Raw genomic sequence first — 72,089 nt, 5'->3', positions numbered from 1 at the left:
AAAAAAAATCCAAGTGGTGAAAACCTACAAACGAGCGCTACTTAAGGCCATTCCACCCCTATTTCTTAGCACGTGTCCTAGACACTCGACCTTTCTCCATAATACCTTGTCCTTGTTGTCTTGATTTTAAATTGGTCTTTATCTAGGGGGCATAACTATGTTCACTTTGGTCTCTTGGCTATGTTAGTCTTTAGGACACCTCGCACATGGTGTTTTTCAACACCACCACAATTATATTTTTCAATACAACCCCTGACATCGAGTGTTTTTCAACACTATCAAATTGTTCTTACCTAGTTTTGTCATGTGATCTTACCTGCTTGCAAGCATTTGATTCTTATCCTTAGAACTCAGTATCAATTAACATAAAATTTTAAACACAAACACTTAATGCTTGACCTATGTCATGACCTTTTCTTTGTGTGCTGACTGTTATTGATTTTTGTTGTGTGTCCTTGTTTGCTAAGTTCCCATAGCTAGAGGACTTGGGGAATGGTACATATTTTATTTATTTTCTTCTTGTGGGTGTGGTCTTGAAACTCTAGAGTGTCTCTTATTGTCCCCTTGAAACACTTAGGAGATTTGAGGCATCATCATTGACTACTTTTTGCACAACCGTTCTTCTAGTCATCTTGGCATCTATGCCTTGATGCAAACATGCTTTTGCTACATTAAATTGGGTAAGATAACATCAAAGTCATCTTTACCTTTATCTCTTTGATGCTTATGTTAGAATCTTTTTGCATTCCAATCTGATACAAATCACATTCATATCTTCATAGTTGCGCTTGTAACAAGTGATGATTGTGTTTGAGAGGGTTTTCCCTTCATCTTTATTGTGGACTTTTAATCAACTATGGTCATGCTTTAATCTTCATTTCCTTATCTTTTTTCATGATCTCAATCAAAATTTCTATCTTAAACAGTTGATTGATTTTGGAGCATTATATTTCTTATGAAAATTTGCTTTCCATATCTTCCAAATTTCTAAATTCCATTTGCTTTTACTCCACTTCTTTTCTTCTAATTCATTTTTGGAGCATAATATTTCATGCTTGATGATCTACCTTGGTTCTGTGATTCTTATATCTTTCATCTTACATCAAGAACTTTGTCTTTTGTTCAATTTGATCAAATTTATCAAATTTTTGTTTCTCCTCTATCTCATATTGATTTCAATCATGAGGGGGTAGTATCTATCAACTTTAATCATTGATTCAGTTTGATCAATTTTATCCTCGATTTTTTAAAGTCAAAATTTATTTGTATTCTTTTTCCTAATGTGTTCCAAATTGACCACACATTTGGGTTGTTTTGTGATCCCGAATCAACCTCACACTTCAATTTCTTTCTTTGACTACATGTGTTCCCAAATCGACTAGACTATGGGCCCCATTATTCAATTTATCAAATTTTTTGAATCAATGGTTTGCAATATTTTATTAAATCAATTCAAATCAATTTCCTTGATCAAATTTGATTATTTATTTTTCTAAGGTTGATCATTTTATCCTAAGTCTTATTTAATTAAAAGAAAATCTCCCTTTTAATTAAATAAAATAAGTCCCCATTTAATTAAAAGAAAACCTCTCTTTTAATTAAATAATTCATCCACATTTAATTAATTAAGAGAAAACCCCTCTTTTAATTTAATTAAATATTTCCTATTTAATTAAAAGAACTTGCTCCCTTTTAATTAAATAAATCCCCACTTAAAGAGGAAGTAAAATAATTAAAAAATAAAAATTCCTCTACACTTAAATCCACATATTTCTAAGTGGGATTCCATTTAATTCTTTTCCTAATTTCTCATTGGTGGATATTTATTTCACACGGATCATTCTTGCTCTGCCCTTGATTAAATCTTTTTGTCTCTTAATCTTTGATCATCCAATATTCTTTACAAGGGAAAGCCCTCTCCTCATTTTATACACACACTCTAGGATATTGTAATGTTGGAGGTTTGGAGAGTGATTTTTGAACGAGTTTGAATACTAAAGCTTTTATGGAGAACTTCTATCTTCTTGTCTTCTTCTCTTATGCATCCATGGCTTCCATCATGAGGTTTCATCCTTGCATTTTCATATTAGCCTAGGTCTTGCTTTCATAGGTTAGATCTTGCATTGATAGATTAGATCTTGCATTGGTAGATTATATCTTGCATTGTTTTGTATTGATATCATATAGATTAGTTTTCATCTCCATTTGCATTCATATTTTGATCCTTGAATCTCTCATTTTATGGTGTACTTGCATGGGCACAAACTAGGTCAAGTTGAGGGCCTCCATCACAAACCCTTGCACTTCATGAATAGAGAACTATGAGCCACCATTCGAGACCTCATTCTTGAGCAATCTTGGATATAATGACTCATAGAAGTGTGCTCACATTTTAGGCATACATAGATAACATATGTGAATTTTTATCATCTTTGATTGTAGGTTTGTGTGCACGCTTGAGTAAAGATCTCTCTCAGGCTAAGAGGGAGTGTTGAAGATTGTAGTTGTGATAGAGATCTTTATCTTTAATTTTATCAAAGAGAAATTTGTTTGTTATGACCATTATGGTCATCTGTAGCTGAAAGAGATATTTGTGCATATTTAAGTTATTATTTTATGTAAAAAAACATGTATCATACATCATGTGAAGAGTCATGCATATGGAAATATGAAGTGTTGAATATGTGGAAATATGAAGGGTCTTATTTTTGGGACTCAAAGAGACGTTTGTGTGATAGGCAAAGCGTCTTATGCAATCTATTTATATGATTGCTTCGTATATTGTAAATCAATCCAGTGGATACCTATGTACTTGAACTTTTATGATCAATATAATGATATTTTATTCTATGGCTGGGTTTTTCCCTTCATTCTAGTAGAGTTTTGCTAGGGTAATTCTAGTGGTTATTGTTTCAATTTTTGGCTCTTTCTTATTGTTGTTTATCTTCATTGATTTTTGGGCTCAAAACTTAATAAAACATATGGTCTAGCCAAATTCATTCTAAGTTAGATATGTGCCTCAACTTTCTCATTTGAAAATGTCTCTTAAATGTATATTTTATATTAATTGGGGTTGAATTACCGTAAAAATATTCTAGAAAAGAGGCATTTCAACAAATCCTACTCTTTAAATAACATATTATCTTGTCAATTTTGAATTCTTCATCTGCAATCTTGTCACCCTTTTACATTTTGAATTTTGAATGATGGTGGACCCTAAGCCTTCAGATCTGCCACCATGCCTAGACCTACAACTTGTGCTTACGGTGTGCAGAGACTTGGTCGACCCGCTGAATGGTTGTGGGTCCATTGGTGTTGATGGGTTGTCTTGTATTGAAAATTCTACTTTGGAGGGTGGGCTGTCATGTGACGACATTGTTGCTTTGGGGGGTGGAATCTCTACTTGCTATCAGTTGGGGGGAGCCCAAAAGTCAGATGTTGGTTCTTTGTTGGGGTGGAAGAGTGTGCGTGTGGGTACCCCGATGATCAGTCTCAATACAAAGAATCCTAAGATAACTCATGGTCAAGATGGCCCAGTGATTGCACTTCCTGATAGTATTATGGACAATGTGACTTTTGGCCTCAAACTTTTTGTTGTTGGTAGATTTGTTGCTTTCTGTCCTACTATTGAAATGGTACAAAAATGGGTGGATCAGAAGTGGAAGGTCAAAGGCAGTGTAAGTGTTTCTGCTATGCCTAGTGGACTATTCTATTTCAAATTTACCACGAAAGAGGATTTCAATAATGTTCTCTCTGGGACTTGGTATTTTGGGAAGCACTATCTATCTTTGACTAAATGGCATCTAGGCTTTGATGCTAGCTTGGAGCTAAACAAACTGGCCCCTGTCTGGGTAAGATTACTGAGTCTCCCCCTAGAATTTTGGGATGAAAAGATATTAAGGTGGGTGGGGAATTCTTTTAGTCATTTTTTATTACTAATAAAGTGACAATGCAAAACTTGAGGCTGGTCTATGCTAGATTCTGTGTGAATGTAGCACTGAATAGAACAATACCTACTATTGTTACGTTGAAGACTAAATGGGGTGAGAGAGTTCAACCCATAGAGTATGAGAATGCAGGTTTGTACTACCAAAGATGTGGGCAATTTGGCCACCTTATAGTAGATTGCAAAGCTAAAATACAGAAAGATAAACAGAAGGAGGGCTTACCAGGGATTGTTATTGAAACCTTGGGGGAACCTTTTGAAGTGTCTTAGAAGGTAGTAAAGACACCCTCTAAGGCTTCCTCCATTATGCTCCCCACTCAAGAAAATGGTTTGATTACTGGGGGGAGGGTTGCTACGGAGGATAAGAAGGACTCAGATGAATACCCTTTCAAAAGAGATTTGGAGGATCTTCTGTGCTCACCTAAGGTGAGGTCTTCAGAGGAGGTGTTATTGGAAGAAGGGGAAATTGAGGTATCCCACTTTCTCCCTAGTTCCTCAAAAACTCAAAAAGGGGATGGCCAACAGGATACTCCTTCCAAGGAAATGGGGGTATCCCACTTTCTCCTGGGCTCCTCAACAACATAGATTGGGAATTGAGATCTGATAATGCCTTCCAAGGGATATGAAAATAGGGAGATGGTTTACACCCCTCTAAGGATGGTTAAAGCTTCTTAGGCTGAGATAGCTACGAAAGTACTGGAAAGTATTGATAAGATGGATAAGGAGATGAGCCCTTCTTCACCTCAGGATGAGGATAATGGAGAATGGGAAGTGCAAAAGAAGAAGAGGAGGTGGGGGGGGGAGAAAACAAAATATAGGTGCCTCAAGGATAGCTAGAAGACCATCGAGTAGAGTAACTAGGACAAAGCAAACTGCTAGGGATGTGGCCAGTGGTAAGCAACTTATACTGGATACAGTAAAAAAAGGTAAAAAATGAAATTCCTTTCCTAGAATATGAGGGGATTAAATAATCCCCAGAAATAATATGCTCTCAAAAAAATTATTTCTCAGGAAAAAATTGACTGTGTGCTAATACAAGACACAAAAATGTCTAGTTCAAGTTTTGTTAAAATAGCAAGTTATATCTAGTCAAGGGCTGGGTACTTACATATGGATGCAGATGGAGCCTCAAGGGGTATTGCCACCATGTGGAACCTGAACTCCATGAAGGGGTATGAGGTCTGGAAGGAAAAATATTTCATTATCAACTATTTCCAATCTAATAGTCATTGTTGGAGGCTGATCAATATCTATGCCTCTAATAATAGAATTGGGAGGAAGGAAACGTATGATAAGCTGACTAGGATTACTAAAAATATGAAGGAAGAGAAATGGATGTGTATGGGTGATTTCAATACTCCCCTTTACCATTCGAAAAAGCTGGGTGGTAACAGAGAATGTTCGGAGAGCTTGCAAGACCTTAAAGAATTCATGAGGAAGTTGGATTTGATGGATGTGGAGTTGTGAGGAAATTCATATACTTGGACTAATAATAGGAAAGGAGAGGATCTTATCCAGGTTAAGCTAGATAGACTATTAGTGTCAGGGAATTGGAGCAGTATGGGTAATTCCTATCTTGAGAACCTCACCAAAATGGTTTCAGACCACTCCCCTATTTTATTCCATTGGGAGAATGGTTTTAAAGGGGAACATAAACCTTTTAGATATGAAATAATGAGGGAGTCTCACCCAAAATTCAGAGAAAGAATTCATGATTGGTGGAACATAAGGATAGATGGTATTGTGATGTACAAGCTTACTCAGAAACTTGATAATATTTGAAGGAATGTCAGAGCCTAGGCTAAAAGTTCATTTGGTGACTTATTTAAAATTAAAGGTGAAGTGGAGGAAAAGCTCAAAAAACTCCAAGGTGTCATTGTAGAAGGGAATAATTTGGAGGAGAATATCCAAGAAGGGAGGTATAGAAAGAAGTGGAAAGAGATCCTTCAAAGGGAGGAAATCTTCTGGAAACAAAGATCTAGAATTCAATGGCTAAAGGAAGGGGATAAAAATACTACTTTTTTTCATAGGTCAGCATCCAACCACAAAAGAAGAAACACTATATCTATATTGAATGATGTAGGGGGAAGGGTTTTGAAAGAGTATGAGGAGATGGGTAAACATGTGGTAGAACACTTTAGTAAAGCACTTGAGAAAGACAAATTTACTGGGAACCCAGTTATCAGGAGAAGTTTGATTAATTCAATCCCAAGGATTCTTGGAGAAGAGGAAAATAGTCTGATCCTTAGTAATATCACGGAAGAGGAAGTGAAAAGGGTTTTTTTTTCTATGAAAGCCTTTAAGGCCCCAGGACCAGATGGATTCCCTCCATCATTTTTCTAGCATTTTTGGGAGGTGGTTAAATCAGATGTGATTTGGGCCACTAGGGATTTTTTCAGAATAGGTAAACTACTAAGGAGAATAAATAAGACCTTTATTGCCTTAGTTCCAAAAAATTTTAATCCTCTAAACTTGCTTGACTTTAGACCTATAAGTTTATGTAATACTATTTATAAGATCTTTGCCAAGGTTTTAGTGAATAGATTAAAGCCTTTCTTGGAAAGAATCATTGGAAGTCCTCAGAAGGGATTTGTGCTAGGAAGACAGATACTAGATGCGACTATAACCACCCATGAGGTTATCCATTCAATGGAAAAGAATAGGCAACCTGGGATGGCATTCAAGTTGGACATTTCCAAAGCGTATGATAAGGTCAATTAGGACTTCCTTTATGATGTGCTAGAAAGAGTAGGATTTAGTAATAAGATCATTAACTTGATCATGACGATGGTGGGCTCAGTACAGTATTCTATCCTACTAAATGGTTCCCCTTGGGGTAACTTGAATGTAGAGAAAGGCTTAAGACAGGGCAACCCACTTTCTCCTTATCTTTTTATTATGATAGCTGAAGTTTTAGGAAGGTCTTTCTTAAAATTAGTTAATACAAGCTATATTAAAGGTGTTAAACTAGCTACTAATGCTGTAATTGAGGTTATACAACAGTTTGTGGATGATAGCTTCCTATTTGGGGAATCTTCACTTATGGAGGCAGAAGCTTGGAAGATGATTTTACACAATTATGAAGAAAGCTCAGGGCAGTGGGTGAATTACCATAAGAGTAAGATTTATTTCCTTAACACTAAAGCCTTGCTTCAAAGAAGGATTAGGAAAATCTTGAATTGCCAATTTGCTTGCCTCCCAGACACTTATCTAGGTCTTCCCCTTACTACTAAGGAAGTAACTAATGAATTCTAGAACACAATTGTGGTGAGAATTCAGATGAATCTTGCAGGTTGGAAAGGGAAGATATTAAGTAATGCTGGAAAATTACAACTGCTCACTGGTGCTCTTCAAGGAATCCCTATCTACTTCTTATCCATTTCCAAAATCAATCAAAACATGGAAAAAAGAAAATTGGGAGAATTCAAAGGAATTTCCTATGGTCAGGGACAGAGGAGAAAAATAAATTGAGTCTAGTTAATTGGAAGGAGGTGTGTAAACCAAAATTTAAGGGGGGGTTAGGGGTTAGAAGGCTGAAGGATCTTAATAAAGCTCTCCTCACAAAAATTGGTTGGAGACTGGCAAAAGGAAACACAAGATGGGGAAATATCATGAAGGCTAAATATTTGTCTAATACCTCCTTTAGGTGGAACCTATATAATAATGACCTCCCTGGAGGTTCAAAGATTTGGCAAAATATTGTTAGGAATAGAGGTTTTCTAAGAGAAGGATTGAGGTGGATTGTGGGGAATGACTTCAATATTAGATTTTGGGAAGACAGGTGGATGGATGGGAAACCGTTGACCTTGAGTAAATATAGTGGTTTAATGGAACTTCTCAAAGAGGATATAGGGGGAAAAGTTGGGGATTATATTGATCAGGGGAGGAGGTGGAAGAAGCTTCATAAGGAGGGCTACTCACATGAGGACATTGTTCTCTTAAAGGAATTGGAAGAATTGATAAAAGAATAGAGATTCCCCTTACTACCTCAGGAGGATATTATGGCTTGGGACTTAACCCAAAAATGGGAACTTCATTGTAAAATCTGAATATACTTTCATGTTCAGTAAGGATCCTAGCCCAATTCTATGGAGTAAGGTATGGATTACTAACCTTATTCCTAAAATCAATTTCTTTTGGTGGACGACACATCATGGCAAAATTCTAACACTTGACAATTTGAAAAAAAGGGGTTTCTATATAACATACTATTGTTGTCTGTGTAAGGAAAAGGAAGAAAGTATTTCCCACCTTTTCATAGAATGTCAATTTTCTTTAGGGATCTAGACTAAGGTTTGGGAAAGATTTGGTGTGGCTTGGGTTATGAAGGATAACTTAGGCTAGTTTGTGGAGTGTTGGGATTGCCCCTTTTACCACCCAAGATTAGTTTTTTTATGGAATATTATTCCACCATATGTTTTCTAGCACATATGGAAAGAAAGAAATAACAAAATATTTAGGGAGGAAAGTAAGACAGTGGAAGTGGTTTTTGGAATAATGAATAAATTGTTAAAGGAAAATTTAAGAGTGGCTAAATGTAAAATGCCAAAGGAGGAGCCAGGTAGACTTGAAGGCCTGGTAGCTGAAAATTGGGGTTGTTAAGAGGATTTCTTCCTTTTTCATAACTTAGCTAGGAGGAGGAGACAACAAACAAAATGGTAACCTCCCATCATAACACAGTATAAAATGAACTTTGATAGTGCTGTAAAAATGAGGATTTGGAGTGGTTGGAGATGTGCTACATGATAGGAATGGTGATGTGCTGTTGGTTTATGCGAGTAAAGTGGGGAATGGTAGCAATAATGTGGTAGAGGCTATGGCGTTATTATGGGGTCTTCAACTCTCTAGGGAAAGATAAATTATGGAGTTAACAATAAAAGGGGACTCCAAATTAGTGATTGATTTGGTTAAGGGGGAGGCTAGATCGGGATGGAAGATTAGAAATATCATCTTGGATATTAAGAAAATCTTGAATGAAATGAAAATGGCCTGCCTGCAGCACATCTACAGGGAGGGGAATTAGGTGGCAGACGCGGTGGCTGCCATGGGGTTTAATGCAATGGAAATCACGTAGTGGGAGAATTTAGCTGATCTCAACGAAGATTTAAGGGTGTTGATATCCAAGGGAAAAGGTGGGATAAATTCAAGAAGTTTATAAACTTTAAAAGTAAGGCCAAATTTGGAAAGACAACAATTTTAGTCGCTAAATTAAACTATTGCATTTTGGAAGTAAAGGGTAGACATGGCCATACAAATGGCAAGTGGAGTGATTACGAATTAAGAAAAATGTCTTTTCATAATTATGGAAACTCGTTGTGAGTTTCAAATTGCTCTCCAAAGGGAAGTACAAAAGATATTATTAATTAGGGTGTCAAAAATTGTCGGGGTGAGAAAATTATGATTTTTCACATCCACGAATCCCATAATAACTCAGTATGGGATTTTGGAGTTCATCAAACATGGGTATGCACTTTTTATTTTCATCTTTTCAAAAGAGTTAAGAAGGAGAGTAGTTGCAAAAAGATCGAAGCCAAAAAAATTCAAATGCATATTTCTGAAGAAGGGGAGTCGAACTTTGGAGAAATTGAAATGGGGGGGGGGACCTGAATCGGTTGGAGCCAACGAAAATTGAGAATTTTAAGGACAGAATGGCTACCTAATTTTTACTGAAGGAAGGGGGTTTTTTTCCTTGCATAATGTCGATGGCTGGATATGATGAGAATTGCGTGCATCGGTTTGTGAATAGCTTGAATGATAAGAAGGTTACCATCAATGGTATCACCTTCCAAGTCACTGAGGAAGTAATCTCCATGGTGACCAACCTCTCCATGAAGGGAAAAAAATGAAGGAAAGTTACCAAAATTACTGACAAGGCCAGCATGAATAGCTTTTTCGCAGAGGGTGAGGAGCCAATTCGTTACAGAGGTGGGTTTAAAAGAGATAAGTTACCCACTCCCTTGGATGATGTGTGCTTGGTCCTTATGAGGTATCTGACACTGGAGGGTAGGTTTGGTGTATGCTATTACTACCATTTTCCTTTGTTGAATCATTTCAGAAATAAGGACTTCATTTCTATTCCTTTTTTTCTTCTGCACTCTCTTGAAGATATGGTTGTTGATGTTAGGGAAAAAAAGAGTAAAGGTTTAAATTTTACCATAATTCATCAAGGCTTAATTTTCTACCTTTATTAGTTTCACCTTGCCTTGTGTCCCCCCAGAGAGGTGGTTGTAGAAAAACCATGCCATGGTTAGAACTCCCCCTCGAGCGCAAGTATGGGGATGAAAATGCACACCCCCAGGCCATCCCCTAGTAAGTAAATTAAGAAAAAGAAAAAATTGAGCATGGCCTTAGTACAAAAGGGAAACAAGAAGATTAAAATTGAAAAATTAGTGGAGGTTATTGGAGAGGATTCGAGGGAGGATAATGGGGGTAAACCTAGAAGGAGGTCTAGTAGGCTTGCCCAATCCCAAACTAGGTGCAAACAGAAGTCCCTTAGATACCAAGTGGAGGAGGTTGAAGAAGATAGCTCTGGAAACAACAGTGATATAAGGGAGGAGGAAGATATTCCCAACTCCAAGAAGGATGATGGTAATGAGGAGGGGGAGAAAAGTTTTAACTCTAGGAACAATTCGGTGGATGATACTCAAACCCAGGCATCTGATGGAAAAGCAGGAAAAACTGAGACCACCCATGTGTTTGCCAGCTTCTCCCTCAAACCTATTACATTTTGTGAAGATAAAAAAAAGAAGGATAATTCCTCCATAACCATTTCATCCCCTATTAAGGAGAATTCAAAAGTTTCCTCTAACCCACGGGTTTTGCAGGATAAATCACAGGTGTAGAAAATAAAGGAGGTTGTTGCAAAGGGAGACATGAGGCCTAAAGATATGATCAAGGTGATGGACAAACGATACATGCATCTGGAAAGAAGGGTCAAATATTTTGAGGAGGGGTTCTTCACCTTCTCCAAATTTGGCCTTCAAGTTACCCATGCTGCAACAACAACCCTTCAATTACTGGCATAGGAAAAGGAGGATGCGGGTTTGGACATGGAGGACCATAAGTTGCTCTTCAAGTTTCTTGCTGATGACTGGGCCCAGATCCTACTACATGCAAAGGGGAAGGGGAAAAAGGAAAACTAAGTTTTTTTATGTTCTTATTAGTTACCAGGATCTTTGGATCCAAAAACTTTTAATACTTTACTGGCAGTATTGGTTTTGATGGTTATCAACTGTAATTAAGACTTGGGTTGGCTTGGGTACCTTTTTGGACAGTGTGGAAATCTAGTAGTTAGTTTGTCTCCTTTTTGGTTTTAGCTTAGTTGCTGGTCTTTGTTCGTGGTTGCAGACTTTTGGATCTTTGCTTAGTTAATTTTTTGACTACTGGTGTTTCTGGTTGGCAATGTGTTGGTTACTAGCTGTTTTATTGTATTTGGGCCGATCGCCTTGCTTTTGGTCGCTTTTAATTTCAAAAACAAATCCTACTCTTTTTAATGATATTTAAAGAAAAAACTTGACATCTTTTTTCTAGATTTATAAGTGAAAGTTAATTAAAATATAAATTTGAATATTTTAATTTGTTGTTATATTTTTATATTTTATTTTTATTGAAAGCATTCATCAATACATAAATATATGGTTGATTATCTTTCCATGAAATAATAGTAAATTTTATTCAAATTTAAATGCACTTGAATATAGTTAGACTTTTATTATAATTATAAAGTCTAGTTAAGTAAGTAAACTAAAGCTTAATTATAATAATTAATCTTTTAAATTGATTATTGAGTTAAGTTTGCTATATTTTTAGGGTTTCTTGATTTCAAACTATAGATTTTAATTTTTTCTTTAAATTATATGAGATTGTCATTTAGGGGTTCATTGTTATTAGGTGGAAGAATTTTCAAGATTTTTTGGGAGAAAAACAAAGTAATTCAAAGATGGAATTTTTGGTTGAAAGTTTATTTTTTCTTTCTTTTCAAATTACTTCATCTTTTTTGTGGTAGGGTTTTAAACCTTTGTAATTTCAATAAAATAAGAGCTTAAATTTTTGGGTTAGAGTTTCTCTTTCTTTTCAATGTTGATTTTTTAAGGTTTTTGCTCTTCAATTTTAGTTAGTCTTCTTTTTCCTAGCATGAGGTTTCATGTTTTATTTTGGAGAATTTCTTGTATGGTTATTGAAAGAATTATTCAATTTAGTGTTTTAGTGTTTAGGGTTTACATGTAGATTTTGATGAAAAAATCTTGATAAGCATTATTTCTTAAAGTTCTTTTCTTTGTATATTTGGTTTGAGATCTGTCCTAGGAAAGGCATGTCATTATTCTGAGAAATTTTTATATTAGAATAGTTCAAACATTTCAATGCATCAATATTAGTTATGACAACTCTGTAGATAAGTTCATAGTAACGAATATAACATAGTTGTTTCTATAAATTCTATGAGAAATTGTGAAGAATGGACTAGGAAGGGAAATATTATCCCCCATGACAAGTTAAATAAAATGGGGACACAGAGAATTTATCCAAACTAATGATATGCACTTTTTTCACCAGGTTGCAACTCAACCATATTTTAAAAAGGACTAATAAGCATCATAACCTAATTCATATTTTGGATACCCCAACCATCATTGGCATTCAAATTCTCCAACTCTTTACTAGATACTAATTCATCAGTCTATCCAGAAGTTCCATAATCATATTGATCCAAAATAAGTATAGAATAATAATCATTTGTAAGAGGAGCATCAACTATCTTAGATGAGAAAACAACAGGTGAGTCCTTTCCAAAATTATCATTTTGAGATATATTGAGTTCCTTTACTTTTCTAGTTACATCAGTTCATCTGCATCTAGTGTGGATTTGTATTGGTTTAAGTATTAAAATTCATGAATGTCATCTTGTAAATGAGAATGTAATAATCTCATATTAGTATCATAAATTGGTTCATTGTGATTTCCAAGGAGAGAGATACTTGTACATAATAAAGAAAAGGGTGAGTTTACAATTAACAAGTCTTCAATCCTTCTTTTGAAACACTTCCTCCTTTCTCATTTTCCATGAGAACCAAAGAACTTCACATATTAGAACATAATTTTTTTTTATTAATTCTAGAAAAAAAAATTTCCTTATAATTGGGAGGAATTTCACTCCAGGATAGGCAAGACCGACTATTTGAAACAATAGGATCTCCCAAGAAAATGATCTAAACTATGTAAGAAAAATCACATTAAAAGAATATATGTTCAAAGGATTCAATAACATTATAAAGACTACATTGAATATAACTAACTCCTAAGGACTCTAGGGTAGAACCAATAGAAAGTTATCTTAGTAAAAGGAACCATCTAAAATAGAGATTTTTTGGGTTCAACAAATGAGTACCAAAAATACTCAAAAAAGTATAACCACTCATAAAAAGGACACTGGAAACCCCAAATCTAGATACTCTTTGAAAGATGTTTAAATCTAAAAATAGGAACTTATAGATCTTCTTAGTAGACACCTTACTGAGAATGGTTCCATCAACCCATTTTAATTGACTCAAATAACTAGTGAAGTCATTTTTTTAGAAAGAGAAGAATCACTTGCAACTTTTAGGATTAGAGAATATGAATTTTTATGTGTCTTGGGGATACCAAATTTGTCTCTAGTTTCTTCTTAAGATCTGACCCTGTTATCAACAAGTAAATTGATGACCAAAGAGATGCCAAGATTTTTTCCACTATTTAGATGATCGACTCATGTCAAAGCCAATGATTTTTCATTTACACATAGACACCACGAGGTAGACCTATCAACCAGTGCACAAGAAGGAGAGATCCAATAGAAAGTCTATTTGAAAGGATCATCTTTACATGAGACCAAGCCTTCCATAATGTAATATGTACTTTAGACACAAATATTTTAATTTGAAAGTCACCCAATAGGATGTCACATAAGGGAACATTACTCCCTTGTTTAAGTTTAGAAATGATAGAACTTCAAATGTTATTTCTAATTAATACCTTCCAAGGTTCATTACCATCACTAGCTTTAAGAATCCATTTAAATGCATGAGCTATTCCATGGGTTTTAATATCTTTTAAACCTAAATAACTAAATTGTCTTGGTTTGCAACACTAATTCTAGTTCACACGGTTCCTTTTTTTATTTCTAATACCATAAGAGCATAAAAAAATACGAGAATCTTATCAATCTTGTCCATTTGATGATTGGAAAATAACCAAGCAGAGGCAAAGTATATATGAAATGATGCAATCACCAAACTACTTGCAATCTACCAACAAGGGAGAGATGATGAACTTTCCACTTAATGTGCTTTTTATGGATCATGTCATATGATCATTCCCACATAGCTTTAGAAGAGTGTTCAATAGAAAAAGGAATGCTAAGGTATCTTACAATGGTATTATTCTCATAATTTTTAAGGAATTCAATTATATATATATATATATATATATATATATATATATATATATATATATATATATGATAGGTATTTGTGCATGCAATTTTTATATGAACATATTATGGTAAAGTTTGGCTTTAGTAACCTAATTTTTCTTATGCAACTAAGGCTTGTATTATGATTTGACATCTTGGTGTATTTTACTAAAGTATTTAATGGTATTCTTCAATGGACATAATGTTAACTCTAGGAATGCTACATGAGAGGATTGGGGTTGTTGTCTTTGTCACATGCATATTTTTACTATAAATGTGATGTTGACCTGGTCATTATTTTTACCCAACCTTATTTCTTAAGCTCATCATATTGTGAACTTTTGGATAGAGTATGATTCCATGTTGTTATGGTTTCAGGACCAATATTTTTATCATGTTATTATTTGAGGACCAACATGTGTTCCAATTATCTAATTATAAAACTTAGTTCAAGATTATCATAATTTATGAGATTTGTCTATGATTTGTGAGTTTAGGAGAGGTTATCTAGGTGTGTCTTAGAGGAATAATTTGCAAAAGTGTTTGTAGCCCAGAGAGCTTAGATCCAGGGTAATCTATTGTAGTTGTTAATAGGTAATAATAATAAAATTTATGGATATAATTACCAACAAGATTATTTATGATGCCTCATCCAATCCATGAGTGCTTGTATAGGCTACGAATGGGAATGAGATGATACCTAGAAAGTAGGCATGATTAGAGTTCCCTGTCTTATCGAGAGGGTATTCTAGTTTAACATGTATCATATAGAGGGTTCGAGGTCTACAACCACTGGTACAAAGTAACTCAATGCTTGAGGGTCTGAGGTCCAAAGAAACTAGTATAGGGTTACTTAAGTAGATGACCCTGTCAAAAAAATGTAAAATAAAAAAAGTTATTAAATTTTTAGTTAACCACACTATTTGAAGTTTAGGTACCAATTTAGCTTGATAAATGTTGTGAAAATACTAAAATAAATTATATCACTAATAAATTTACATTTTTAGAATATAGACAAAGAGTACTATAATAGGTTTTTTTTTCATCAAAAAATTCATTTGGAAAGTCCTCCAAAAAATTATGGCAAGGTAGCAATTTCACATACTTGTGTCTTACCCAAAGTTTTCCTGGCACAAGCAATGGATTGGTCCTACCAAGTGTATCCCAAGCCAAAACTCAATGCAACCCATGGCTTATGAAATTAAAATTTTAAGAAATGGGTACACGTTTAGAAACGGGTACTTGTACCCATTTCTAAAAGTGGGAACAAATGAGGTTTTAGGCAACAAAAATAATTTTTTCTGATATTTTTAGAAATGAGTACCCATTTTGAAAATAACCAGTACTTGTTTTGAAATGGCTATCCATTTTGAAAATAATTGGTAACTATTTTGAAAAAAATGGGTACCTATTTTTTTCAATTTAGGGTCAAGCATCCCAGCCTAAAGTGGATACCTGTTTATTAATAAATGGGTACCCTTTTCTAGTGACAAAGTTTTTTCCTCAAGGACATCTATACTTTTGGTACTCAACTTCCTACATTTACCCCTACACTTCTAAGTTTTGATTCCAATGCTATAGGATCCCCTTGTGTTTGTGCAACATATGGTGAAATAAGTGTCACCCATTAGGAAGTGGCATTTCATGACAACATCTCATATGTTGTGGTGTCATCTCATATTCCCCTTTCCTTATAATGATCCATGCTTTTCACTAAGAAACATAGTCCATCTCAGGGGGCTATTTTATACGTGTCTCTATATTTTGTTTATCATTTATCTAATAATTTCTCCACACCATAAGTTTTTTCTCATTTCTCAAAATTTCTACGTCACTTTCCTTCATGGGGGGCCAAACCATCAATCAAAGTCTTTCTCTATCATATGCCTATCTATCTTAACACTAAGCATATTAGAAAAAATCTTAAGTCTCCCTATCGTATGTCAATCTATCTCAATGTTATGCATATCTTTGCATTATGAGTAAGTTTTTGTATCACGTGCCTATCTAGAATTCTATATGCATGTTGACACACCATGAAAGTCTCCCTATCAAATGCATATTTTGAATTTTCTATGCATATCAGAGCTTATAAACAATCATCCTACCATATGACTTTGCATAACATAAATTGTTAGCCATATCAGTGTACCATGAATGATATCTATCACAAGTGTCTTCATCATTTAGCATATCCAAGTATGCCATATCTAACTTAGTGTTAAATCATAAAATCCTTGCTAGGGGAAACACCATAGGATATAATTCCTATAGCTAAGTCAGGTGAGAATTACTTACTTTATCATTTCACTCTTCCAATAGATGACATGCTCACTAAAGTGGGGGAAAATCTAGTGGAGTAAATTTTACACCCCTTTGTAATATATTTTTTACATTTTTCCCACTTTCACCTAAGAAATAGATCCTATCATCCTTTCTTAGCTTTGTCATCTTGCCAAGTCAAGTCCATATAATGAAATTCTAATAGTTTTTGGACACATGTGCATCATGTAGATGTCTACTTGGCATTCTCTATCCCATGAATCTGTAGATGTATAAATGCCTTTTTAAGAATTACAAACCTACCATCCTATGTTTGTAGTGCTTAGATCATGGAATTTCTATGTATAATTAATCAAAGGTATTAAAAATTCCCTCATTTGCCCAAATTTGATCTTATTTAATTTTTCTCTCACTTCTTGGTCACTCATTTGATCTCCTACAACCTTCATTTTTATATTTTTCTCTCTATAAAGTTGTGTACCTCTATTTTTGTATTCCAATATCACTTTGTTGTATGATTTACACTATTTTTGATGATTAAAGCATTCATATATGATATTATAATGCACATTCAAGGAGTCTTCATTCAATTGGGAAGTCCTCTCTCCATTATTTGCATCTTTTTTTGTCTTTCATCACTCTCTTATCATTTTTATTTCATATTATTGTTATTATTATCTCCATTATCATTTATCCATCCTTAAAAAATGTATCTATTGGTTATTTGTGAAGGTGGAAACACCAATGAGGAGGTTTAATTGAGAAAAAGCTCTTAAAGGACCTAACAATTTTATCTCTTTGCATGTATACAAGTTTCATAGATTCAAATTATCTAGCAACTCCCAAGAGTATAGTGAGTGAATAAGGGAATTGGTTTAAACATCCTAACCCCCTTTGCAATTAAATTATATGCATTCATATAAACTTCATATTATTACCTTTAATTAGACTCAATATGCAAACATTTATTTAAGTATATCATATAGGAAGGTCCATACCACTATAATAATCCCTTCTATTAGGTCAGTTTATAATGATCCTAGAAAGAGAATGTGATGCTTTAGAAGTCAATTTTCGGTATAATTAATCATATCTGAATTAACTTGTTGTGTCATCACTAAGTAAGTATAGATAACATCCACATTTCCAAATATCAGTTCTCATAATGCTTCTAGTAGTAAAATTGTTTTAAACTCAATTCCTTATGTCCCCTTCTATAGCTATCCTAAGGAGAGCATGAATTTACTTGTCCTAGGGTACTTGACACTAGTATGCTCTCTAGTTTTACTCTACCTCTCCCTACACAACATCAACTATCAAATCCTGGGAGTATAATAGAAGAATAAGGAAATAGGCTAAACCATTTTAATCTCTTCACATTCAAATTATATATATATATATATATATATATATATATATATATATATATATATATATATATATATATATATATATATATATATATATATATATATATATATATATATATATATATATATATATATTTAATGCTTCTTTTACATAATAAAGCATATTATATTTATATAAAATTATTTAAATTATATTTATGTATAGTTATTTAGGTATATGTTTATATAGACATCATATATACACCCTTTGTAAAGATTTATACAGTTGTAAGTTGTAGAACAACTAGATCTAGCTAAGAAAGAAGCATAATTTGCACAATAATAGATCAAGAAAACATAGAATTACTGAGAATGAAAAATAAAATTTCATATATTCTTCTCATATTTGATGAATAAATTGAATATGAAAGATGTAATTCCATTGAGAGTTTCTTTTTGTATTTTTATTTTTCATGTAATATTAGTTTCTTTCCATCTAGATCTATCATTTAATTACTTAGAAAAATCAACATGGTATCAAGGCTCTAAATGTTCATGCCCTTGTTTTGTTTATAAGAGGTTTGGTTTGGTTTTCAGATCTAGGTTTTTTTTATTTTAAAGGGTTTCAGTTTTAGAGGTGTTTTGTAGTAGATCTGGGGGGTCATTTTTTCGGTGCATTTTGAGCCAGAAAATATCTCACCGTTGAATTTGTAGCACCCATAAACCCCTATTTCCATATAAAATTTGTCTAATTTGGACACAATTGATTAGTAAGGCAAAAAATTTGCTCCCAAATCTTGACATGCTTCCCGAGGCGACAATTTATTTTTTTATTAAAAAAATAAATCACAAAAAAGGGCTTTGTTGAGAAAACTCATGATTTTTTTTTTTTTTTTTCAAAAAGCTTATACTTTATTTTAAAAAAAAGGTTTGCTTCAAAGAGTTTTTCCTTCTTAAAACTTTTTTTTTTCTTCCCAAAAAGGATACTTGCATCAGCAAAGTACTGACGCAACAAGGATGTCAGAAAAGTACTGACACATAGTAGGCCTGTCACAAGTGCTAACATCATCATTTTTGAGCTAAAATTTAACAATCTTCAAACTGTCTCTTCTATGATTTATTTTGTCCTAACAAGCTAGATCTTAGATTTGAGAATTCTTTATATCATTGGAAATGTCTCTATGTACTCTTTCTAGTGTTGCTATTTTTTTACCAGATTCTACTCTAGGGGTATTCTATTCAATTTTTTTTATTTTTTGCACTCTAGTGGATATCTTTGTTGTTTCAGGTTTGGGGATCAATTTCGTTGCTTTAGATGATTTGTCATGGGTTATACTATCTCTTCTATCAGCCTTATGTTTCTTTTGATATTTGATGACATCCTTTTGTAGTACTTTTGCAAACACATTGAGATAAAGTGCCATTCTATTGCATTTCAAGATCTTGCACATCTTTGTGTTTTTTTGTACTCACATTACATTATGAAGTACTTTGGGGGATTTCATGTTGGCCATATTCACCATCTTCCTTTGTGAAGTGAGTGTTCCGTCCACAACATTATCCCCATGATGTGTCAATGACACATGATATTATAGGTGTTTGTACAGTTTCTTTTGCACTCTTAATGTTCTTGTTTCTTCTTTCTATAAAAGATATTGCATTTAGTCCCAGTGTTCATGTCTTACCTCTCAACTTTATAGGGAGGTTATGTTGGTTCTATTTCTTTCTTGGTTTGATGGAGTGAGCTATGTATTCAATATTTGATCCTATGTACTAGCCAGGCGATTGCAATAGCTGGATACCTATGCATTTTAGTGAGATACATCATTTACCATATATACATTCTTTTATTCTTATTCTTGGAGGCCATAAATAGATTGTCCATCTTTGATTGGTTATCTCTCCAGACTTAGTCTTCTCTATTTGGTCATGTTCTACATAATGGAGGTTCTTTAGATCATCAGTTTGGTAGTGTTTGTAGCTTCATGTTTTAGCGGTGTTCTTTATGATCATCTTTGTTCCTATCTTCTAGAACATTCCCTAGTTTGGAGGCTTCTTCAATCTTTCACTAATTCTTTTTAGCAATATTTCCATCTATTTTTGGAGTATGGTTTTCCCTATGTGGTTTTCTTTATTTCTCATTTTTCAGAAATTTGGTTATGCTTGGGTACCTCATCAAGCTTTGTTGTTAGGACCCAAATTTACTTTCAATAATAGTTTCTAGGTTTTTAACTACTCCCTAAGTTTATCTTAAGTGGGGGAGGTGTTAGAATAATAAAACATTTTCTTATTAATTTAATCATATTGATTTAATAATTAAGTCACTTATTATCTCTAATTTACTTAAGTTAAACTTTGGGAATATAATAATTAATTCTTTTATTAATTATTATCATGCAACCTAGGTTAGTTACCTGTTAGGGTTTTGATCTCCTTTTATAAAGATTGATCTCTCTTTGTAAATTAATTTTTTTTTAATTATAACAATTTCTTTTTACTCATCAATAATGTCCCATCTCTAGATCCGAGAATCCCATCCTCCGTAGCTTTTGCTCCTCTCTTTCTCTAACAAATATTTGCATGTAGGTATTCTTGAAAACTACAGAATTGATATTTCATCAACTTCAATACCCTTTATTTATTTGACTATTTATAACATATATTACGTATGTTGTATTTAACATAGTTATGGAACACTTGTTAACATGACTATAATGGATATATCACATTATTAATACATTAAAAATATATTTATATTATTGGGAATAAATAGGAGTAAAAAAACTATCGATTACGTGTACCTGACATATCCTTTGACCAGTTGGCCTTTATGCGTGAGTCTCATGGTGGTGATGCCTAGTCACCTTATGCACTGTACCTTCTGCCACATGCATTTACGAGGGTGGCATATTATCATATGTATAGGTTTGCCTCCTTTCTCAAAGGTACATTGTTTTCCTTTAGATGTGTACTTTTTATCCATTCTATATCCAATGTGGATTAGCACGATATCATAAGCCAAATTGCTCTTCCTTTGATCGGATCGTAGACCAGTATCTCTTGAATCGCCTTTTTCCATACCAACAAGTGCTCGTATTGACTTCTTTTTTGATCTTCGCCTCCTCCTATCTTCCCTCCTCGTCTATTTGCCTTTCTTAATTGCTGGCCGCTCTAATTCTTATCGTTTTTTCCTTCTTTCTGAGTTAATAATGAATTAAAATTGGGGATTGTCTAGCCATAATGTACATTTATTAATTAATTTTAAAATTATGTATAACAATTTTATGAATTTTAATTTATTTAAAAAGACAAACAAATTAGTTATGCAGGTGCATTTTGTCCATTCTATAGCCAAAACCTTAAAATTGTGGTGATTTTAGAGGGTATATAAGCTCTATTTTGTACCAAAATATGCAATATGATCCACTGGGCCTAAATTGACCTATCACAAGGGTATCCTTCAACATTGATTGTGTTGAATTTCCTAGCTAGCTAATTGGGATGTAATGTTGGTTATAATTCCTCAAATTCGAATGCTCTACAATGCTTTCACCACATAAGATTTCCTGGTGAGTTTGGAGGACATGAAGAACATTTGCCTAAGCAGCCTTCGCTATACATTTTTCCTTCTCTCTACTTCTCTCCTATTTTCCTATCTCTTTGTTTCTTTGACTACTATTGATGAACCTATTCGACATGATTAGTGTACTAATCACAGGATGACATGATTATTTCCCTAATACCACTCTGATAACTCATATCCAATTATTTTTAATAAACATATGACATGATACTTATACTACCCATCCCCTCTTCAATTGGTGTGCCCTTCTCTCTCAGGTGACTCATTAGTTTATTAGTAATTATTGTGCTTAAGAATTGTATTAGTGCACTTAAGTATCATTAATAAACTTTCTCTCTTTTGTATAATGATCAATTCATTATAATTTTAAGATATTCAGCTATTAACATGATTCACAATAATATTATTCTTTCTATACATTATGTTAATTATTTAAAAACTACTAAATTAATATAATTCATGTCATAATATTATAGATTATATCATATTATTGATAATAATATTTTTCTATAATAGATTTATGAACATGAATGTTGTCTTGAAATATTATTCTTAAAAATACTATGGTATCTAATTTCATTATCAACTATTAATAATATTAGAATAGACTAACTAAACAAATAAGTTGATTATTATATTTAATATGTTTGTATATACAGTAACAAGTGTCTATGACAATATAGTTATTATGTGTTATCTATTATTTGGACTCATGACATCTCCATTATTGGTTATCTATCCCTGAAAATTGTTCCTATTGGTTATCTGTAAAGGTGGAAACACCAATGAGGGGGTTTAATTGAGGAAAACCTCTTGAAGAACCCAAAAAATCTCTCTTTACATGCATGCAAGTTTCATAGATTCAAGGCTTTGTTTGGATCAGATTTTTAACCTACAAACTAGGTTTTATCCATCCTTCCTTTTCTTTATCATTTCATCAACAAACACATAATCTATTGTAATGTATTATTTCTATTGCCATCTCTATTTATTGGTGCATTTAGAATAGTCTACTTCACTTATGTACATTCTGGTTATTTATATTAGCTGTGTTTCCATAAAAATAGACTTTATTTTTACATCTTTCCATTGTATTCCATGTAGTCTGTACTCATCCTGTGTAAGACACTAGCACACCATTTGTGTCCAATGTTTGTGTTGCCATCTTCTAGGCCATGTCCCTATCCATAATAGTGAGCTTGCGGGTCCTATATCTTGTTTGTAATTTCTAGCCCCTTCTGATTCTATAGTCAAATTATTTTTATCTTGTTTTCTAATCACTTAATTCATATTCAATCAACTTAATTTACACTTAGCTGCATACATCATTAAACCTCTAATCAATTAAATGTAAATTATATTTAATCACACTTAATCAAATGCTCACATCAAACCAATAAGTTTGTTACAATTTAGGTCTGATCTACCTGACACTCCTAACTGACTTAGTGAGGTGGTTTGAAGGGAATCATGTATCTGTTGAGGTCCTAGTAGGCCTCTAGGTTGGTGCATTAATTTCTTCTCCACGCGCTTTTTACCAGCTCCTACTAAATATGTATATAGGTTATTCATGCCAACATAATAAAACCATCCTCTTTATGAGAATCAAACAAGGCCTTACATTATCAAAGAGCACAAAATGTGCATCATGAGCTTGTCAATAGAAAACAAAGTAAACATGATCCCCAACAAAGAAGATATTCCACCACGAACAAATTAGAAATCCAATCAATTGATCACTAATTTAAAGAAGTTACAAATCTAATCATGCTGTGCCAAAGTCCCTAAACCATCTTGTCTTTGTGTGTCCAACCTTTAAAAATCACATAGTCAATTCATAAGTCCTCCACCATGATTGTACTTGGTACCAACATCTCTCCTCTACTTACAAAAAATTAAAAAACCAAGTGACTATACCAAGTCACCTATCTTACTATGTGTCAACAAAAATAGATATATCGGAATAAACAACCCATATCCAAGACACATATGCAACATGTAAGTGCATATCACCTACAACACTGTACAACTTGTACTATATCCAATAACAAAACATACATATCCAAATCAAATATTCATAACCATGTGACCATGAGAGAAATCTGAGCATCAAACTAAGTATACAATGACATAAATATAAGTCTCCATTTGTAACAAGTCATAAACTCATAATGCTACCATAGCCAAAATAACCCATAAATAGATTTGATCAAAATATTAGCAAATAAAGCATATAAAGTCCAACAAAATTGAACCAAAATATAGCTTGCTAAGAGCTTTCCATTAACTATTCAAAATTTCAAATTTGACTACGTATTTTCAAGTCATGACCTCTTAAAATCATAAAATTAACTCTACCTTTTAGCTAAGATTTCATTGCATAGACATTAAAAATTTTAAAATAAATAAATCACACAAACTTGTAGTTCTCCAAGTCAACTCTCCAATGAGTATAAGTCAAAAAAGTGTCACCATGTAGCCAAGATATGCTTTGAAGAAAAATATCCTATTGGGATGTATTTGCATTAGGATCCAAAAAAATGCTAATATGCCCACATAATCATTATAAAAAAATTAATTAATAATTAATGGGGTCATCCTCACTTCTGACAAAACTATCAATAGGTATATAAAACTAATTAACAAAAATAATAATGCTTAATAATGTCGAACATAAATTATTATCAAATATTCATAAAGGTCGATATTTTTTAACAATATTAAATTAATTTTATTTAAAATTAGTAGAGACAATTTTTAATTTAAAAAAAATTCCTACATGATTGTACCCACACAACCCAACCATCAAACACCTATATAAGCTAAAAATTGTATCTAAATGCACTATCACCAAAAAAAAATTGAAGTTTATATCATGGCATCCATGAGCACACTCACAAGGTTTGCTTTGTCCCATAGGCTCAATTCTAAAAATCACCCCAAAGACCCCATAAAATATATATCCAATGAAAATCTTCTTGGAACATTTCTTTTATAAAATCAAATTTATTTAAAACCCCATAAATCTATAACCCCAAATCTGCAATGAACCCTCATATCTTGAATTTTCATATCATTATTTCATGTATTGCATAGATTAAACTCATAGGATTATACAACCAAAACCATGGCTTTGATACCATTTACAAGGAAATTGTAGCCAAGATATTACAATTTTCACCTAACTCAATTAAGATTTTACAAAAGCTAACACTTTGAACCCACATACAAGAAAGTATACAACATATAAACAAAAATGTGATGCACGATATATTCTAGCAAAACCCTTATGAGGGAAAAGAGTCAACTTCTAATAGCATCCATCATCCATGTACTATTCAACATTGCAACATTACAATATTATCAGCTTAAAATGGAATCACCCATCATTTAAGACTTTAGGTTCTACCATTTGGTAGATTTATGATCCGTGAATTTATTAGTTCTTAAACGAATATATTTCTCACTCTGATTGCATTTATTTCATGATTATTTTTGTACAACACTCAAGATCTTACAAGCACGAACCTTGAGATCTCCTTGGATCTATGTTGATCTAAGTCTACCTATACCTAGTATAGGACAACCCAAATCGACCTCTACTTAGGACCAAATTAATTTTGGATCTCATGTCCTTTAAAGCTCCCCAAGTTTTTTTCTCCAATGGCCCAATCAACTTGCTTTTATTTCGATCCCAAAAACTCATATTTAAGGAAGCTTGAACATTTCATTTGCACACCAAGGATTTCATACACACATGAGAAGACACAAAAGGAATTCATGAGACGTCCATGATAAAGAAAATGATCATCTTTAAGCATTTAAGGCATTCAAGGACTCATTGGGAGAATTTCCTTTTAAATATTTAACATCCATTCTAAGCCATCAAGGGAGAAGATCTACATTGCATTCATTGGATTTATTCATTTCTTCTTATTCTTTCAAGAACATCTACATCCATGGCTCCATAAGTTACTATTGACAAGATACATTGCATTTGAGGATATTTCCTACATTCACATTGAAGGCTTGGCATCAACAACATCTAGCATTGCAAAATCCTTCCTAACAAGGTCTTCATCAAGTAAGGTGAATTATTCACAAATTATCTTTCTCCTATACATTCTTTACATTTTATTCATTCCAAGATTAATTCCTCACCAAGATAAGCCCCCCCACCCCCCCACCCCCACAAACAAAACCATTTTTCTCTTATATGTAGGTCCAAGATCAGAGTTTTGGATACAAATTTGAGTACCCTTTTTAGATTTCTTTTGAGTTCTACAAAAGTTTTAGCCATAGGTATATGCCAACCTAGGGTGATATTTACCTCTAAATGTTGTATACCCACCATTGCAACATATATGTCAACATAGGTTGACATATTGCCAAGACAAATCACTTTCTAGGTTTTATTCCTTTCGACTTCCTAGTTCTAGAATTGGTCCCTATTTTATCACTACTATTTCCAAAATATTATTTCAAGGCTTGCAAAGTACCTTCCTCTTCACACGCTAAAAGTAAGTTGCATTATTTCTTGTCCATTTATATTAAATATCTAATTTCTTACACAATTATGATTGTACTCATATTTTTTATATTTAAATCATCCAACCCTAAGAATCTTAATCAATCTAGCATTCAATTCAACTTAATTAATTTACCTTCACATAGGAAATTCAAAGTTAATAAACATTGAATGAAAGAGACTTGTTTGCATACTTCCTTACTATAATATGGGTTTGATATTAACATCCCTTTGTCTTACTTGGGTCTTGCTAATCTAAGTTTGGTTATATTGAGGGTTATGCCTATAATCCCCCTCTTTCCCTTATATTTGAGAGTTAGGGTGATGATCTTATTCGATATACACATCTTATTAAGTGGTTCGATTTTTCTTCTAAACACAATACAAGCATGAAAACATTTTAAACCCTAGGCATAAATAAGCATTCAATGTGTAAAATCAAGTAACCACACATATCATTTTCATGATTCTAATCTCACCAAATGAAAAACCTATCTTACCTCAACAATGACCCTTTTGGTTGTTTTTATAGAAACAAGCTCCCACAAAAACACTATATGGTATTATGCAAACAATGTGCTACCTAGCCTCTTGACCCCACATTTAATATTGGGTACTTTATTGAATATATTTTCTTAATAATAAATAATTACATGAAAAAAAATGTTATAATTGTATAATACAACATTAAGTGGCTCCAAGAATATTCCAAAGAAATCTCCACATGTTGCACTTCAATCTAGGTGCTCCTAGGTGCAACATTTAAGATGTAACTAAACACATAGTTGAATCTCCCAATCAAAATTTTCGCTATCATGGATCTTCATGTGATAAACACCATAAGTATTCCTCAATCCAATGTACCTTTGTGATGTATTTATTTTCTATTCTAAATTATAGAGAGTTGTCACAAGCCAGGAGTCATGAATCCGCCATAAGCCTTCAAGACCGATAAATTTTAGAGGCCAATTGGTGCTAGTGTACAATATTAAAAAACTTTTAGAAATGGACTATAAAATTATATACAAATGGTTCCCAAAAATTAAAGGTTTGATATATGGGTGGTGAGACATTGAATGAATTTTAGTGATTGAATGAAGACTATGATGTAACATTTATGTAAAAAAATAAATAGAGAACTAAAGAAAATACCTTTTTAGCCAATGCAATATTTCTTTTACACCCTAGAATGCTCCTATATCAAACAATAAGGTAAGTGTTCTGTGAGCATAATACCATAACATAAGATATAATAATATGTTTTAAAGTTTTATGTTTTATATAATGGTACAATTTTTGGCTCTCTTTTGGTGCTATATATTTTCACTGAAAGGATTTCCTAAGTTAAATGTTGTGTCTATATTCTATGGAATTTATTTGAATCAAGTCACTTCCTCATTTTATTACAACAAGAATTGATATGTTAATCTAATCTCTATTTTTATTACATAATTAAAGTTTTGTTACAATATGCGAATTTTTCTAAAAAATTACAGCAAGTCATATCTATTGAAAAAAATGGTTTATATCCATACCAAAAAGTTACACAACCTTAGGATTAAATGTACATGTGAAGAAGATACTCTTAACTTCATATGAAACATGAGCTTGTATGAAATATCCCCGACAGGATTATTGCTCCTTTGAACACCAAGACCTTATTCACTTCAAGAGTTTGACATTTCGTCAAACAGTTAGCCAACAACTCTAACACTGCTAGAATGAATTTGTCTCTAAAATGACTTGCAATAAAGATGGTTATACAAGGGATGCCATGATAACTGGAACACCAATAATATTAAACTCTTCGTAATAGTGCAATGATTACAAACCCAAGTATCAATAACAAGTTACCCTACGGGTAATATAGGAAAAGTAACAATGCCTGATAATTTTAATTGATTCTAATGATCTATTGAGAACCTGATTTTGTTTGTGTCTTTAGCCACGGTTCCCTTAAGTTGGTGATCCCTCCTTGGTTGAATGTGAGCCGCTCAAACAGTATTTTATACAAGAAATCAATAGCACGAACCTGAGGTTTTAACGGGTACACTTCCTTGTGACTGTACAAACTATGCATAATCAAGTCTAAAAGTCGGCTAACCTCTACTTGATATTTATATTTTTCAACTGGCCCTTCGGTTTGTTTCCACCTCAGCAACAGTAGGCGAAAGTGGATAAAAATCGTGCAGAAGAAAAGCTGGGGGTTGCAGTGTTTCCTCGGATAGCAATGCTGAATCCAGAGGAGAAATAGTCTGGGAAAGCAACTGGGCATGCCGCAGGGAGCTATCCTTTAGTCCTTGTCTCGTTCCACTTTCAATCATACTTCTCATTATCGTACTCTGAAGGAAATTGACTCTCCATGAAATGGAAAGATGGGAAGTCTCTTCCCCTGAAGGTAACTTAGGACCTGGGTGTAATGCAGAAAACAATTCTACTCTGAATGAATTCCCATAAGGAACATCTGGTGTGCTTACACTTTCTAGAACAACAAAAACCTTGCCATCAATAATGAAACCCGCACTTGGCAATTATCTCCTATAACATGCTCGTTGTTGGTATTATCTAAACCGCAGATTATAATGCTCTCCTGTTTCGATCTCCTCTGCGTGTTCCTCTTCAATCTTAGGCAGAAGTCAGTTCTGGCACTTGCAAATGCTCCACCTTTCGATACTCACCGGCCATGTTTCCTTGAAGTCAATCATCTTGATTGGTAGACAGCTCACGGTAATAGGCATCACCGACTGTCCAAGGTGAATGAAATCTGGCTTGATCAATATACAGAGGTGCTGGATGGTGACCCACGAACTCCTTAACTAATCTTCCATGCTCCTTGAAATGACCTCAATGGTATTCGGTAGCGCTGTTAGAGGGGATAATTCTAGCAATTCGCTCTTCTGCCCTGAGTCGATTCACTGCTGGTGTCTATATAAAATGCAGAAGATGTCCCTTACTCTTCGAACTCTTTATGAAACTTATCACAATACCAACTCCTCCATTCGGCCCTCAATCCTGATAATGAATATTTTATAATTTATGACCACAAATGTGCTTCCAGCTTCCCTTCGACTCTCTCCAGTTAATTCCTGATAAGGAATAAGTTAATTCCTTCCTAACTAAACCTCCAATGATCAATGAATCGCAAGATTTGGCCTTAGGCCACAGATTTGTCCCTGATGAAATGACTGAATGTCACCTCCAATCTGCAATAATTCAGATGATATTTCACACCCTCAAAATTGCATACCTATTGAGAGTTATCGTTCTCAATGGCCAACTGTGACAATTGCGAAAACCCTAGGTTCCACAATGCACCTGTGATTGAATCACAATCTGAAATCGAAAGAGAGATAAACAACTGCCTGATTCGAATGGAGGCCCGGGGTGCCTATTTATTCTTTTCTCTCCACCTTCTCCAGGGACTTCTAGAACATTTTTGATCTTATCCCTCAAGTGACTTTATTAAATATTTTCATAATCCAAGTCACTTTATTAAATATAAAGTTATCTTTTAATATTTATTTATTTAATTAAAATAATTAATTAGTCGTCCTTAAAATATGCATTATTTTAGACAACCAGATTAATTAAATTAATTAAATCGAACTGTCACCAAAAATGGGGACATGACATTGTAACTTAGTAATGTAATGTCACAATTCTCAAAATCAAAATTAAAAATCATTCCTAACTTTCTAGAGTGACTTGCTTGCCATTTTCCCTTGCTTACAATGTTTTAGGGCCATGTCATCAACTATGATGCTCCATCAATGTGCTTTTTTCCAAGATGTTTGAATTAACTGAGGAAAAAGTCAGACCAATGCTTGTGCACTAAGTCATGTTTTGTTAGTGCACAATTTTGTCATCACAACTCATTGCTTATTAGAACTACAAAATGCATTTCATTCAATTATGGGTAGTCATCATCAGTTCTAACAACTTTACACTCAATGATATAAGTTTTTCACTCAGTTTGTATCATGATAATGGATCACGACTTGTATGATCTGAGAGGTTGATGAAGAAACACACAATCAAATGCAAAATCAATACAAAATATTTAACTTCAAAGTCACAACTATTGATGTAACAATAACAAAAATATTGAGTATAGAATCAACAAGGATGGACACTAAATCAATAAGTGCAATCACAAATATTGAGATGTGCTCAATTAGTCAATCATCATGGACACTAAATCAATATGTGCAATCACAAATATTGAGATGTGCTCAATTAGTCAATCATCTCTTTACTTAGATCCTATTATATTGAATGAGTACGATTTACAACAAAGTTTTGTACAATATGTATATAAATCAAACAATTGATTAGACACAAAACACATTAAAATTCCATACTGAAACTCAATCAACCTAATTAAACCCATCATTTTCTTAATTTATAAAAAGAGTTGCATTCCTTAGTTATCATTCACTAAGAAATTTTCAATTTCTTTGGTTGAAAAGTCTCTTTCCTAGATCCTATATCCTATCATATTGGAAGAGTACAATTTACAAACAAAATTTTGTCTAAATCTTAGATAAAATCTCCCCACACAAAACACATTAAAATTTCATATTGAAACTCAATCAACCCAATTAAACACATTATTTTCTTAATTGGCATTCCTTAGTTATAATTCACTAATGAAGGTTTCAATTTTTCTGTTTAAAAAGTATCTGTGAACTTCCCCACGGGAATTTCTCACGGTTCCCATTCAATTGATGCAGAGCCCATGAATGCGTGGGAGCATTTCTAAACGTTGGACAACTAATCAGTCATAGCAAAACAGGAACCAATAGAAGAAGATAAATCTCTGTCCTAGTTCGACCACCATTCATGTACACCTCCATGAGCTCCGTGAAGAGATTTACAGAGAAGGAGAAATTGCACTTGTTCGGCTCCCGATTACAATGGCATTTCCGGAAACAAATTGCGAACAGGGCAAATGGCCTTCTTTCACAATCCCAGTTCCATTCTTACGGAGGACAATTTCGGTGTCGAGGCCGAATGCGTCGACCTTCCGGACATGCACAAGACTGGATTTTTGAAAGAGAGCAATGAAGGGATGAGGGCTGAAGAGATCATTGACAGAGTACTTATCTCCCCTTCTGTGGGCAGAAACATGGACGACGGCAACGCCGCCGGGCTTGAGAGTCCGCTCGATCTCAGAGACAAAGAGCGAAGGGTAGAGCGCGTGGTCGAAGGCATTAGAGAATTCGAAATCAAAGGTGGTGTCTTGGAAGGGGTGAGAGTGCATATCACCAGTCTGAACGAGAGGAGGAAAGGGAACGAGGTCGATTCCAATGGCGTCCATCACACCAATCGCTTTGAGTGCGGCCACTTCTTGACCCACCCGAGCTCCAATGCAGAGCGCCCTGGAATGCTCTGCCACCAGCCCCTGTTTCTTCAGATGCCCAAATATCCCCGAGAACACCTCCACTTTTCTTCCCCAATCTCTCGTCGTCCATATCTCCCTCAGGCGCGGATTCAGAGTCTTGTTCAATTGCAGTTGGATGTACTCTGAGTATGATTTGAATGCGCGCCGAGGCCGAATCGAGGTGGAGGATTCGGGCTCTGCCCCTGTGAGACAAATCTGTTTGTTCAATGCTTTGAGTGTGCTGGTTAAGCCAGCCCGTTTGTAGTTGTGGGCATTGATGAGGCAGAGGAAAGTGATGGATGTTCCGAGGGCGAGCAATGCTAACAGCGGCACCGGTCTCATGTTTTTGAGCCCTGCAATACCAGTTGGGGATACCGACTAGTGTGCAAGCTTTGTTGGGTATGCATGAATTCATGGTGGAAGTGGAAGGGAATTCATGGGTTACACACCGTATCGAAATTAACGGATCCATGGGCCGTTTGTGTCTGCATCAATCAGACGAGAACTGCGTGTGTTGACGGATGTTACGAGGCATTCTGTCATTGTTTTCTCTGCCCACCATTTCCTCCACGGCTTTTTCCAAGGCCGAGACAATTTGTCTTTTCCCCTCTTTCAGGGCTCAACTAGTAAACGTTGGTGTTGGCTAAGCTTACAAAATGTACAAAAGATAAAACATGGTCACCTTTCTTTTCTTTTCCCTTTTTGAAAAGCCAAATTTACAAAAAAAAAAAAAAATTTCTATCACAGAATATACAGATTATGAAAATTAAATATCAAAATTTTCAGAAATATTTGTTGTATTTTCTATCTTTTAGATGGCAACAATGCATTTTGTGTAGAGCTTAGTCGCTCCCATAAATATTTATGAGAGTGAGTTTAAAGCCTTAAATGATCTTGGTAACAATCCATTTCATTCATGACCTCTTTCACTGGAGAGGTAGTAGATTTCCACAATCCATGAGATCAATTGTAAATGTAACTTTTGGATTTGATTTTGTAAACCTTTATGCATCAATGTTTCGGTTGGACTCCTTGGTCTATCATCAAGATGTAGAAGAAATTATGAAAATAAAGGCAGTGAGATGAGTGTGTTTTCCTCCACTTTCATAGTCTTGTCTAATAAACATTTAATGGAATGAAAGTGGAGTACTCAAGTGTTACGATAATAAGATCGATATTTTTTCCTTTTTTGACCCCTCCTCCATTTTCAGAAGCTTATTTTAACAAACATATAATATAAATAGTTTAAAATGTTCAATTGTCGTGGCAATAAGATTAACCTATTTCTTCAACCATAGTTTAAGTTGGTCTAGTGGTGAATGACTTGTGCTCTTGAAAAAGAGGCCTCAAATTCAAACCTCACTAGAGGGTAGGGTATGCACACATCATTTGTAGCACAATTAGACGTCTCTCACAAGGACTTTTCATATTGTTGTCATTATTTATAGACCCAAAAATACATGATTGGTATCGTAGACTATAAAAGGACCTTTCCTTCCATTCACTAGACTAATAGAATCTGTCTTCCCTCACTTTTAGGGGCTTACCTAATTAAGGTTTAATGGAATAAAATGAATGCTTAACATTTATATGTTATGAAGATCAATTGTTGTTATTATCCTTTGGTAGTTTGTTAATAGATATGGTGTTTGGTTAATGTTGGCATCAGTACCTTTTTATTACGAAAGGTTCCATGTTTTCTCAAATCTATGCTTTATCTTGTAATTAACAACCTGATCATAGGTTTATGTTTTATCTTGTAATTGATAACCTAATCATAGGTGTGTTGTTTTACTATTAGTATACTTAATGTTCTTTTATTGTAAACGGTTCTATGATCTTTCAAAATTTATATCTTATCTCGTAACAAAAAACATAATTAATAATCCTTTGCCATACCATTGTATAAGTTGTTTGGGGACTCTTACCTTGACCATAAGATTGGTGAAGTAAATAAGTAATTTTTTTTAATACCTAAAAAATAGATCTAGGAACAATTATTTTAAGACATAAAAAAGTCTAATAGAAACTAAAGGATTGATAAGAATCTTAATAATGCTTATATTATAAAGCTTGGTAATTATTTTTAAACATGAAAATCTTACTATTTTATAATTGAGGTCCATTAATCTTCTCATAATATCTAATATACTTTCTAACTTTTTTAATCCTTCATTTTTTTTTATTGACACAATCTTTGATGGATTTATAGAATTGTATCAATGTCTTTGAAATTTGGAGACAAGAAAAATGCTTAACATCTTTCACTAGTTCATCACGTTATCCCAACCCATCGTTTACCATCTTATGTGGAGGCTTACAATTGGTTCCTCTACTATTAGTGAAGGGTGTAATAGGCCCAAATTAAAGCATACACAGATGAACATTTAGTAATTAAAAAGGAGGTGAATATATATAGTCCAAACTGTTGAGACACATGGATTAAAACTATAGAAAATAGTTATAAAATTAAACTACCAAAAATAATCTCTAGATAACTAATAAAATAAATATCTAATAGGATTAGTTATCATTCCCCCCTTGATCTAAAGGAACTATTTTCATGTCAAGTAGCATTCTGAATCACTCAAACTTGGCACGCCACAGTGCTTTGGTAAAGATAGATCGCCTATTTGCTCTTTAGCGGAGCAATGTTACAACTGCATGGTTTTGGCCTCAACATGATGTCGAATCAAGTGATATTCGATAGTAATATGCTTGATTCGATCATGAAATCTAGGATTCTTGGCCAATGTTATTGCAGAATTATTATCAACAAATAAAGGTGTTGAAGTCATTTGTTTCTCCTGCAAGTCATCAAGGATTTTTATGAGCCACACAACTTCTTTTGTGGCTTCATTTTCTGCTACATATTTTTCTTCAGTTGTACATTTAGCAAGAACTATTTCTTTCTTTGATCTCCAAGTGATAGCAACTGATCCTAGAGTCATCAAATAACTAGAAGTAGATACTCTTTTTTCTTTGTCACCATCAAAATCTAAGTCAGAATAACCAATGACATGGATATCTGAAAATTTGGAATAATTTATGCCAAGAGTCTGAGTTCTTTTTAAACATTTTAATACTGGTTGTGTTGCAGTCCAATGTCCTTCACATGGTTGATGCATAAATTTGGACAAAATTCCTACTACAAAGGTAATGTCTGGACAAGTAGTGGTGAGATAAATCAAAATTCCAAGAATTTGTCTGTACTTGGTTGGATCTTTAAAAACATTTCCTTCATTGGAGGAAATCTTCAGATTTTGCTCCATTGGAGTGGAAACAAAATTATAGTCTTCCATGCAAAATATGCATAGTAATTCCCCAATGTATTTTTTCTAAGAAATGAAAATAATCTTAGGATTTTGAATGACTTCAATACCTAAACAATAATGAAGTAATCCTAAGTCAGTCATATCAAAAAAAAAAATCAAATCTCTCTTAATAGATGATATGTAATCATCAATATTTCATGTGATGAGAATATCATCAACATATACAACTGATCTACCAACTGTCTTGACAAAGAGAGTTGCATCATCTAGATCGAAGTGATTGTAGTTTAATTTCAAGAGATGCTCACTTAATTTTTCATACCAAGCACATGGTTCTTGCTTCAAACCATACGAAATATTTTACCAATTTACATACCCTTTTTTTCTGATCTTTGATAACAAAACCTTTAGGTTGCATCATATAGACATCTTCTTTCAAATCTACATTCAAGAAGGTTGTCTTAACATGCATATGATGTATATTCCATCCTTTTTGTGCTTCTAAAGAAAACAAAGTTTGAATAGTACCCTACTTTGTTGTAGTAAGAAATGTTTTAGTGTAGTCAACACCTTCTTTATGAGCATATTATTTTGCTACAAGTCTTGCTTTATATTTGTCAAGTGAACCATTAGCTTTATATTTGTTCTTAAAAACCCACTTATAGTCAATAGGTTTGGTTCTGATTGGAGAGTCCACCAACCTCAAAGCTCCATTTTTTATGAGAGCATCATACTCTCTTTGCATTGTACTTCTCCATGTATCACTAGTTGTTGCTTCTTGAAATGAAGAAGGTTCGTCAAGAATAGAAAAATCTAATTCAAAATCTAATGTGGAAGAAGTACATAGGGAAGGGTAGAAGGGATGTTTCTCTAGATGTTAATAGAGATCTAGTGTTAAAATATGATTTGGCCAAAACTTGTTTGAATATATTTTCATTAATATGTTGCACACATTCCACTCCCTACTACATCCAAGAAAAATAGAAAGTTTCATGACCACATAAGAAACTCTCTGCCCTTTATTTTTTGGACATTAAAGGGTCAGAAAATTTTGCAAGAAGGTAGAATTCCAAGGAAGCGTGAACCTTTGTAGATAGAATGGACTAGGGCTAGGGCCACAAGTGTAATGCTTTGTAGATAGAAAAAATAGGCATCTAAGCCATAAAAATAATATTTTTTAAATAGATGAGACAAACATATGAGCCACACTCCCATCTTGAAATGGACTTATTGGAAAAATAGAACAAAAAATTTTAAACACAGAGAAGGAATTTCTAGCTTTTTTTTTATTGAACAATAGATGTCAATTTATACAATAGCCACATCTACAATAAGAACTTGATTCGAACTAGAACTCTTTGAATCAATCTTAAACTAAACTTGTGTTGCTAGCAACTCAACAAGGCTTGCCACATGTTCAACAATTATTATTGACTACCATTTGAACAATAACTCCAACACCCCCACTTAATGTGACAACTAAAGGAAACATTATGTAGAAATTCTACTTTGAAAAAATGTCATAGAGGAGTAAGACTTTCTCATAGTTATGCATCTATCACCCACCTTTGAAACACCATTGGCCACACCATCTCCACATGAAATATCTCATAAATGATGCCAAGATTCTAGACTTTTAGATCTCCTTGAACTATTGGACACACTATTTCCACATGGAATGCCTCATAACCCTCGTAAAGATATAGCTTCTCCAATCATATAACACCTCAAACTATTCAAGAATCCATCCAAACTCTACCACATCTTTTCTTATTTTCCAAAGCATTGATCTCTTCAAAATCAAACAAATTCTTCAATAAAATCATAATCATCTAGTGGTTCTTCTCCTGGCCTCATTTTCTTAACAACTTCTCCTCTAATAGATATAACTTAATAGGAAGATAAATCTGATATCATATTGGAAAAATAGAACAACATATTTTAAACAAAGAGAAGGAACTTCTAGATTATTTATTTATTGAATAATAGATACTAATTTATACAATAGCTTGACTAAACAACATTCCTCAATGACTGCTAATTAGATTAACCACAAACTACTTCATGATTGACAACACACACAAACTTGATAGCTAACTGGAACTTATGGACACCTAACTCAAACACATCTACAATAAGAACTTGATTCAAAGTAGAACTCTTTGACTCAATCTTAAACTAAACGTGTGTTGCCAGCAACTCAACAAGGCTTTCCACATGTTCAACAATTATTATTGACTACCATTGGAACATTAACTCCAATAGGACTTGTGCTAGGAGAAAAAGACTTATAGAAGGCCAGGTGTCTAATTGCACTTAAGTATTTTATTTCATGAATGCCCTATAGGGTTCTTTTTTTTGGATACATAGTTATAGATGTACATAACATACACGATGTATTGATTTTAATATCAAGATGAGTTATCATGATGTATTGGAATGCTTATCCATATTAAGATGTAAGACTTGTAGGACTTTTATTGTTTTGGAGATGAAATATAATTATTGTGATGAAAAGAAATAAAATTTCTTTTGAAAAATCACAGGGACAAGATGGGCATGAAGGCCCATGTCACCTAAATTATAAAATGGATCCACTAATACTTTTGAGTAATTTGAAAGGATGTATTGGTGATTTACTCTTAATTTTTGAGCTCCACATATTAGATTTGTTTGTATGAATGATTTACTTACCTATGATCAAGTAATAATCAAGAACTCATTAGTTCCAAATTAGTCATTTTTATTTTTGCATATTGTTCATTGGAAAGTTTTTCCATGAAGAATTATTATTTGATTGAACTCAAGAAAAAATCTTGTATGTGTTTACATATAAATTGTATGACATGAATTTGATATGAAGTATTCAATACCTACATCAACTCAATATGATGCAAAGGTATGGTAAGATGCACATGTACACGTGTTCTCTTTTGTGAAATAAAAGTAAAATATAGACTTGTGTATAAAAGAAATATAATTAAGGACTGTTATGTTTTGCTTATGCTTACAATGTGTACTGATGGTTTGGGGTTGTTCATGTGCATACAATAGATGGAACATTGTATCATAATAGAAGGGGAATATTGTTGGAGAGAAGTAACTCTAACCTTGTAAAACTCGACGATAGTAGTGTAATTTAGACACTCACATATAATTATTTTGAAAAAGTTATTTCAAGTTTGAGTAGGCTTATTTATTAGGTGCTTGCTTCAACTGCGTGTCCATATATCCTAAAATAACTTTTTTGATGAATTTGTGTGATACTTTTTTCCATAAATTTTATAAAAAATGGAAAAACTAGAATGAATGAATGCATTGAGTATTGCAAACATGCTACATGTAAATTTCAAGATGAGTTAAATTTGTTGATTTTACATGTTTGTATTATTCAATTTTTGTTTATCTAGTTCTAAATGCTAAAATTTGATGAATCATTAGGTACATTGAATGCTTTAGGGGTGGGGGGGGGAGGGGGGAGGATGTCACGACCCCTATTTTTTATGAAATATTTAATTCAATCTCATCTATGCCAAAGCTTTAACTAATTTTTCCAATTTACTCCTGCTTTTTCTAAGTGAAGGGACTTAAAGAAACTCCCAATTAACCTAAACACTTCCATAATTTCAAGTTTGAGTAAGCTTGAGAACTATCCATCCCTCAGAAGAGCTTTGCTAACTAACAACTTATTCACCTACCCTTACTATTCTATGGGCAATTTGTTAACCCCCTTCAATTCTCTTAATGCCAGGGCAGGGGTTGTAGACAAATAGCATGAAGGGCCCCAATTCAATGAGGAGTTATAGGGAGGGTCCCTACTATTCTATGGTAGAGTGAAATATGATCATTCTAGCCTGTGGAGGTCAAGGAGGCAGGGATAACCCCTTTTCCAATTGATTGTTCTATTTGGCCCATGCTTTTCACCAGACCATCCTATCTACCTTGGAATTAAGAGAATTCCATCCTTCTATCCACCTCCACTAGAGCCAAAGTGTCTCTCTAGTTACCTGACAACTAGTTAAAGTGAAACTAGTTACTCGGTACTTATGAACTCCTACTAATAGAGTTTCCATTTGAGCACATGAGGCAAGAGGATTTCTTGCTTATTCGAGAGAGGATTTAAAGTTTGAGTAGGCTTATTTATTAGGTACTTGCTTCAAATGTGTATTCATATCTCCTAAAATAATTTTTTTGATGAATTTGTGTGATACAAGTTTTTCCCATAAGTTTTATAAAAAATGGAAAAACTAGAATGAATGAATGCATTGAGAATCGCAAACATGCTACATGTAAATTTCAAGATGAGTATTTTTTGTTGATTTTATATATTTGTATTATTCAATTTTCATTTATCTACTTCTAAATGCTAAAATTTAATAATTCATTAGGGACGTTGAATGCTTTAAGGAGGGAACGATGTCATGACCCCCATTATATATGAAAGATTTAATTCAATCTCGTCTATGTCAAAACCTTAATTATTGTTTCCAATTTACTTCTACTTTTGAGTGTAGGGACTTAAAGAAACTCCCACTCAACCTGAAAATTTCCATAATTTGCTCCTTTACTTTAGTTATGAATGGAAAATTTGCATGCTAAATTGGAGGTGAATAGGAACATACATTTATCCATTATCCATAATAGCTCTCATGAGAATTTACTCTTTCAGGTGGATAAGGTTCTTTGAAGGCATGATTTATTTATCTACAACAAGGTATGAATGAAATAGTTTTTTGAAGCTTCATTTGAGAAGAATTCTTCTTATAGTGCTATATATGTGTTCCTTCATATCCGACATGGTTGTTTCGGTAATGGTTTTTTACTTTTCTCATTGATATGGAAGTCCACATTTTGTCTAATCTCTATCTTGCATTGATATGATTTGGTAATTGATTAACATATTGTTGAGTTTTTAGGTAGACAAATTGAACAAAATTTTATTTGGGTCATATAAAATCTTTTATTACACAATTATGTTAGAACATTCCGCACATGATCAACATTACATTTTTCTTTAACACCAAGATATGCCTTATGTTTTACCCATCTGGCTACAAACATCACACATGAAAGATTGACCCCTAGGCCAAAGGTGTTGAATAGTTATAGTTAACTTTTTTTTTCAAACACAATTTTTTCTTTAGTAGGTAAGAATTACTTACTTTAGCTTCACAGTCTTCTAATATATGATATGTTCCCTAAAGTGGGGGTAAAATGTAATGGAGTAAATCTTACATCCATTCATGAGATACCATTTTGTACTTTTCCCTCTTTTTCCTAAAAGATAAATCATGTCTCCATTTCTTAGCCTTTTCATCTTGCTAGCTCAAGTCCATGCAATGAAATCCTAACATTGTTCAGACACACGTACATCACATAGATGTCTATGTGATGTTCCCTAATCCATGCATCCGTGGATGTCCAAAAGACTGTTTGAGCATCACAAACATGTCACCCCGTGATTTTAATAGTCGTGATGATGATCCATCTCTATGTGGAATTCATTTGAGTTATTAAAAAATGCCCGATTTGCATACATTTGCTCTCTCTCTCTCTCTCTCTCTCTCTCTCTCTCTCTCTCTCTCTCTCTCTCTCTCTCTCTCTCTCTCTCTCTCTCTCTCTCTCTCTCACTTCTTGGTGGCTCATTTGATCTTGTACAATCTTCATTTTTTATATTTTTTCTCTCTATACAACCATCTACCTCCTTTTTTAAATTCTCATATCACTTTTTTGTTGGATTTCCATCTGTAGTGCCTGCCCTAGTTTGCATTTTGCTATTATTGCCAAACTCTTTCTCAGTGAATTTTCTATTAATTAAGCCTAATTAAAAGATTCAATTAATGGTTTAATTTAATGGAAAATTAATATGATATTTTAATATTTAATTTAATTTAATTAATTAAATAAGAAGAATTAAATTTGAAGATAAAAGTTATAAGTTTAAATTTGGAATGTGACAATATTTATTTAATTTAATATATTTAGAGTTCATTTTAAAATAAATGCTAAATAATATTATAATATATTTTATCAATTAAGTTTCGAAAATAAATTTAAAAATGGAAAAGAAATTAATTTATTAAAATTTCATGACCACATGACGAGTGCATGAGATTTAAAATTAATAAATTAATAAAAATAAATAAAGTGAATATTAAATAAATTAATGTGCATTATTTTAATATTTATTCACATAGGAGTATGCAAACTCTTGTAAATTGTCATGTTGACAACATAGGAGTTTGCACTCTAATTATGCACGTGTTGTCTACACTTAGGAGTTAGCGCATTATTTGAGCACATGGTGTCTATAACATTCTAGACACCTCATCATGTTTATCCTCTTATCGTGGAAGTTATGTGCTTAGTTGTCATGCTTATCTCCTAGTTCTTTCTAGACACATTCTAGATGCATCTTAGAGGCCTTTATATAGAGGCTCTCCTAGTGTGTAAGGTCATCCTCATAGGTGTCTACAAGCTCATATGCTTCTACATCCTCATATACTTCTACAAGCACTCCTAGTCACTTGGGGGGGGTGGTGTTTCGGTTCTTGGAGGAATTGCGAATGTTGGAAAGGAAGGAATTCTCAGAAAGGAGAAGGTTCTAAGAGGAGGAGCTTCTCTATAATTTTCTGAGGCGTAGCGAATTAGCATTAGTGTCCAGGTAGTCACTCGTGATTATTTCGCATATTTTATTACACTCTTTCTTTTCCTATCTTCATCGTGTCTGTTAGTGTGTTTGAATAATTCTTTATGAATGAATCTTCAATTTTGTAATTTGGAATTCGGGCATGCATATTGTTTTATCCAGTTATGGGAATTAAAAATATTATTGCAATCTTCCCTTAGTAGAATCAAGATTTGGAAATTGATTTGGGTTTGGGTTTGAATTAAAATAGAATCTTATTATTATGCATCAATTTTATATGATTAAATTAATTTAATTAAGATTAGATAATTGAAGGAGTGTAATTAGTTATTTGAATTAAATTGAGATCGATTTAGAGGGAAGTATTTTATGGAAATGAATTCATTTTATCATGATAATGATTTGTAATTAAATCGGAATTAAATCATTAATTATAATCTTAATGATTTAAGTGATTCAAACATTTACCCTTAGTTGATCTTATAAAGGTTGATTTCAAAATATAATAGGGGTTAAACTTCAATTGACTCAACTTTTTAAATGGGATAACTATAGGGTAGAAGAGAGTCTTCTCGCTTGATAATAATCATTGAGTTATTAATATAGTTATGTAATTGTTAATTAATTTAATTAATTGTAGAATTAATTAAATTTAATTGATAATTAAGTTATGCGATGGAGTTTTTCGATTTTAAGGAAATGGTATATTATTATTAATTTGAATAATGGGAGGCACTTCTTGGAATTAAGGAAGTTTTATTTAATTATTAGTAATATTGATTTTAGTGAAATAATGCGAATGATTCTATTAAAAGTCAATAGGAATTAGTTTAATGATTTAAATAAGTAAATAAATATCTTTTGACTATTTTAAAAAATTGTTTTAAAATAATGGAGGGATAATTCTATGTTTTAATCGAGGGGATAAATGGGTTGACTTGGAGATTAAACAAAGAATCTTATATACTTGAAATATACTTGAAACAAAAACTAAAACCTCATATTTAGCTTAACCATGTGATTGCAAAAGCAAACTAAAATATGTGTTTGTATCTTGTTCTTTATGCTATCCATGTTTGGGGTTTGGGTGGTCCTAGAGTATTGACTAGTTAGGACGTCTACTAGAGGCTTGGGAGTTATGCGAATGTGATGACATGTTGATGATATTTGATCTTGATCTTTATAAACCCAACCATGGTAATGTGATGGTATGCTCTATGAGTTGTTTGTATTTACTGATTGTTAATGCTTTCCAGTCTTCTTCTGTGAAGTTGAGGTGTATGTATTTGAGATACTTGACTTAACTATTTTTCAGTCATCGATTAGTTATATTTGGATTACTTTCCAGTCACCTTGATGTGACTGAAGTGTTTGTTTTGATCTTGATGATGTCATGTTGTGACATGTTTTGACTTGACCATTTTGGAGTCTTTGATCAATATTATTTACTTTGAGATACTTTTCGATTGCTCGTTGAGAACCAATGGATATTATGATTATCATTGGATGCTTTTTAGTTGCTCATGGAGAATTGATGTGATTATTTTGATTATCTTTATGATGCTTTCCAGTCACTTGTATAGGACTGAGCTAACTTTGTGATTTGTGATTTCATGAGCCTAGGGTAGGTTATCTACTTGTAGTGTCGAGAAGTGGCTTGCAATGGGGGCTAGGGCCCTAAGTGGCTGCCAGGGTAACTCATTGTAAGTTATTTAATAAGTGAAAATATTTACACTAAATGGGGATTAAAATGAACCTAATAAAATAATTGTATGTTCTCGTCCATGCCTCGAGTGCTAGTACAGACTAGGATGGGAGTAGAGAGAATGCTTGGTTGCAACCTTGCATTTCATAGTATGCCTCATTAGTACGAGAGGATACTAGTGGCCACATAGGGATCACTAGGGGGCTGGGGTCTATTGAGAGACTAGCAAGGCAACTCTAGCATGATTCATGCGATGACACTTTCCCGCTTACATAGTAAATTTCCTACGTGTCTTTGTGTGCCTCTAGGAATTAGATGTCATTCTGTGTTAGAACCTTTGAGTAGGTATACTTTTAGGATTTTCTAAACTTAAAGAGTACTTGTGTTATGTGATTTGATATCTTGTTTGAGACTTGAGACTATCTCCTCTAGTGCATTCTTTGTTGGCATGTACCTTCATTCTGTTCTTGGATCATTATGATAGATATTATATCTTATGATGGATGTTATTTACTGGTACATTTCTTTATATTGATGATTAGCATGTGATAGATGATGTTATCTATTTTGCAGGATCATCTTATCCTTTATTCTTGCATGTTAGATTTCTTTATGCATATGTTGTAGCATGTTAGATTTCTCTATGCATATGTTATAACATGTTTTAGGAGTGACATCCCTACTATGATTATACCGATGATCTCTTCGGTGACTTGGGATGTTATGTGCGGAGGGATGGATAGGGCCCACGATGGTCTAATGATGCTATTAATGGTTGGAAGGAACCACACACTTAGTTAGTTGTGTTTTATGATGGATGGTTATCTTTTATGATGGTTGTTATATCTTTATTGATGGATGGATGTATCATGTATGTTATTGGTTTCATTTACTTTATTGCACTTGTATCATGGTTGATGAGGATGATGTATCTTTATTTTTACATATGTTTAATCTTTTAAGCTTTTCATACGCTGTGACATGTATAGTGGATGATAGAGCATTCTAAATTTAATTGCCAAAAGGCATTCAGAACAAATGTATATTATGGACATTGGACTTTCTAATTATTCTTTCTTGTGGATGTGGTAGTTGTTAGACTTAGTATTAATTATATTAAATGCGACTCAACATCTTTGGAACCTTAAGGAATGTAACCTGTTATGTATGCTTTAGTTGTATCTATGTTATTGCTTCTGCCACTATGTGTTTGATACGAATGGCTTATCTTTCATGATAAAATAAAATTGTTTGGCAAACTTAGTGAAATTTTAGGTTAATTCTTTTGGATCCCTTGGTGGGGCGTTACACCATCATTGTTGATTCTTAAATATTTCACATCCAACATTACAATTCACATCCAAGCACCCTTCATGCATTTGAGGAGCTCTCTCTCCATTACTTGTATTTTTTTACCATTCATTGTTTTCTTTTCATTTCTTTTTCACCATAACTAAATTACAAATCCAATCAAATGATCTCTAATTAAAACACTTAAAAATATGATCATGTCATGACAAAGTCCCTACACACAAGAAAGATCCACAACATCATGATTGTACTTGCTAGAAACATCTTTCCTGCTCTACCTGACAATAAATTAAAAAACCAAGTGAATATACCAAGTCACCAATCTTACTACACAATAACAATGAAATATCTATGAGCATAAATAACTCATATCCAAGATATATATGCAACATGTAAATATAGATAATCTACAACATTGCATAACTTGTAGACCCAAAAAAGAAACATAGATATCCAAATCAAATATGGATAACCATGTGACCATGAGAGACATCCAAGTATCAAACCAAGTATGCAATGACATAAAATCTAAACCTCCAATATGTAAGAACTTCTAAACTCATAATGCTACCATAGCTAAAAGAATCCATAAATAGATTAGATCAAAATATTAGCAAATAAAGCATATGAGGTCTATACCAAATTTGAACTAAAATGTAGAGCTTTCAACAATTTATTCCAAATTCCAAATGTGACTCTGTAATTTCAAATTATGACCTCTTCAAGTCATAAAAGTATCTCTACCTTCTAGCTAATATTTCACTACCCAAATAAAAAAATCTAAACAAATAAATCACACCAAATTGTAGCTCTCCAATGAGTATAATAAGTTAAAAAAGTGTCACCATGTGGACAAGATATGCTTCGTTGAAGAAAAATAGCCTATTGGGCTATATTTGCAAATTAGGATCGCAAAAATTGATAATTTGCCCACATTATCATTTTCAATTTTATTTATTAATAATTAACTGACATCATCCCTAATCCTGGGAAAAATATCAATAGACATATAAAAATAATACTTAATAATGTCAAAGACATAAATGATTATTAAATGATTAGTAAATACTTAATAATGATTATTAATAATTTATTAAATACTTAATAGTGTCAAAGACATAAATTAACTTATTTAAAAATAGTAGAAATAAATTTTAATGTTTTGTTTTTAAAATCTTGCATGGTTGTACCTGCATAGTCTAATCATCAAACAACTATACGAGATAAAGAGATTTGCATCCAAATGAACCATCACTAAAAATAAGTTGAATTTTATATCAACATTTACCTCCTAGCCTCCCTGAACACACCCATGTGGGTTTCTTTGTCCCATACGCTCAAATCTAAAATGCCACCCCAAAAACCCCATAAAATATATATCCCACCAAAACTTTCTTGAATTTTTTTTTGTGAAATCATATTTACAAAAGTCCACAAATTTACAACCTTAGTTTGCAATGAACCCTCATGCCTTTGATTCCTATAATTCTTTCATGCATTGCATAGATTCACTCACATGATTGTACAAACAAAACTATATCTTTGAGACCACTTGCAAGAAAATTTGTAGCCAACATATGCCAATTTTCACATAACCCAACTAAGATTTTATGAAAATTAACACTTTGAATCCACATGAAAGAGACCAAACATCATACGCACAAAAAATGTGACACAAGATATATAATAGGAAATCCCTCAAGAGGGAAAAAAAATTCAACCTCAAATAGTATCCATTGCCCATGTATTATTCAACAATACAACCATTAAAATATATTAAGTCATAGCCATAAATAAGCACTCAATATCAAAAGAAAGAAACCACACACCTCATGTCATTATTTCAACCTCAATAAACATGATAAACCTATCTTACCCCAACAACTACCCTTTTGGTTGTTATATAGAAACAAGCTTCCACAAAACCATTACGTGATATTATGTAAGTCACGTGCTACCTAACCTCTTGAACCCACATTGAATATTGGGTATTTTATTTTATTTATTTTATTAATATTGATTAATTACATCAAATATAATATTATAATACAACATTGAGAAGCTCCAAGAACATTCCAAAGAAATCTCCACATGTTGCAGTCTATCTAGGTGCTCCTAAGTGCAATATTTGCATAATAAAATAAAATATGATAATAACAAGCATTATTATACAATGTGTGCAACACCCATTTTCTCAATACTCTTGTTGTGAATATTGATAGTACTTAGGTTATTTTGAAGACTAGAGATGTGTTGGATTCTTTTCTTTTTGATAAGATGGGGAGGAAGACATCCATCAATCCCAAGGAGGCCTTATTCATTCATCAAAGGCCCAAGAGAAAAGGAAATAAGAATTAAAAGTGTAAGTCCTAATCTATGGGGATATTAAAATCTCTTGGAAAGTCCAAAGTCATTTCCTAGGAGTATAATAGCATTAGACACTTTTTTAAGGAGTGCAAAGAAGAAAAAGAAGAAATTTAGTTATTATTATGAGTATGAGAAAGAATATGGCAATTCCTTCATTTTAGTTTTGGCTATTAATGAATGTGACAATGAAAGATTAATTGAGTTAGATGTATCATTCCCTATGACCTATAATAAAGATTGGCTTTCTAAATATGACAAATTTGATAGACATAAGGTATCCTTGGGTGATAATTCTTATTTAGATTTTTTATTTGAGGTAAAGTTGGAATCCAGTTTCCTAATGGTCAAATAAGAAGGAGTAATGGTGTGTTGCATCTCCTAGGATAAAACAATATTTGCTATTATATATTAGAAAACTAATAATTTTAGGTATGTAGGTAGTCTTTTTTTTTATATGCTAGATGGAAAATGAGGTTCTACGGTGATTGATATAGGTGTCAAAATTGGCATATTTTACAAACGAGATGCATACATTGGTGAGTGTATTAGTGCTTTCTAAAGAATTAACATATGGATACTTTTTGGAAAAGGTGAGAGTTTCACCTTCAATAAATGGTCATAGAGTTTGGCACTAAATGGTTCTTTCTCTTCTAAATTAGAGTAGCATGCATATAAGACTATATTTTGACACTAGAGATTTTTCCACAATGAAGAAAGTGGTCTAATGACCTTGAAAAATAAAAGCCTTGTTAAAGGCTTGAACTATTATAATTTTGATTTCTACAAATGAAACATTTATTGATAATATACCCACATAGTCATTTACATTTTTTTTAAATTTAATAATTAACCATCCCCACTCCTGACAAAAATATCAATAGGCATATAAAAATTATTAATAACAATAATAATACTTAATCATGTCAAAGGCATAAATAATTATTAAATATTTAAAATGGTAGATATTATTTGTAAATATTAATTAATTTTATTTAAAAATAGTAGAAATAAATTTTAATTTATAAAAAAATTCTTAAATGGTTGTACCTACATAGTCTAATCACCAACTATTGTACGAGATAAAGATATTTGCATCCAATGGCACCATCACCAAACATAAATTGAATTTTATATCAAAATTTACCTCCTAGCCTCTCTAAACACATCATGTCATTTGTTTTGTCCCATAGGCTCAAATCTAAAATGTCACCCCAAGAACCCCATAAAATATATATCCCACTAAAACCTTCTTGAAACTTTTCTTGTGAAATTAGATTTACAGAACTCCATAAATTTACAACCCTAATTTGTAATGAACTCTCACACCTTGGATTTGTATAATTCTTTGATGTAGTGCATAGATTCAACTCATTGGATTTTACAACAAAACCATATCTTTGATATCACTTGCAAGAAAATTTGTAGCCAACATATGTTAATTATCGCATAACTTAATTAAGATTTTATGAAAATTAACACTTTGAACCCACATGAAAGAGAACATACATCATACACACAAAAATGTGACACAAGATATATCGTAGGAAATCCCTCAAGTGGGAGAAAAACTCAACCTCCAATAGCATCCATTGCCCATGTATTATTCAACAATACAACATTACAATACAACCATGAAAGCATACTAGCCATAAATAAGCACTCAATATGAAAAGGGAGCAACCATGTACACATCTCATGTCATGATTTCAACCTTAACAAACATGATAAACCTAGCATACCCCAACAACTACCCTTTTGGTTATTTTTATAGATACAATCTCCCACAAAACCACTACATGGTATTATGTAATTCATGTGATACCTAACCTTGTTAACCCACATTGAATATTGGGTACTTTATTTAATTTATTTTCTTAATATTGATTAATTACATCGAATATATTATTGCAATACCACATTGAGCAGCTCCAAGAACATTCTAAAGAAAAATCCATGTGTTGTAGTCTATCTAGGTGCTCCTAGGTGCAACATTTACATAATAAAATAAAATATTATAATAACATTCATTATTATACAAAGTGTGCAACACCCATTTTCTCAATACTTTTGCTGTGAATATTGATAATACGTAGGTTATTTCAAAGACTAGAGATGTGTTGGGTTCTTTTCTTTTTGATAAGATGGTGAGGAATGTATCCATCAATCCCAAGAAGGCCTTAATCGTTCATGAAAGGCCCAAGAGAAAAGGAAATAAGAGTTAGAAGTGCAGCAAGTCCAAATCTGTAGGGATATATGAATCTCTTGGAAAGTCCAAACTCATTTCCTAGGACTGCAATAACATTAGATACACTTTTAAGGAGTGCAAAGAATAAAATGAAGAAATTTAATTATGAGAATAAGTATAATGAATAATATAAAAAATCATTAATTTTAGGTTTAGCTATTCATGAATGTGATAATGCAAGATTAATTGACTTAGATGCAACATTTTATATGACTTGTAATAAAGATGGGTTTTCTAAATATGATGAATTTGATGGACATAAGGTGTCCTTTGGTGATAATTCTTATTTAGATTTTTTAATTTGAAGTAAAGTAGGAATCAAGTTTCCTAATGGTAGAATGAAAAGGATTAGTAGTGTGTTGCATGTCTCTTAGAACAAAAAAATATTCTTTTATAATCTATTAGAAACCTATTAATTTTAGGTATGTAGGTAGTATTTTTTATGTTGAATGGAAGATAAGGTTCTATGGTAATTGCTATAGGTGTCAAAACTAAAATATTTTATAAACTAGATGCATACACTAGTGAGTGTAATAGTACTTTCTAAAGAATCAATATATGGATACTTTTTTGGAAATGGTGAGAGTTTCACCTTCAATAAACGGTCATAGATTTTGGCACCAAAGGGTTCTTTTCTTTTGAATTAAAGTAACATACATATAAGACTATGGTATGGCAATAGAGATTTGTCCATAATGAAGAAAATGGTCTAATTACCTTGAAAGATAAAAGCCTTGTTAAAGGCTTGAACAATTGTAATTTTGATTTCTACAAATGAAACATTTATTGAATAGTATCGTCTGAACAAAACAAAAAATTTGTAATTGCTTGAAAATATCATGAGATGAAATATGATTATATTTCTATTAGACTATTCTCCTACCCTAGCTTCATATTTATAAGGATTTCATAATTTGATGTTATGTCACCAAGAGGAATATACCAAAATCATTTATGGATTCATTCTAGGTTGGAATTTTTTTAAACTAATCTATAAGAGACTTCTAAACAAACAATCATACTTAATAGGGGTAAACAAGAACTATCATGTGTTCGCATGGTTGTTGCTGGATTAGAAAACTCCTTAATTTTCATAAGCTACTTCATACATGTGTAAGAAATTAAACTCGTGCAAGTATTATTTTCAGTTGCTTGGTTGTGAAAATCAATTTTTGGGGGATCTTTATGAGAGCTTGTTTTCATTTCTTCCTTTCTTTTCTTTTTTGGAAAACATAAAAAAGACTAGAAATAACTTGAAACTCACAAATGTACCAAATGAATAATAACAATTAGGATGCATAAATTCTTGTGCATGATGTCCCAATTACTAATTATTTGTTCTTTTATACAACTCCAAATTTGATGAATTAACTAGTGTTTTGTATGTTTTTGGTCATTTTAAATCCAACAATGTTGCTCATTTCATTTCAACATGAATTAAGTTTCATTGAAGGCTATATCTTTCAAAATTTGAAAAGGAATGCATATATTTAGAGCTTTCATACTTGCATGTTGGAGTTGATAGTGAATTCCATAGCTCTTAGCAATTACTTGTAAGCTAAAACATTTATCACATCTAAACAGAAAAACAATAATAGTGATGTAAACCTTGAAAAATAAATTGGTTTAAGATTTAGGATAATTCACATGTCTATGTTGATTGGTTGAATAAACAAGGATAAAATTGGATAAGTTACAATGGATATAATCGAGTTATTATAAAAATATAAAGATAATACCCTAGATGAAACTTTGAGCATCAAGCTAGATCATGACAAGTGTCATCATCCCATTATATGAACAAGATGACTTATAATTAGTTTAATCTAAATTTAGAAAAGTGTTCCTAAATTTATCTTAAGTGTAATAAAGTAATAAACATTTAGAGTAGTTAATTACTCACTAATGTGATTATACATGATTTCTCTAACATTTACTGGTTTATAATGCTCCCTACGAGTGAATTTATCTATATTTCTTGTTATGTAAATGATATGGGCTATCAACAAAGTGGTACAAAGCTCAATACAACTTCAAACATGTAAATGGACACATAGTTGAATCTTCCAAATCAAATTCATTGTTAGTGATAAATACCACACGTATTCCTGAATCCAATGTGCCTTAAAATGTATTCATTTACCATTATAGAAATTATAGAGAGTTTTCAACTTCAATAAATCTTAGACATCGATTGATGCTCGTGTAATATTATTATTTTTAGAAATGGATTGTAAAATTATATACAAATGGCTCCCAAAAATTAAGGGTTTGACATACAGGTGGTGAAATATTTTATGAAGTTTGTTGATTGAATGAAGACTAGGATGGTACATTTATGTTAAAATTTTTAAAATGAAAGAAAACATGTTTTAGTCAATGCAATATTTCTCATACATCCTAGAATGCTCCTATATTAAACACCAAGGTTAGTGATTTGTGAGCATAATACCATAAAATAAGATATACAAATATGTATTCACATTTTATATTTTATACATTAGTACAATTTTGTCTCTATCTTTTTTTACTAAATGAATTTCCCAAGTTAATTGGTGTGACGTTGTATGGATGTTATTTGAATTGAGTCTCTTCCACATGAATTGATATATTAGTCTTAATCTCCATTTTTATTACATAATTAAAATACTATTACAATCATTGATTGGACATTTAAAAAAAAAAAAAAAAAGTCATTTCTATTGAAAAAATGGTTTATATCCATACCAAAAAATTAGGGACCAAAACTACATTGAGCTAATGCATGTTTGGGCTTGATAAGCCTTTGTTAAACAATTTATTGAGTGAGTTAGGTGGTCAAATCAAATGTATATTGAAGAAGAAACTCTTAACTTCGTATGGGAGATGGCTTTGTAGTTCAACACCCTCATGCCACACTTCTCAAAATCCTATTGGAAATATATATGATAGGCTAAGTTAATAAGAGGGGAGGGGTGAATCAATAACTAAGAAAAATTTATTCTTTAATTACCAATTAATCCTTCATATTTAATCTGATCTAATTGCATGCATGAGAAACTGAAAAGATTAAGTATTCAAAACACTTTGACACACAATTTTGGTGACCCACAAACCTTCCAAATAGAAAGTAAAACTAGGGTGTGGATGATACCCACAAGCTACAAAATTTTCATGTTCAACTTGGGAATCTCTCTTTTGTAAGACATCCTAATCTTTAGCTTGGGTCCTTAAAACCTTCTCTGCAAGCACCAAAAAATCAGATACCAATTATTGGAAATATAAGAGGAGTAACTGAGAGGGGAGGGGTGAATTAGTTACTACAAAATAAATCTTAGATCCCTTAGATGTTAGTAAAATAATTCTGTCAAAACTTAATTCTACTAATGCTTGAAAAACAAAGAAATATTGTCTTCAATGCCCGAATGAGCTTGGCATACATTGACTGATAATGATATGACATTTGTGTAACATCAAAGACATACACAATTAATCAATTATGTCCAACAATCTCCCTCTTTGGCATTGATGTATATTATAAAGGTAGTATACATAAAAGGGAGAAAATGTATATATCAGATGTGAAAAGATGTGAAGTATATCGTATATATGTATTTTTGAGTATCTGTACATATAATGCTCCCCCGTACATATATACAATATACTTTACATCTTTTCACATCTAATATATACATTTTCTCCCTTTTATGTATACTCCCTTTATAATATACATCTTTTATAAAATATACATCTTCTCCCCCATTTTAACATTAATGCCAAAGATGTATGCTATATACTATATAGTAATGCCAAAATGTGACAAGAAATTTGAATGTAACCTCATAAGTCCTTGCCATCCTTCAAAATTGTCTTTGTTCAACTTGGGAATCTCTCTTTTGTAAGACATCGTGATCTTTAGCTTGGGTCCTTGAAACCTTCTTTGTAAGCACCAAAAGCTCTGATACCAATTGTTGGAAATATAAGAGGTGTAACTGAGAGGGGAGGAGTGAAGCAGTTACTACAAAATAAATCTTAGATCCCTTAGATGTTAGTAAAATTGTTAGAAATGGAAAAAGAAATCTGTAAATAAACAATACCAGGAAAGAATCTAAGTGAGTAAATGAATGAAAAGATATTACCATAAAATAGGAGAGAGAAAGCTTCAAGCTCCAACACCATGAGACAAGATATTTGGAAAGGGGAAAGCAAAGAAAACCCCTTGTGACATTATGAATGAGGCATGAAAAGACTAAGAAGGAAGAGAGAGAGAGAGCAATGCTCATACAATAATTGAGAAGAGGAAAAACCCTCATTGTTAAATGAGAGAAGAGGGTCATCTCTTAAATAGAGATGAGAGAGAGGAGTTAGAATGTAACTCTCATGTCTATGAATGCCACCATTCATAAGTGTGTGAGGCCAAGTGTGAGATTCCTCTTAAGGAGGAATAATCTAAAATTAGAAATTACAATATATATTTGTCCTCACACATTCCACTAGATGACAAAATAAGATGTAGTGGAAAAAGGACAAAAAAGAAATATATTAGGATACCTTGGCTTATATCCTAATATATTACAACAATAAAGAAAGGAGTTCTAACCTTGGTTTATAAATAAACCAAGGAAAGATTACAACTTCTAACACCCCCCTTTAATCTTTACTTGGGGTAATTACATCAAAGGGTATTAAACCCATAATTTACAAAAATCTGCAACTTAATCTTCAATATGAAATAATTTGATTGTTTTCAAGCCATATGGAACATTTGTAGATCCAAGAGAAGTACATGAGTCCTTTGAATGTGATCATGTGGAAGCATAGACACCTCCAAGAAGGTTCCTTGATGGATCACCTGAAAAAAAAAACAAGACAAATATCCACAAGTAGAATGCCATCATATATGTAAATTTAAAATCCTTTTGAATAAGGATAATAAAATTCTCATAGAGAAACAATGAGTAAAACATGTTACCACAAAACAATGGAGATAACCTGATATCAAGATAAAGTATATGCTCAAAAAATTGTCAACAAGGACAAATTGAGTAAAAATAAATGAATGTGTTCACCAACATGCAATGGAGTTAACATGATATCTAAAATAAGTCATAAGCTCAAAAAATGAGCATAATATGGGTCAAAATGACCAATCTTTATGCAATAAGTCTCTCATGAAAGAAACATACTAATGCATAAATGACCACAGACAAGGCCAACTAATGATACTTGCATCAATCTTGCATCAATCACGTGGATATAGACATTCCACTTAATGAGTCATCCCACTACAGGTGAATGGGTCATGACTCCATCACCTACATGACCCACGATCTAGGCAATAAAGTATGCAGATCATTATCACATTAATATATGAAAATAACATAAAGGAGAGAGATGCTGATCAAAGTAGAATTATCATGATTTGTTAGGATAATCAAAAGAATGGATTATGAGGATATAACAACATATTGCCTTCAAATTGGATCAAATCATCTGAATTTGGAGAGAAAACTCCAATAATATCATCCTCTTCATTGAGGAACAAAAATGGAATAACATGGAGGGAAACTCCATAAAAATATTATCCTATCAAAATGGAACAGATAGGATCAAATGGAGGGAAACTCCATATAAAATGAGTGCATACCAATATAGGATGGAGGAATACTCCATGGGCCAGATAAGGAAACTATGTATCATGTATACTAAGGAGACCTACATAGTTAACCTTGAAAAAAATTGGCTCCCTATGCAACTTAAAACAAATATCATATAAATCATGTAGATCAATGGTATAAAACCATAAAGTGCCAACACGGGCATAGAACAATGCTATAAAAGCATAAAAGTGCAACTATGGGCACATCAAAATATCAAAATGAAGGAAAATGTGTAAGATTACTCATAATCCAATTAAGTAAATATGATTTAAGGAAGATCAACTAAATATAGATATCAGGTATAAAACTCCATTGAGTGTAAACATGAGTATTTAATTCATTTGGCAAAGGTATATATTAATTTCTGAAATATTATAGTCATAAATTATATATTTATCTGGGTATATATGTGGGCCCCCATATATACTCAAATAAATATATGAAAATAGATTGGTTAAAGAAAATAATCACCTTAATACTTTGGAAAGTCACAATATTTACCTTGGTTCAAAAATATAACCTCAAAGTAATAAGAACATAAAGTCATGGGGCAAAAAGATCTCCCCATTTTTCTCATACTATGCCTTCAAGATTGGAAGAGATTCAAAAAGAATTTTTTTGAAATAAAACATTAAGAAAGATATAACTAAAAAAAATTTAGTAATTAATGATAGAGGTCAGATCTGGCAGATAAGAATATACTAAAAAGAGTTAAAAAACTTTTCTAAAAAAAGCTTTGAATAAAAGCTTGAGAGATTTAAAATAGAATATTGCACTCGTCTGTCAATGAATGATTTCATGCCAAAAATAGGTTGACAAGAGGCAATAATAAAAGTAAATGATGCTTCTGTCAAGAGCTTAAAAAAGAAAAAGAATCTTGCATGAAAAGACAAGAAAAGATGAGCAATGATCTGTTTTTTAAAAAAAGACAGAGAATAATAATTACACATAGAATATTCTAAACATGCAAGAGACAAAATTAGAAACTTAAAACGTGCAGACTGCAATAAGTTTTCTATTTCAAAAAAAACTTGTAATAAGTTTTCTATTTCAAAAAAAACTTGTAAAAAAATTGTATTGAATTTGTAATGCAATTTTTAGCAGGAACTCCGCTGCCCTGCAGCAGTCTTGATCCAAATGGGAGGAGTGCAGGCAAATGCCAGTTGAGCTGGTGGCGAATTTTTTGAGAATGTATTCTCCTTTCACCCTTTTTAGTTGAAGTTGCTCTCATGAATGATTCTGTTGTTAGAAACCAACTGTCTAACACATTCACTGTTCTTCCATATTGCCTTAAAAATATTAGAACCTACAACTCTGATTTCAAACTTTCTGAAGCCAGTGCAACCAGGTTCAAGATATACCCCATTGATCCATAATAGCCAGGGAAGATGAAAAATCCATACAAATCAGATGTAAGATAACCACACTCCCTGACACAAGACAGACCAGCTAGATTTAAGGTACAAAAATACCCCTCACTAAAGGACAGATAAGCCAAGCAAGATCCAGACCTAGCAAGATCTAAGAAAGAACGCAGTTTCCAATCCTGAGTTCTTCAGGCTGCCCATTGGTAAGCAAACGGGCACCTTCCCTTGTGTTTATGGGCAACTGATAGATGGAATGAGTGAATGTACAAGATAAGGGATTATAAAGTGAGCTCCCAACTTAGGAAATAATGCTCCAGAGAGAAGAGGTGCAAGATGCGATTCAGCATTTACAAAATATCATGAATCAGCGCTTAGCTGTTAGTAAAAGCTTGAGACATCTTGATCTGATCTTGCAAGGACCGAAGATGTTCAAGCTTGCAAGGCTTCTCGCAAGGCAGCTGATGCTGACAAACAGATGGAAAACCTGATATTCTTCTTTGCCAAGCTTTATTTTCTTTATTACGTTATGATTAGATATAGCCCATCTATGCTTGCCGCTGCTTCTGTATACACTGCCAGGTGCACTCTAAAAAAGGATCCATGTTGGACTAAAACACTTCACCTTCACACGGGTTACTCTGAAGTAGATTTGAAGGAATGCACACGCTGGAGTGTTATGAACTACCGAAAGGCAGGAAGAAATAAATGATAAGGTGAGGGCAATTCTGATAGATTGGTTGATAGAGGTGCATCTGAAGTTTGAACTGATGCCCGAGACATTATATCTCACAGTGAATGTGGTTGATAGATATCTTTCTATTGAAAGAGTCTCAAGGAGAAAGCTGCAGTTAGTGGGACTCACAGCGATGTGCATAGCTTGCAAGTATGAAGAAATTTGGACGCCAGAGATTAAGGACTTCATTAGCATATCAGCTAAAGAGTATACAAGGGAGTATATAGGAAGCATGAGGTCGCCTGTGCTGGGGTTTAAGGGCTTCCTCGGCTAAGCATATTGTTTTCAGTAAATCAAAACTGATAGTGTTTGCTACAATGACAAGCGCAGCGGCATATTTACCCCAGAGAGACTCCATTGTTTGTCAATCAGAAAATATGTAAACAAATGATTCATATGTGAGGCGATAATATGCAATTCTTATGTGAGGCATCTTTTGATGGGGAGTCTTTCATGTCGCCTCCTGGTTTGCTTGTTGCTCAAAGACTGATTCCTTAACTGCCTTCAAACGTGCAGTTGCATAACCAAAGGTCGCTCTTTTCCTGCGACAGCTTGTCTCTTGCACCGCCAAAGCGGCTGAGGGAAGATAGCCAAATTGTGGAGAGCATGCAGTTAAAGAATAGATAGGAGGAGAATGATAGCAAGTCTGGCAGTGGGAATTTGGATGGAGGGTCTGGTGAAGTTTAGGATGCTGCAGATTAGCAGCCAAGGAGGAAATGCTATCACCGTCATACAGCTCAGAAAATCCAAGAGATGGAGACTTTGATCAAGGAGTGTCCTCACCCGGATGACAAACAACGACAAAGGCTCAACATTGAATTAGGTCTCAAGCCAAGGCAGGTCAAGTTTTGGTTTCAAAACCGGTGCACTCAAATGAAGGCTCAGCAAGACCGATCAGAAAAAGCTGTGCTGCGGGTTCATAACAAAAGCCTAAAAAATGAGAACTTAACTCTACGTGAAGCAGTGAAACATGCAATCTGTCATAACTGTGGAGGCCCATCTTTAGCAGGTGAAAAGGCTTATAGTGAGCATAATTTGCATATTGAGAATGCCCGATTAAAAGATGAGCTTGATCGAGTCTCAAGCATTGCATCAAGATATCTCGGAGGAAGACCGGACCATTCATTACCATCTGTGGCACTGCCGCCATTGATAACATCAACTCTAGATTTGGGAATGGGAGAACGAGCCTGGAAGTTAGGGAAATGGGCAATGGGGCTGTACTTGAACGGATCCAGAGCTGCATACACCACCACTAACCCAAAGATTTGAGAAGAAAATTATTTGGGAGGGTAGGTAGGAAGTTCAACAGATGGAGTAGGAGCAGGAGCAGGAGCCGAAGCCGTAGCTGGAGTCTTAGCCCCAGGTCACATGGTGGGTGGTCTGGTTATGCAAAGAGTCAGGATTATGAGAACTTTGACAAAATAAAAATGCAAAGTTTCCTATTCTGGTACTGATTCTTGAACTGAACATTAGACAAAATACCCAAAATGCAGATCCTGCTTGCTAATGAATGAATAGATATAGAATATGAAGTTTACTAACTGATAGTTTAATTATCCATTGTTCAATAGATAATTTGAAAATATGACTGGAAGAATGCACAAGGCAACATACTTCTGCTTATTCCAATGACGAAAAACCTGTCTGGAATAAGTGAACTATCCTCAAAACCATGTAACGCAGGCTTATCAACATAAAGGCGAGAACTGGACAGGGCGCTGAAAATTTCAGATATCATAGAGGATATCTGCACGCTTACTTCAGAATTGATGGATGAAGCAAATATATCGGGGCATGAAAGGATAGTGCATGCGAACAAAATATGTCACAGAGGAAAAGAAATGAAAAATGTACAGAGGTAAAGTTCTCTGTGAACGAAACCAGGAGAACCCATGACCAAGAGACAACAGAAATGTATTAGGATGCAATGTTGGGAAGGTTCAGATTTGCAACAAATCAATCAAGATTAACAAGATTAACATGCCCACAAAGGAGATTAGCAAAGCTCTTACTTGCAACAGATTTTCAAGTGAGGTATAGATATAAAAAAGAAAATTAAATTCAAGAAATGAAATGGATTAAAAATATTTTAAAATATGAGTAGACTAAGATATGAATTTGAAAAAGATAGGAAAACCCTTTGGCGGCAAGCCTTCCAAAGGGGGTTAGATGACAACTAATAGAAAATAAGTAGTAACCTGCACAAATTAGAGCAAACAAAAGTTAAACGGGTTTGGCGGTAAACCAGCCAAATAAAAAAAAAAAAATTCAATTTCTTCCATCTTAAAAAGATTAAAGAAGAAATTAGTGAAATCTTTCTCAAGAGTCTCCTTCGAATCGTACCTTAATGCAAACACTCAAAACAAAGATTAAACTGCTCTGATACCATGTTAGAAATGGAAAAAGAAATCTGTAAATAAACAATACCAGGAAAGAATCTAAGTGAGTAAATGCATGAAAAGATATTACCATAAAATAGGTGAGAGAAAGCTCACGCTCCAACACCATGAGACAAGATATTTGGAAAGGGGAAAGAAAAGAAAACCCCTTGTGACATTATGAATGAGGCATGAAAAGCCTAAGAAGGAAGAGAGAGAGAGAGAGAAATGCTCATACAATAATTGAGAAGAGGAAGAACCCTCATTGTTAAATGAGAGAAGAGGGTTATCTCTTAAATAGAGATGAGAGAGAGGAGTTAGAATGTAACTCCCATGTCTATGAATGCCACCATTCATAAGTGTGTGAGGCCAAGTGTGAGATTCCTCTTAAGGAGGAATAATCTAAAATTAGAAATTACAATATATATTTGTCCTCACATATTCCACTAGATGAAAAAATAAGATGTAGTGGAAAAAGGACAAAAAAGAAATATATTAGGATACCTTGGCTTATATCCTAATATATTACAACAATAAAGAAAGGAGTTCTAACCTTGGTTTATAAATACACCAAGGAAAGATTACAACTTCTAACAAAAATAATTTTATCAAAACTTAATTCTACTGATGCTTGACAAACAAAAAAATACTATCTTCAATGCCTGAATGAGCTCAACATACACTAAATGATAATGTTATGACATTTGTGTAACATCAAAGACAATACACAATTAATCAACTGTATCCAAAAATCTCCCTCTTTGGCATTGATGTATATTATAAAGGGAGTATACATAAAAGGGAGAAAATGTATATATCAAATGTGGAAAGATATAAAGTATATTGTATATATATATTTCTAAGTATCTATACATATAATGCTCCCTCATACATATATACAATATACTTTACATCTTTTTCACATCTAATATATGCATTTTCTCCCTTTTATGTATACTCCCTTTATAATATACATCTTCTCCCCCTTTTTGACATTAATGCCAAAGATGCATGCTATAGACTATACAGTAATGCTAAAATGTGAGAAGAAATATGAATGTATCTTTAAAATTTGCGCCATTGTCTTGTCCCAATTTTCTTGCAACACCATTGCATGTGTGCAATGTAACCTGAACTTTTGTTGAAAGTTCTATCATATGATCAGCAATTGAGAAGTTATTATCATGGATGAGCATTTTGGCATGTTCAATATGTTTCTACAATGAATTCATGTTTAGAAGAATCATGCCCTGAATGTCTACCAATGTAGCTCTTATTCTGGCTTCTTCTCTTAGCAATTTTGCCTGCATATCAGTTAGGAATTTGATCTTTGAATAGTGGGTAGAGCTATAACTCAGGTCAAGTTGCAGTTGATGTGCACTTGCCTGCAAATCTTCATCAATCTTTGATAGTTTGTCTCTTAGTTCCTTGGTGAAACTTGATGTATCACAGAGTTTACTAAATAATGTAGTTACATTGTTGCAGGAGGTCTCCAATGAGCCTAGAATAGTAGATAGCTCTACTTGATGAATATCAATCTTTTGAGCAATAAATTCCAGAACTTTATTCTCAAATTTCTTCTCATCTCTCTACAACAATTTGTCTTGTCCATTCAATCTTCATTGAATTTATAGACTGCCTCTACTAATTAAATCAAAATTGGTTGAGAAGTGTAAACCTTTGTATTTAGTGCCTCGATTAAAATATTCTTAGCACCTTTGACTATTTGAAATTCCTTATTTCTTTCTTCTCTAAGCCTTTGCTACTTAGCTTGATTCTGAAGAAGTTCTCCAAATGTTTGCATTTGATTAGGGTTAAGATTTGAGATGTCCTAATTAGGAATAACAATATCCTCATCAAGATCAATTTCTTCTTCCTTTTCTTTTCCTTTACCCAAAATTTTTGTGCTCAGTTGAGGCTTGGTCTCAACTATCTTTGCACTTATTATTTCATGCTAGGAATGGAAACAATTATAGAAATGGTAGGACTTGCTGAAAAGGTAGATACTACACTCATTGTTGAAATACCTAGTGTAACCAAAATTGATGTAGAGGGAAGTGTTGTCAGCTTAGTAGATGAAGTGCTTATCACTTATGTTAATGAAATACTAAGCTAGACAGGTGCAAAAATTTATTGAGTTCTTGTGCTTACAATGTTTGACATAATCAATCCTATAGTAGCTTTCTCTGGGCTTGATGTTTTTAATGTTTGGCTTAGAGAATGAGGAAGTCAAGCTATGACTATTTTAGCAATTTTCTTTGGGTCAATCTCCTTAGTGTTCTAAATTTTTGATAAGTCTTCCTCGATAGCTTCCTATCACTATTCCTCTTCCTCATCATATACATTGCATATAATGAGTTACTTCTTCATCTTTTTCTAGCTCATCATCATCCTTTTCACTAACATAAACCACAAAATCAATTGGCTTGTGAAGAAGATAAATGTTCTTCCATGTGTTTGGAGCATTCTTCACTACATGTTCAATGCCATTCATCAATATAAGACAAGTGTTGAATCTCAAGGTAAGTTTTTCTTCGTTCCTCTTTAGATATTCTTTCACTTCCTTATCACTTAAGCTTGGCATAAGTTTCCTCAGGGTCTGCTCATATATGTCTCTTGCAATTTTTATAGCATTCTCCCATCTTGGCTTGACCTTCTCCATTAGTTCATTCAGAATCTGCTAGTCAATCTGGTCTGGGGAATACTTCCACTTTCCCATTTTAGACATTATCACATCTTGTATCTAATTCTGCTCCTTTGTAGTCCTAGTCTCATACTTTAGTGCTTTGAAATTTGTTATGTCGGCTCTTAACTCTATATCTTTCAGCCTTTCCTGGAAGGTGGGTGGAGGTCTTCTAAATATCACATCTCCTCCTTTTTCAAGTTTCTTTCTTGATGTTCTCCTTGTGAACACAACAGTAGACAGTTTGGTAGGCTTGGTAATAATTACCTTACTTTTCTTCTTTAATGGCTCTTCTTCCTTTGATTTTTCTTCATCTTCTACTTCTTCATCCTCAATATCATCCCCTTTTCCTTTAGTCAACAAAAGAGTGGAACTAGTTTTCAGTTTGGCATTTCTCTTCTTCCGTTTGTTGACTACTTAAGGAAGTTTGATTTCTAATCCAATTATAGCCTTTGCTTCATCATAAGTGCCAATTAAGTAGCTTTAGGGTCAACAGATTCATTAATCAATGCCTTAATAATGTCCTTGGTTTCATCTATGTTTACCTCATAACCTAGAGGTTTGACCCATATAGTCCTCGGTCTACTTGCTTGAATATATAATTTATCACTATCAACCATGAAACAAAAATCATCTTTGTAATCATCAATGAGTTTATTGGGTATCCAGAATCTATAATTCATCATATTTTTGAATGCATCAAAGTAATTGTCCATAATTCTCACAATTTTTTCCCATTTCAACTATATATTCATTAATCTGATAAAGCACAAGTACATCCTTCCTACATATGAATGTATCTTTAGATGGGAAGAAATTTTGTACATAGAAAAATAGACAAGTCAAAAGTGAACTAAACTTACAAGGATTATTCTTTGAAGTTTTTATACTTTCCATATTCTTGTTGAACTGGCTTAGCATCAACTCGGCAAGGTCAAGTGACAAGTTATTCTTGACCACTTTGTATGTTAAATCCACTGCTTCACATGACATGTTGTTGAGTATGCTCAAACTATAAATCTTGTGAGTGATGACATGTGTCCTAAACTTCAATTACATGTCTATAACATAGCTGATCTTCATTGCCCTTTCATCCTACTTAGCAAGGGTTTTCTTCTCAAGCTCGACCTGACTTAGGGTTTTGGTCATTTTAGCTTTTTCCAACATAAGAAGATCAGTGATCCTATGGATCATCTTCTTGGTTATCAAAATAGGTTGTTCCAACCACAATTGACCATTGTGCACATGACTAAGACTAAATCTTATCCATTTAATATGGAAATCACGTGGCATATGCAGAATGTGGGTCAAACCTTTTGCTTCAAGGTGTTGATACTTAGGTTTTAAGACACTGTTCACACACAACTTTTCCAGGGTTTTATCCATTTCCAATGTTTCAATATCTTGAATAGCACACTTAGAATGTGAATGAATTTCATTGATTAACAGTACCTTCGATGGAATTTGTGATTGAGCTCCACTTGGATCTAGGGTTTTTGCAATGATAGCACTCAACTTAAAATATGGTGCCTTCCATTCCATGCCTCAAACTAACATATCAAATCCTTTCTTTTATTTGTTGCTGGTGGATGCCATTTCACCGAGTAGGGTTTTGTGCAAACATAAAAATCCCCAACAGTGATTCACTTAGGTTGCTCAGATGCATAGAAGTCACTGGCACAAGTAGCTCTGTAAAATTTGCAGTAACAAATGACTTTGATTTCATCCTTTTATCAAATTTTACTTTTTGATCGCCATAAATTCCTGGTACAATTATTCACTCAAATTATAGATTGTCATGCACTTTTCTTGCATTGAAATCTCTGTAGAGTCATTCATGACTTGATAACTACACAAAACTTAGTTACTCCCGACCTTGCTCGATGGGCTCTTGAAACTTGACCTCACTTGATAATGATTGGCATCTTTTTCTTGGTGATCTTGTTGATCTCAAATTGGTTTTGACAAGTAAGTGTCAACACACTTAATTTATTTACTCAGTTCATGTCAAATTAGTAGTACATGTCGAGCACAACATGTATATTATAGAGCACATCGAGTCACAGTGAGTGTCGAGTCACTCAAGTGTCAAACAGACAGTGTATGCTGAGTGACACAGGAGCTAAGTAAGTAGTGCATACCGAGTAACATAGATGTTGAGTCACAACATAAAGAATAGTATATGTTGAGCATCAAGGACTTCAAGTGCTGAGTGACACAATTGTGACATATTTATTTGTAAAGGCACAAACAATAATGTAAATCATTTTTGAGCTGACTTAAGATTATATTTTGATATTTTTGAGATAAGGATGAATCTCAAGTTGGATTCCCTATGCAATTACATGCATCCAATTAGAAAATGGGAAGGATTAGTCATCAAAATGGATGAATCTCAATAATAGATTGATACCTAACCCTAAGTCACTTAAGTCTTCTTAAGGAGGACAAACCCTAAACTCTCTACAGAATTAGTAAGGTATTGAAGGAGCTAAGAGAGAAGTTTGCATGCACAAAAATAGTGCATTCATAGTGGCTAAGGAGTTATGAAGTGAGATTACATTGTAGAATCAGTTAGAGCATAATAGAGGAAAGGAAAAGGATACACCAAAGAGACATTTGATCAAGGAGGATCAAGAAGACATTAGTTTAGAGGTGATTTGTCATCAAGAAATCAAGTGCTAACCATAGGATCAAAGCAAAGACATTCTAACAGGTGATTTTAGTCAAAATATCTTAACAAAGTAGTCCTAACAAGCTGTATGAAATCCTTTAACAAGGTTTTTACTTAATTGTGAGTTGAAGTCCTTTAGCAAGACACACTTCTAACAGGGTGTTGAAATCCTCTAACAAGGTGAGACCTAACAATCTTTGTAAGCCTTTAATAGGGAAAACCTTTCATAGGGTAGATAATGTTTCATTGTCAAAACATTGTAACCTTCATTAGAAACACTTTATTACTACAGTAGTGAAGATTTGTGGGTGTCATTCCCACCCCAATTTTACCTTCTCATTGGAGGGTTTCTAGGTAATCATATCTGGTGTCATATGTGTATGAATTCTTAAATGTTTACATGATTTAGATGTACATGCTTTACATGTTATTTCAGTTTATTCATTGAATACATGAGATGAAGGTGTGGTAAAAGTTTTATGGGTCCAAGTGTAAACTACTGATTCACCCTCACTCCTCTCAGAAGTTTACCTTTCCTATTGTAATTCCAACAATTGGTATTAAAGCCTTGTCCTTTGAAAGAGAAGCTTTGCAGATTTGAGGGAAGATCTTGAAATGGAGGTCTACAAGTTGGGAAAGATTATTGAGAATTAGGGAATTGAAATACAACTCATTCTACATCAATTGGATGAAGTGAGAGAAGAACTAAAGAAATCTTTGAAGAGAAGGAAAGAAATTGCTATTGCAGAGAATGATACACAATACAAAGAGATAGACATTACTAAGCTATTTGCTAATGGAGACTCCAATGAATTTGATGCAGTAGTTGTAGATCTAATGGAAAAGAATATAGCCCAAGCTAAGGAAATAAAAAATCTCAAGTTAGAGAAAGAATCGCAAGCCATATTGCTATGTGAGGTGACTGAACAGAAGAAGAAAGCCATAGAAGACAAAGCCATGATTGAAGATGATAAAAGGATTTTGGCCAATAGACTAGAAGAGAAGTAAAAAAAACTAACCAAGATTTCCAACATGTAATTGGATACTCTAAGTCAAATGATGAATGCCAACTATGAACTGAATGTTAAGGACATTGAGATTACTACATTGAAATTATAGAATGAGCAATTATAGAGTGATCTAAAGTAGCAAAAGGAATTTTCTGAAAGTTTCAACAAGCCAAATGAAGCCATCAAATACTTTGACCAATTATTGAAATCCCTTAGATCCAATAATGATACATCTAGACTAGGATATACAAGCATTGAAGAAGGAGAGTCATCCAAAAATGCTGAAGAAAGGAACAACAAAGGTAAAAAATCTAAACCTACTTGTCATAATTGTGGTAAGAAAGGACATACTACTAATGTGTGCAAGAGCAAGACTATAAATTAGAATGTCAAGCCTAAGACCATGATTCACTATCATAAGTGCAACAAGCAAGGTCATCAAGCATATGAATGCAAAACCAAGACCATGCATACACAAATATTTGAAGGATATTGCTACAATTTTCAGAAGTATGGACATAGAGCTTTTGAATATGGATCCAAACCTATGTGGTCATCAAATAGGAAAAAAAGGTAAGGAACAATGACAACTCTTATAATTGGGATTATAATACAACATATAGATTTCATTATTGTCAAGAATATGGACATGCTCTTGAGAATTGTATTAGGACACACTTCAAAGGTAACTACCAAAGGTGGTTGATTCAAACCACATGTTTCAGCTATTTGAAGAATGGTCACATCAGTAGATATTGTCCAACATGGTCAAAGGCACCAAGTTGTGAGTTTGATAAAGGAAAAGGCAAAGCATATGTTGAACACATTAGAGATGAGATGAACAAGACATGGAAGAAATAAGATGATTGTAATAAATCAAATGGAGAAGGGGTCACTTCACCCAATGGGTCAAGTGATCACACCTCATCAAACTAGGCAATCAAGAGGTATGTGGGACTAATATTTATAAGTTACATCATACATAAGTTCCAAGAGGGTTTAATATTAAAAAGATTACATTATCATGAACAAAGATGCAAAATGTTGTTAGAAACCCAAGATAAATCTTTAAGTTTTTCATGTTACTGCCGACTATGAAAAGTTTCCTATATGTGCTAAGTGGAAAGCTAGAAGATGCCAAGCTAACAAAATGGCTAGTTGATGTTGAGCTCATAGTGGTTGCCATGTGATGAAAATGTCAATGGATGCCAAGTGAGCCTAGAATTGGTTTATGCCAATCTTATAGCTATGTAAGCACTCAACATTAATTACAAAGTTTCAAAGGGTATTTTATCAATTCTTGACTCATTTCTCATCATTTTGAATTCAAAAAAGAGCGAGCAGAGAAGAAGGTAATTTGGAAAATCATTCAAAGTGATTCCAAAAGGTTTGAGCAATGATTCTACAATAGTTTGGCAAATTTCATAAGGTATTTATCAAGAGTTGAGCTATGTAGCTTACATTCTCATAAACCCTAGTTTCATAGAATGGAATCAAGTTCAAAGAATGTAGAAGGAAAGGAAGTTTTGAATGTTCAATTAATGAGTAATAAAGTTAAGAAACCCATTTTCAAAGTTATTCCTAATATTGCGTACAAGCAATACCCTTATGGTGCATTGTCAATGATTCCAACCAACGTGTTAATGGTTCAAGATGTAAGGAAATGCTATAACTATAAAATTGGTAGCACTGGGGATATGGAGATTAGAGAAGCATATGACATACTCTATGATAATGGTGTATTGAAGGAAGAATTCGAAATCATAGAGAAAAAGGGATTGACACAAGCCCTAGATTTTCCAAATGTTTTTAAAACTGAGTGGATCAAGATAATGCTTAGTCGAATACATGATAATTCACTATGGCTGGACAATGAACCTATCAAAATTACTAAGAGGATAGTCCATAGGGTTACTAGTTACCCAACCCTAGATCAGCCTAAGACACTGAGAAGTGACTCAAAGGAGGTGATTGAGAAGAACACTAGAGCTGTCTAGAACAAAAGAGGCATGACAATTGATATATTTACTGATCCATTGATTGAGTTTGCACTCAGGATTATTTCACACAAATTTTACCAATCTAGAAAATTAAGTAGTGTGCCATGCATAGCTATGGATGTGGGATACAAAATTGTCAAGAAAGACCATACATATGATCTAGTAGAACTCCAACTACAACAACTAGTTGAGAACCTTAGAGCCATCAGAAAGACAAAGAATGCACCATGAAAATTTGGTTCTACATTGATATGCATATTATTTTATGTGCAAAACACCTTTCCAACATTTGGAATAGTATCTTGGAAAACCAACAGGTTAGTAGTAGTTCAGATTGGTGAATACATTGAACAGTTAGGAGAGAACTTTGAATCTATGATGACTAGCTAATTTGAGGATTTCAAATAGTCAATGAAGAAGAGGTTGAGAATACCAATGTCATTAGTAGAGAAAAATTATGATGATATATGTTTTCTAGTGGATGTTGACTAAAATTTTGTACAAGCTACTACACAAAGGGTGAGATGGTTGAGACCATTAGGTTATGAAATTAATGTGCATGAAGCCTCTATAGCTATTACTACATTACTTGCAGAAGAGGTAGATAAAAGTGCAAAGGTATTTGGAAATTATGAAAAGGATAAATCCAAAATCACAATGGAACTCAAGACTATCTCTAAATGAAGAAAAAGGAGAAGATAGGAAATGAATTAAAAGCTAAATTTGGAGAGGGTGCCAAGTAGGAGGAAGAAGAGGAAGAAGACATTCAAGCACAAGCACCTCTTGCATTAAATCAGGGTATGGGTGAAAATCAACCAGAAGAGGAGGAGAATTAAGTAGCTAAAGGTCCTAAGGAAGAAGATGCTGAGGAAGCACCTACACTCACTAATACAAAGAAGAGAAAGTTCAAGGCACAACTAGTTGCAAGGACTAAGAAGACTATAAAACCAAGCCAAGCCAAGCCTACTGCACCTACTACAAGAGCTAGTATATGTGCACCTACACAAAATGTAGTGCCTCTCCCATTTGACTTCTGTAAGTCATCCTGATGGATGCAACCTTGTTGATATGTTGTTGTGATGGATCATGATTGTGACCATGAGTGGTCTACACCATAGAGGTGATTTATTGTATGTTTCTGTATTAGTTGCCTTGTTTATGCTTTGACTAATTTATGAGATTATGTTATGATTTATGGTTCACTGAGGTTTGTACCAGTGCTTACCAGGATCAATGTGGTATCGTGAGGTTTTTCCATGATTACCTTGAGATGTGTGCAAAGATTGCACTATGTACTATTACCATGCTACACTAGACTAGGTTCCTGTAGCAGCGGCTTGTGATGTTTATGACTGTGTTTGCTTAATTATTTTAAGTGGCTTTTCTTGTTGTGTTATCAACAATTATTAAATGATTTAGTAATTAGAAATGGATTGTCCATGTTGGATTATTTGGTTATGTGTTGCGGACATTTACCTTGTTAATTTCTAATTAAAGAGATATTTGTTACTCATGTTATGTTTACATTTGAGACGACCCAAGGGTCAGATGTTATACCTTGATTTCAGTATCATAGATATTAGAATACTATGTTGTTCAATTAATCATATTGCATGATGATGCCATTTTGAGACGACAGTGTGTTTTATGATGATATCTGGTTATCTAGTATTTGGACATAACTCTGATTATGTTAGGTGATGGATTTAATGCTATGATTATTTACTTCATTCCTGCGTTGTTATGCTTTATCCGAATGTGAGTAATGTAAATAAGTTATTTTAATATAATTAAATACATTTTTAAATTAGGTGATTTAATGCATTTATTGATTTGGCTATGTTATTATATGCAATTGCACTTGATCATGCTATTTAGTGTGCAGGAATTATATCCTTGGCAGTGGCACATGGAGTTAGTGATTCAGCCATTCATATTTTACCAATGTCGTCCTTATATGGTTGATGTATCCTTAATTTAAATGTTTAATTTAATACTTTTGGTGATTATTAAATTCAAACTCATTTGCATTATGTGATTAGACTAGTAAGTGTGTCTGTGCTTTTCGAGTTTTGCATTATCGCGAAAGTTGTTAAGGAATTTTTGTGTTTTTGGGTTTTCAGACTTTTTTAATTGATTTATATTTAATTTATGATAGCTTTTCCATAGATGAATTCCTATTTCTAGGAATAACCTATTTTTTTTTGGGTCGATTTGGGGTTTAACTAGGTTGGCTAGTTATTTTCCCTAATCGATTATTCACTTGAAAAGTGAATAAATAACCAAAAAGGGATTTAATTCCTAACTTCTCACTTTTGAATTAGAAAGTTTGAGAGTAAAACCCAAAATCCTCTTCATGAGGATTTACTGTTTTGTTCATTGTGGGAGCTACGGGTGTGGGATCATCACGAGGTTGGGCTCATTGGATCTAGCTCGGAGAAACCTTGGATTGTTGTGATTTTCAACTACTTCTACGAGTTATTTATTTTATGGTTCAAATTCCCGTTTTGCCCTTTTAGTTGTGAGGTAGGGCTTTCTTGTTTTCTTGTTTCTGCTCCATTTCTTGTTTTGTTTTTGGTAGCCATTTGTTTAGAGGCTGAGAACTAGTGTTCCCCTCCATTTTTGTATGTTAGTTCTACCCGGTTGGGCAGGTATGCACATTTCCCTACTTTTTGGGATGAGGGTTTGGATTTTTATGTCGTTATGCTGGCCGTTTTTGCATACGGTGTCCGAACTTGATTATTTTTGGATTTTTGGTGTTTTGTGCCCAAAGGCCAAATGGGTTTAATTTTGTAGTTTATCAAATTTTTGGGGTTTTTACCTTGTTTTGTGTGCCGCCCTGTTTTCTCAAGTTTTCCTGGCACAATGTGGGTCGTTGACTTGAATGATCCATTTGGATATCAGTTAGACCACTATTGCACTTTTATGTTGCATTGGGATGTGTGTTGCATCCATACTCTCGACATTGTGTTCGGTTGAGTGATTTTATACCTGGTGTTATTGTTTCTTTTAGACATTTACTTTTGTTTCATGAGCACTAGGATTTGTGTCGAATCCATACTCTTAGATTGAGGCCAGTTGAGTGAGTTCATGATGTTTGGTCTTGTTGCATCATTGGAATTTGTGTAGAATCCATACTCTTAGATTGAGGTCGGTTGAGTGATTTTATGATGTATGGTTTTATTGGCTTTGGGATTCGTGTAGAATCCATCTTCTTGAGTTGCTTTCGATTTGGTTTTTTGTTTTGCATTGTGTTCTCATCCTGTCCTTGTGTTTTGATCTTCATGATGGTGGTGCACCACACACGAGTATGTGCGCATACATTTTTCAGGTGACTTGCGAGGCCTGATCTTTTGTGGTACTTTTGAAAGTTATGATCATTGGGGTTGGGATGGGAGTATGGATGCCCACGGGCACTTGTCGTAGGATGAGCATGGGTAGGGTAGGTAGCATATGGAGGGGGCTTCTATCTCATAGCTCGATGATCATGGCGCCATGGGTTGGCAAAGGAAGCTTTATATAAGTGATAACTAAATAAAATGTGTGAATGGTAATAAAACTTAAGATATTAAAATGTGTGAGCACCCGATTAAGTTTGAGGACACAATGTGTGAGCACCCGTTTAAGTTTGAGGACACATGATTTGAGCTTGGGATTTTTGATGCCAAGCTACTCTCCATGATGTTAGCCCCTACTTAGTAGCCCATTGAGTGTTTGACCAGGACCTGTACTTCTTGCATTGTCGTAGGTTCTTGGTTAAACCATCATATTGTCTGGCGTGAGTGTTAGCCATGGATGTTGTGCTTTATGTGTGTTTATGGTTGGATCATTATCTCCATCAGCAAAGAGTTTGTGGACCTATCGGTGCCACATGGTTGGGAGGTGTAGCTACCTACACCACTACTAGGGACCGGTGTATAGAGATGGTCTTGTCCTAGTGCGACCATTGCTGGATGTTTTCACTTGATGCTTCGGGTTCCAGAGTATGCTTTCTTGTGATTTATGCTTTTTTTGGAATGCTTGGATATCATGTTTAGATGATGTTAGTTTATTTGACAGATTCCCATATTATGATGTTTAGCATATGATTAGATGATGTGAATTTTTGTAGTAGCATATCTATTGCTTATTGATGTTTAGCATGTGATAAGTGATGCTATCTATTGTAAGATTATCTTATGCATTTCTACTACCATGTTAGATTTGCTTATGCTTATATTGTTGCATGTTTTAGTAGTGACATCCCTATTACGACAATATTGATGATTTGGTCAGTGGCTTGGGATGTTACACGCGAGAGATGGCTAGGACCCACGATGGTCTTATGATGCTATTCATGGTTGGAAGGAACTGCGTACTTAGTTTGGTTGTTTTGTCTAGTTGTTCTGGTATTTCTATACATTGCGATGTTTATTTTAGTATGTTCATTACTGCTATGGTTTAGATGGATATATGTTCCTCTTTCCTTGCTGTTAATGCAGTCGAGTGTTCATTCCTTGATTTACGTGGATTCATACTCCCCGATGTGGAG

The 72,089-nt window shown here is 33.4% G+C and overlaps 2 protein-coding genes across 2 annotated transcripts; one reads left to right on the top strand and one right to left on the bottom strand.

Annotated features, from left to right (window-relative positions):
• Positions 1-30,794: 30,794 nt before the first annotated feature.
• Positions 30,795-31,861, bottom strand: LOC149567781 (uncharacterized). The gene is made up of 2 exons (XM_089816672.1): positions 31,014-31,861; positions 30,795-30,894 (listed from the first exon to the last, which is right to left on the bottom strand). Exons 1-2 carry the CDS (start codon positions 31,859-31,861, stop codon positions 30,795-30,797), a joined length of 948 nt encoding a protein of 315 aa, XP_089672798.1.
• A 71-nt stretch (positions 31,862-31,932) lies between these two features.
• Positions 31,933-57,437, top strand: LOC149567780 (cyclin-B2-2-like). Its single transcript, XM_089816671.1, has 5 exons — positions 31,933-31,996; positions 55,815-55,881; positions 56,495-56,656; positions 56,769-57,054; positions 57,327-57,437. Exons 1-5 carry the CDS (start codon positions 31,933-31,935, stop codon positions 57,435-57,437), a joined length of 690 nt encoding a protein of 229 aa, XP_089672797.1.
• The last annotated feature ends 14,652 nt before the right edge of the window (positions 57,438-72,089 follow it).

This window comes from Cupressus sempervirens, chromosome 3, assembly GCF_028749045.1.
Source record: "Cupressus sempervirens isolate cs-2001-9-10 chromosome 3, ASM2874904v1, whole genome shotgun sequence".
Lineage (NCBI taxonomy): Eukaryota > Viridiplantae > Streptophyta > Pinopsida > Cupressales > Cupressaceae > Cupressus > Cupressus sempervirens.
Note: the sequence above shows the minus strand (reverse complement) of the source record. Positions and strands in the feature narration are given on the sequence as shown.

Excerpts from the sequence above, each read along its gene's own strand:
- LOC149567780 (XM_089816671.1), top strand. The coding sequence starts at position 31,933 with ATGGTGGAAGTGGAAGGGAATTCATGGGTTACACACCGTATCGAAATT. Across the intron at positions 31,997-55,814 it reads AATTAACGGATCCATGGGCC|GAACTCCGCTGCCCTGCAGC; the intron begins GTTTGTGTCTGC and ends AATTTTTAGCAG. Across the intron at positions 57,055-57,326 it reads TAGGAAGCATGAGGTCGCCT|TTGCATAACCAAAGGTCGCT; the intron begins GTGCTGGGGTTT and ends TCAAACGTGCAG.
- LOC149567781 (XM_089816672.1), bottom strand. The coding sequence starts at position 31,861 with ATGAGACCGGTGCCGCTGTTAGCATTGCTCGCCCTCGGAACATCCATC. Across the intron at positions 30,895-31,013 it reads AGTGCAATTTCTCCTTCTCT|AAATGCTCCCACGCATTCAT; the intron begins GTAAATCTCTTC and ends TCCAACGTTTAG.